Below are 52,500 nucleotides of genomic sequence, written 5' to 3'. Positions count from 1 at the left end.
TCTGTAACCTCCTCCACCCCTCCCTATATCTGTAACCTCCTCCAACCCCAGCAACCCTCCCTATCTCTGTCACCTCCTCCAACCCTCCCTATCTCTGTAACCTCCTCCAGCCCCCTACAACCCTCCCTATCTCTGTAACCTCCTCCAACCCTCCCTATCTCTGTAACCTCCTCCAACCCCAGCAACCCTCCCTATCTCTGTCACCTCCTCCAACCCTCCCTATCTCTGTAACCTCCTCCAACCACAGCAAACCTCCCTATCTCTGTCACCTCCTCCAACCCTCCCTATCTCTGTAACCTCCTCCAACCCTCCCTATCTCTAACCTCCTCCACCCCTCCCTATATCTGTAACCTCCTCCAACCCCAGCAACCCTCCCTATCTCTGTAACCTCCTCCAACCCTCCCTATCTCTGTAACCTCCTCCAGCCCCTACAACCCTCCCTATCTCTGTAACCTCCTCCAGCCCCCTCCACCCCTCCCTATCTCTGTAACCTCCTCCACCCCTCCCTATCTCTGTAACCTCCTCCAACCACAGCAAACCTCCCTATCTCTGTAACCTCCTCCAACCCTCCCTATCTCTGTAACCTCCTCCACCCCTCCCTAACTCTGTAACCTCCTCCACCCCTCCCTATCTCTGTAACCTCCTCCACCCTCCCTATCTCTGTAACCTCCTCCACCCCTCCCTATCTCTGTAATCTCCTCCAGCCCCTACACCCCTCCCTATCTCTGTAACCTCCTCCAGCCCCGACAACCCTCCCTATCTCTGTAACCTCCTCCAGCCCCTACAACCCTCCCTATCTCTGTAACCTCCTCCAGCCCCTACAACCCTCCCTATCTCTGTAACCTCCTCCAGCCCCTACACCCACTCCCTATCTCTGTAACCTCCTCCAGCCCCTAGAACCCTCCCTATCCCTGTAACCTGCTCCAGTCCCTACAACCCTCCCTCTCTCTGTAATCTCCTCCAGCCCCTACAACCCTCCCGATCTCTGTAACCTCCTCCAGCCCCTACAACCCTCCCTATCTCTGTAACCTCCTCCAGCCCCTCCACCCCTCCCTATCTCTGTAACCTCCTCCAGCCCCTACAACCCTCCCTATCCCTGTAACCTCCTCCAGCCCCTACATCCCTCCAAGATCTCTGCCCTCCTCCAATTCCGGCTTCTCGAGCAATCCCCGATTCCCATCGCTCCGCCATTAGCGGCCGGTGCTGTTGCTTTTTTTACTCACTATAAACATGGCAATCAGTAAGGGTGCCCTTCCTGTCCTAGATATTGATACTATTTTGCTTTCAGTGTCGCCAGGTATCAAATGATAGGCTCTGTGCCTGCCTTGGATCCTACATTGTCCACATTTCCCTTTAGGCTTTGCTACTGTTTCTTGTTGTCAGTGGCCACCCCAGCTAGCTACAGTGCCTCCAGCTGCCTGGGGGCGGGGAGGGGGGGGCGAACTTCCCTTCCTAAACCTTTCCTCTCCCGTTGCTTTTCCTTTGACCAAACTCCCGAAAGGTTCCTTGGAATCTCCTACTCGGCAATGGGCGCTACCTAAATCCAAGGCTTTGTTGTTGGAACCTTAACCCTGCCTGTCGGCTGCCTGTCCATCCATCCTCGCAGCTCGCTTAGCACGAGACTGAAAGAGGGAAGTGAAAGTCGCCAATTGATGGCCGGACGACTGACTAACAACGAAAAGGGAAGCTGGGGAGTGCATGCGTCGAGCGAGAGAAACTAAACTCAGCTGTTTGCAAAGATAAATTGGCGGCCAACCACTCGGGTCCGTTCCTCCCTCCCGGTGCACTCTGACCTCCATCTGGCAGGTACGGCGCCTGCTCAGGAGCAGACGTGGATACAGCAGCAAAGGCCTCCCCTTCAGCCCGCCGCTGCCCCGTCCTGGAAGGGCACCCACGTCCGCCAAGTTCCCGACGGGCTAAGGGGCGGCCAGAATGGGCGCCGCTGGGATGAACTTGTTAAATCGCAGCAGGGTAATTCTCTGCTCTTTGAGCAGTGCCATTGGGATCTTCCAACATCCATTCAAGCGAGTCGCCAGGGCCTCGCTTTAATGTCTGTCGGCACAGGCACTCTTGCCTCTGTTATGACGATGGGTTAGCACTGCTGCCTCACAGCGCCAGGGACCCGGGTTCGATTCTGGCCTCTGGGAGAGCGGAGTTTGCACCTCCTCCCCGTCTCTGCCTGCAGGCGGGCTGAGGCAGGGACAATGGAAACTATGGCGCCACCCCAGGGAGGAGGACGTAATGACAGCCGTGACACGTTTACATAGACAGACCCCATTCAAAACGCTGACACGCGAAATTTAAACATAATGTGCGCTCCCAGGCCCAATCATTTCGTGTGCTGTTCCCCTGCGTTCTGTGCCATTTCAGACTTGTGCAAGACAACAGGAAGTCAGATACATATCGAATAAAACACAAGAGGCAGCAGGTCGATAATGATTTCACAAACTTGCAGAGATGTTAATCGGTGTCATATCTTTCACTCACTCACTTCCTCGATATGGTCTCTGGGCAGATTGAACTGCATTTCAAACATTCGAAGATCAACAAAAGTTAACAGATAAACAAATTAAGATTACGTACATAGATGGGGCAATGTGTTCAATTGAGTTGGATCATTAGAGATCCTGGGAGATAACGGGGGCCACTGCAGAACCCAGTATTCTATGTTCAAGGCCGAGCACATCTCGGACATAAATATCAATCGTGTATCTGCGTGGGCGGTTATAGTTCCCACTGCTGGTCAATGTGGCTGCAACTGCCTCCTTGGATTGGGTTTGTTTATTGTCACGTGTACCCAGGTGCAGTGAAAATGAATTTTTCTGCGAGCAGCTCAACAGATCATTAAGTACATGGGAAGAAAAGGGAATAAAAGAAAATACATAATAGGGCAACACAAGATATACAATGGAACTACAGAAACACCGGCATTGGATGATTCATACAGGGTGTAGTGTTAATGAGGTCAGTCCATAAGAGGGTCATTTAGGAGTCTGGTAACAGCGGGGAAGAAGCTGTTTTTGAGTCTGTTCGTGCGTGTTCTCAGAGTTCTGTATCTCCTGCCTGATGGAAGAAGTTGGAAGAGTGAGTAAGCCGGGTGGGAGGGATCCTTGATTATGCTGCCTGCTTTCCCCCGGCAGCGGGAGGTGTAGACGGAGTCAACGGATGGGAAGCAGGTTTGTGTGATGGACTGGGCGGTGTTCACGACTCTCTGAAGTTCCTTGCGGTCCTGGGCCGAGCAGTTGCCATACCAGGCTGTGATGCAGCCCGATAGGATGCTCTCTATAGTGCATCTGTAAAAGTTGGTAAGAGTTAATGTGGACATGCCGAATTTCCTTAGTTTCCTGAGGAAGTATAGGCGCTGTTGTGCTTTCTTGGTGGTAGCATCGAAGTGGGTGGACCAGGACAGACTTTTGGAGATGTGCACCCCGAGGAATTTGAAACTGCTAACCATCTCCACCTCGGCCCCGTTGATGCTGACAGGGGTGTGTACAGTACTTTGCTTCCTGAAGTCAATGACTCTTTAGTTTTCCTGGCATTGAGGGAGAGATTGTTGTCGCTGCACCACTCCACTAGGTTCTCTATCTCCCTCCTGTATTCGGACTCGTCGTTATTCGAGATCCAGCCCACCATGGTCATAACGTCAGCAAACCTCTATACCTACGAGCACAGAAATACCTTGCAAGCCACTTCAAAGAGTCTGCAGGCCCCTCTATGTTCCTTCCTTGACATTGCCCACTAATTCTGACTTGTCCAGTCTGTCACTATCACCAAGACCCACATTCTCAGCCCTGCAAGGTTGTGCTTCACATTCTTATTGAACGGGAGCTAAAATGGGTTCTGCGAAATCAAGGAATAAGATCCCTTGCTCATGTGTATCACCGTTCAAACCTCAGCTATTCCCGAAACGCCGCACTGTCTGGGATTTCTATCCGATGGGCACTCACTGCTGGAATTTAGGAAAAGAGGCAGGAAATGAGCACCTTCAGCCCCTGAGCCAAAAAGTTGTGCGTTTGAGCCCCACTCCAGCCCATAATCCTATAATCTGATCAATTTTCCCAGTGCAGTACTGAGGGAGTGCCGCACTGTCAGAGGGTCAGTACTGAGGGAGTGCCGCACTGTCAGAGGGTCAGTACTGAGGGAGTGCCGCACTGTCAGAGGGTCAGTACTGAGGGAGTGCCGCACTGTCAGAGGGTCAGTACTGAGGGAGTGCCGCACTGTCAGAGGGTCAGTACTGAGGGAGTGCTGCACTGTCAGAGGGTCAGTACTGAGGGAGTGCTGCACTGTCAGAGGGTCAGTACTGAGGGAGTGCCGCACTGTCAGAGGGTCAGTACTGAGGGAGTGCCGCACTGTCAGAGGGTCAGTACTGAGGGAGTGCCGCACTGTCAGAGGGTCAGTACTGAGAGGGTGCCGCACTGTCAGAGGGTCAGTACTGAGGGAGTGCTGCACTGTCAGAGGGTCAGTACTGAGGGAGAGCCGCACTGTCAGAGGGTCAGTACTGAGGGAGTGACGCACTGTCAGAGGGTCAGTACTGAGGGAGTGCCGCACTGTCAGAGGGTCAGTACTGAGGGAGTGCCGCACTGTCAGAGGGTCAGTACTGAGGGAGTGCCGCACTGTCAGAGGGTCAGTACTGAGGGAGTGCTGCACTGTCAAGAGGGTCAGTACTGAGGGAGCGCCGCACTGTCAGAGGGTCAGTACTGAGGGAGTGCCGCACTGTCAGAGGGTCAGTACTGAGGGAGCGCCGCACTGTCAGAGGGTCAGTACTGAGGGAGTGCTGCACTGTCAGAGGGTCAGTACTGAGGGAGCGCCGCACTGTCAGAGGGTCAGTACTGAGGGAGTGCTGCACTGTCAGAGGGTCAGTACTGAGGGAGTGCCGCACTGTCAGAGTGTCAGTACTGAGGGAGCGCCGCACTGTCAGAGGGTCAGTACTGAGGGAGTGCTGCACTGTCAGAGGGTCAGTACTGAGGGAGTGCCGCACAGTCAGAGGGTCAGTACTGAGGGAGTGCCGCACTGTCGGAGGGTAAGTACTGAGGGAGCGCCGCACTGTCAGAGGGTCAGTACTGAGGGAGTGCCGCACTGTCAGAGGGTCAGTACTGAGGGAGTGCTGCACTGTCAGAGGGTCAGTACTGAGGGAGTGCCGCACTGTCAGAGGGTCAGTACTGAGGGAGTGCCGCACTGTCAGAGGGTCAGTACTGAGGGAGTGCCGCACTGTCAGAGGGTCAGTACTGAGGGAGTGCCGCACTGTCAGAGGGTCAGTACTGAGGGAGTGCCGCACTGTCAGAGGGTCAGTACTGAGGGAGTGCTGCACTGTCAGAGGGTCAGTACTGAGGGAATGCCGCACTGTCAGAGGGTCAATACTGAGGGAGTGCCGCACTGTCAGAGGGTCAGTACTGAGGGAGTGCCGCACTGTCAGAGGGTCAGTACTGAGGGAGTGCCGCACTGTCAGAGGGTCAGTACTGAGGGAGGCGAAATCTGCCCTCCCTCCCAGGTCGCCCAATTGCTTGGGGCGGCGGGGGGGGGGGGGGGGGGGGGGGGGGGGGGGGGGGTGTCTCGACGACTCTCTCCTCGGGTTGGGGGGTGGGGTGGGGTTGTCATCCTCCTGGTACCAGGTCCTGGGGATGAGCAGAGTCCTGAGCTGGGTGGGTGTCGCGCTTCTCCTTCCTTTTTCTGCTTCTCCCTCTCTTGGGAAGTTCGCCAGGTTAGATCGGAATCCGAATACGTTGCTGACGCTCCCCCTCTTGCCTGTAGTGTGGGACGAGGCTGGGCCCAAACGTTAGTTCACGGTGAGGCCAGATCGTGAAAGTTAAAATCAAAAGTAGTTTTGAAGCAATACCACGATTGTGGGACGGAACGGGTAGCACAGCGGTTAGCACTATTGCTTCACAGCTCCAGGGTCCCTGGTTCGATTCCCGGTTCGGGTCACTGTCTGTACGGAGTCTGCACGTTCTCCCCGTGTCTGCGTGGGTTCCCTCCGGGTGCTCCGGTTTCCTCCCACAAGTCCTGAAACACGTGCTGTTAGGTGAATTGGACATTCTGAATTCTCCCTCTGTGACCCGAACAGGCGCCGGAATGTGGCGACTAGGGGCTTTTCACAGTAACTTCATTGCAGTGTTAATGTCAGCCTACTTGTGACAATAAAGATTATGAATTAAAATTATTTTAGCTGCACGATGTACTGGAGTGATGTGACAGGCAAGGCTGGAGTTACCAGCTTTTTTTGGGGGGTGGAGTTCAACTGTAATTTTATTTTAAAATATTTTTAATTCTCCTTTTTCTGAAGTGACCAGCTTTGAGGGTGTTTAAAACGGAGTTGGGAGGGGCGGGGTGAGCTGTTAGCGAGAGCTGAAGTGAATTCGAAACATGACACAGAATTTACAGAGGAAACAAGTTTTATTTGTGAGCCATTTCCCTTTGAATAATAACGTTTACCATGAAGAAATAGCAGTCACAATATCACTGAGAGATGGTGAGGAATCAGGGGGGTTTGGGGGGGGGGTCTGTAATTCTTTTTTGTTTTGTTTTTATAAATTTAGAGTACCCAATTAATTTTTTCCAATTAAGGGGCAATTTAGCGTGGCCAATCCACCTAGCCTGCACATCTTTGGGTTGTGGGGGTGAAACCCACGCAGACACGGGGAGAATGTGCAAACTCCACACGGACAGTGACCCAGAGCCGGGATCGAACCTGGGACCTCGGTGCCGTGAGGCAGCAGTGCTAACCCACTGCACCACCGTGCTGCCCCCTGGGTCTGTAATTCTTAATCCAGCCCCATCGCATGCTCTCTGTCACTCACTCTCACACACACACACTCTCACACACACACTCTCACTCACTGACACTCACGCTCTCTCTGTCACTATCACACACAGACTCTCTCTCACACACTCTCTCTCTCTCACACACGCTCACACACACACACGCTCACACACACACTCGCTCACACACACACTCGCTCACACACACCACTCGCTCACACACACACTCGCTCACACACACACTCGCTCACACACACACTCGCTCACACACACACTCGCTCACACACACACTCGCTCACACACACACTCGCTCACACACACACTCGCTCACACACACACTCGCTCACACACACACTCGCTCACACACACACTCGCTCACACACACACTCGCTCACACACACACTCGCTCACACACACACTCGCTCACACCACACTCGCTCACACACACACTCGCTCACACACACACTCGCTCACACACACACTCGCTCACACACACACTCGCTCACACACACACTCGCTCACACACACACTCGCTCACACACACACTCGCTCACACACACACTCGCTCACACACACACTCGCTCACACACACACTCGCTCACACACACTCGCTCACACACACACTCGCTCACACACACACTCGCTCACCACACACTCGCTCACACACACACTCGCTCACACACACACTCGCTCACACACACACTCGCTCACACACACACTCGCTCACACACACACTCGCTCACACACACACTCGCTCACACACACACTCGCTCACACACACACTCGCTCACACACACACTCGCTCACACACACACTCGCTCACACACACACTCGCTCACACACACACTCGCTCACACACACACTCGCTCACACACACACTCGCTCACACACACACTCGCTCACACACACACTCGCTCACACACACACTCGCTCACACACACACTCGCTCACACACACACTCGCTCACACACACACTCGCTCACACACACACTCGCTCACACACACACTCGCTCACACACACACTCGCTCACACACACACTCGCTCACACACACACTCGCTCACACACACACTCGCTCACACACACACTCGCTCACACACACACTCGCTCACACACACACTCGCTCACACACACACTCGCTCACACACACACTCGCTCACACACACACTCGCTCACACACACACTCGCTCACACACACACTCGCTCACACACACACTCGCTCACACACACTCGCTCACACACACACTCGCTCACACACACACTCGCTCACACACACACTCGCTCACACACACACTCGCTCACACACACACTCGCTCACACACACACACACTCGCTCACACACACACTCGCTCACACACACACTCGCTCACACACACACTCGCTCACACACACACTCGCTCACACACACACTCGCTCACACACACACTCGCTCACACACACACTCGCTCACACACACACTCGCTCACACACTCACTCTCACACTGACGGAGCAGATAACATACGACATATTGAATGACATATTGAAGCGATTGGGGGGGGGGGGGGCTTTGGTTCTGCTGTGTATTCACCCCACACACTCAGTGTTCACAGAATCACACTGCACAGGAGGCGGTCATTCGAGTCAGTCTCTCTAATGGAAATATCTGGTTCGTATAGTCCTGTGACCCCCGACCCCATCGCACCCCCCTCCCCAACCCCACCCACCCCACCCTCTTCCTGCAGCCTTGCAAACCCCTTCCTTTGATCAAAGATTAGATTATGACTAAAAGGTTATAATTAATTCATTATTATATCTGGACCGAAACGCCCCACCATTTGATCCCCCGACAGTTCAGGAGGAGGCCATTTGGCCCATCGAGTCTTCACTGCAGCCCCCACCGAGAAATGTGGAATTGCAGCCCCCACCTCAAAAATCAGTAGACGCCGGGTCTCAATGAACCATTTTAATTATCCGGAGACTTGTGCGTGATGGGGGCCACTGAGGGGCTGGAGCCAGGGCAGGTGGATGGGGGTTAAGCTGTGGGCCTATCATGATCTCGTTGAACGACACAACAGGCTCTGAGGGGCCGAATGGCGCCCTCTGGTTCGGGCTGGGCGCAGTCCCGGGCACCCAGCCTGAGCTGGGTTCAGCACAGAGTTGCCAGGCCGAGGGGCCGAATGGCGTCCTCCGGTTCAGGCTGGGCGCAGTCCCGGGCACCCAGCCTGTGTTGGCAGGCCGAGGGGCCGAATGGCGTCCTCCGGTTCGGGCTGGGCGCAGTCCCGGGCACCCATGCTGAGTTGCCAGGCCCAGGGGCCAGGCTCGGGTCACACCCAGAGGAGCGTGTCTGGAGAAATGGTCTGTGGGGAGCGGGTTATGTCTGGGCCCAGTCTTTCTCCCAGGGCTGTCAGGAACTCCCCAGACACAGTGGAAGCTCCGCCACCCTGCCTGATGACCAGAACAGGGGGCAAGAATGCCCCCACAGTCCCCCCTCTCTCTCTCTCTCTCGTGGCCACCGTCTGCTACAGAGGGACATGAGAACTCGCACATTGGCTGTACCTCTTTCTGCCTCTCTATACTTAGTCTGCACCCCCCCCCCTCCCTGCAATATTAAATACATTCTTTCAGGTTTATAAAACTATGGCTTAAAGTTAACGCAGCACTTGTGAAACTAAGTTTTATAAAACATTGAGGGTGTCAGGCAGTGTCCTGCAGTGGCCGGAGGAAAGCCAGGCGAGGAACGGCTGGGGAGTATTATAAATAAAAACATTCGGCCACTTTGAGCCATTGATTCGCTGTCACGGTGGAGGTTCCCAGCACACTTGTCATTATTTTACAGCTCTCAACCTCGTAGATATTAAACATTCGTGATTCACCTGGGAAATAGCAGCAATGTTTGGGTCCTCAAAGATCTGCCCATATTCGGGAGGGCGACGGGAACGCTGTCGGGAATTTGCATTGAAATGGCATTGCCAAGTGAGGGGAATTGGCGATGGGGAAATTAATGTTGGACTGGGGCCAGAGACACACACACCCCAAGAATGAATGAATATTAAAAAAAGGTCCTGCACATTCTGTGGGTTCGACAAGCAGCAGAAATGGTAAACCCTGGACTGATTCACACTAAGAAACATCTCTGTGTCAATTCTTGCAAAGAAAATTAATTAATTTCAGGCACCACTAAACGTTCCCATCAAACACTCCCAGGACAGGTACAGCACGGGGTTAGATACAGAGTAAAGCTCCCTCTACACTGTCCCCATCAAACATTCCCAGGACAGGTACAGCACGGGGTTAGATACAGAGTAAAGCTCCCTCTATACTGTCCCCATCAAACACTCCCAGGACAGGTACAGCACGGGGTTAGATACAGAGTAAAGCTCCCTCTACACTGTCCCCATCAAACACTCCCAGGACAGGTACAGCACGGGGTTAGATACAGAGTAAAGCTTCCTCTACACTGTCCCCATCAAACACTCCCAGGGCAGGTACAGCACGGGGTTAGATACAGAGTAAAGCTCCCTCTACACTGTCCCCATCAAACACTCCCAGGACAGGTACAGCACGGGGTTAGATACAGAGTAAAGCTCCCTCTACACTGTCCCCATCAAACACTCCCAGGACAGGTACAGCACGGGGTTAGATACAGAGTAAAGCTCCCTCTACACTGTCCCCATCAAACACTCCCAGGACAGGTACAGCATGGGGTTAGATACAGAGTAAAGCTCCCTCTACACTGTCCCATCCAGCACTCCCAAGGCGATGTATCGTATCGACCAGTCCTGTACCTCAGTGTTATTCACGTTTATGAAAGTTGCGTTGATAATGCCGGAGTCCACAAGCACACAGAAAAGTACAATTCAAATCGGACAATTCAGCTTAAACGGTTGCAGGAATCGAGTCTGCAGTTGTGCCAATCAGGGCAATCCCGGTTTACAATCGGAAAGCGGGGCAGTGGGAGATCAGGCTCCCTAATTAATCCCTAATTAATCCTTCCAATGAACGGAGATGGAGGTGGTGGCTTGAGTAGATGCGGATTTGCACTGCAGCCTGGAGAGCAGACCGAGATCCGGAATTAAAATCCCAAGGGATGCGGAGTCACGGTTCCACCGTTGCTGACCACGGCGGCCGAGATGGCTCGCATGTTCTTGAAGACCTGCTTGGCGGAGCTGGAGCTGAGGGAGTCCAGACTGTCCGTAATGCGGGCGTACGCCTACAAAATAAAACAGGCGAATCCTGGTCAGCGGGGTCTGCACACAGGTCCAGTTTGTACTCACCCCGGGGCAGCTTCAGCTTCCACAACCGGAGATTGGCGAGGAAGCGGGTTCAGCGTTTCACAGCTTGGGGGGGGGGGGGGGGGGGGGGGAATACAGAGCAGCCGTTATCCAGCGGAATGGCAGAAAGCTGGCCAGTGAAGAGAAATATTCTTGTCACCCCCCCCCCCCCCCTCCCCAAAGCCGGGGTCAGGCTCCCCCCCCCCCCCCCCCCCCCCACGGTCAGTGGCTCCCCTCTCCCCCCCCGGTCAGTGCGGTGCACAGGACCCTCCCCCCCAGGGGTCAGGCCCCTCCCAGCTGGGGTCAGTACCCTCTCCCCCGGGGTCAGTGCGGGGGTCAGGCCCCTCCCAGCTGGGGTCAGGAATCTCTCCCCCCGGTCAGTGCGGTGCTCAGGCCCCTCCCCCCAGGGGTCAGGCCCCTCCCAGCTGGGGTCAGGAATCTCTCCCCCCGGGGGTCAGGCCCCTCCCAGCTGGGGTCAGGAATCTCTCCCCCCCGGTCAGTGCGGTGCTCAGGCCCCTCCCCCCAGGGTCAGTGTGGGGGTCAGGACCCACCCCCCCAGGTTCAGGCCCCTCCCCCGGGGGTCAGGTCCCTTCCAGCCGGGGTCAGTACCCTCTCCCCCGGGGTCAGGACCCTCCCAGCCGGGGTCAGTGCGTGGGTCAGGCCCCTCCCAGCTGGGGTCAGGACCCTCTCAGCCGGGGTCAGGACCCTACCAGCCGGGGTCAGTGCGTGGGTCAGGCCCCTCCCCCCTGGGGTCAGTGCGGGGGTCAGGCCCCTCCCAGCCGGGGTCTGGACCCTCCCAGCCGGGGTCAGTGCGTGGGTCCAGCTCCCTCTCCCTGTTTGTGATTTATTTAGATTTCCAGAAGGCCTTTGACAAGGTGCCGCACAGGAGACTGTTAAATAAGTTAAGAGCCCATGGTGTTCAGGGTAAGATCCTGGCATGGATAGAGGATTGGCTGACTGGCAGAAGGCAGAGAGTGGGGGGATAAAGGGGTCTTTTTCAGGATGACAGCCGGTGACTAGTGGTGTGCCTCAGGGGTCTGTACTGGGACCACAACTTTTCACAATATACATTAATGATCTGGAAGAAGGTACTGAAGGCACTGTTGCTAAGTTTGCAGATGATACAAAGATCTGTAGAGGGACAGGTAGTATTGAGGAAGCAGGGGGGCTGCAGAAGGATTTGGACAGGCTGGGAGAGTGGGCAATGAAGTGGCAGATGGAATACAATGTGGAAAAGTGTGAGGTTATGCACTTTGGAAGGAGGAATGGAGGCACAGACTATTTGCTAATTGGGCAAATGCTCAGGAAATCAGAAGCACAAAGGGACTTGGGAGTCCTTGTTGATGATTCTCTTAAGGTTAACGTGCAGGTTCAGTCGGCAGTAAGGAAGGCAAATGTTAGCATTCATGTCGAGAGGGCTAGAATACAAAACCAGGGATGTACTTCTGAGGCTGTATCAGGCTCTGGTCAGACCCCATTTGGAGTATTGTGAGCAGTTTTGGGCCCCGTATCTAAGGAAGGATGTGCTGGGCCTTGGAAAGGGTCCAGAGGAGGTTCACAAGAATGATCCCTGGAATGAAGAGCTTGTCGTATGAGGAACGGTTGAGGACTCTGGGTCTGTACTCGTTGGAGTTTAGAAGGATGAGGGGGGGATCTTATTGAAACTTACAGGAGGCTGCGAGGCCTGGATAGAGTGGACGTGGAGAGGATGTTTCCACTTGTAGGAAAAGCTAGAAGCAGAGGACACAATCTCAGACTAAAGGGACGATCCTTTAAAACAGAGATGAGGAGGAATTTCTTCAGCCAGAGGGTGGTGAATCTGTGGAACTCTTTGCCGCAGAAGGCTGTGGAGGCCAAATCACTGAGTGTCTTTAAGACAGAGATAGATAGGTTCCTGATTAATAAGTGGAGCAGGGGTTATGGGGAGAAGGCAGGAGAATGGGGATGAGAAAATATCAGCCATGATTGAATGGCGGAGCGGACTCGATGGGCCGAGTGGCCTAATTCTGCTCCTATGTCTGATGTTCCCGGTTAGTGCAGTGGTCAGGGTCTGACAGTGACAATGCTGGGGGATGAGAGGGTTTCAGCGACAGACGGGAGAAACGCTGAGAAGGTTGTGGCTGGACGGGAGGGAGAACGGGTCACCCACCTCGATACACCAGGTCTCACAGAGCAGCTTCTCGTGCTGGGCGCTGGCCTGCCTCTGGCTCAGGGAGCGGGAGGCCCTGTGGACAAACAAAACAACAGCAGTGTCAGGCAAAAGCGCTTGGGTAACCGAGCTGAACAGAAGCTGCAAAATAACGACAGGAATGTGGGACGAATAGAGAGAAGGCGGGTGAACATTTCAGGCCGAGACCCTTCTGTGCAGGAAGAGGAAACTATTCAGCCCCTCGAACCCGCCCCAACGCTTAACCAGATCTAAATCTGAACTCCATCGACTCCGCCTGGGTGCTGTCATCCTGAATTCCCTTCCCCCACAGAAATCTAATCAACACGGCTTTTGACATTTCCAATTTGAAGGTTCTGCCTCCCCCTCCTCGTTCTGGAGTCCCCGCCCCGACCAGGGGGTGGCGTTTCTCTCTCTCTCACCTCGTTCTCCCTCCCTCTCTCTCTCCCTCCTCGTTCTGGAGTCCCCACCGCGACCAGGGGGCGGTGTTTCTCTCTCTCTCACCTCGTTCTCCCTCCCTCTCTCTCTCCCTCCTCGTTCTGGAGTCCCCGCCCCGACCAGGGGGCGGCGTTTCTCTCTCACCTCGTTCTCCCTCCCTCTCTCCCTCCTCGTTCTGGAGTCCCCACCGCGACCAGGGGGCGACGTTTCTCTCTCTCTCACCTCGTTCTCCCTCCCTGTCTCTCCCCCTCCTCGTTCTGGAGTCCCCACCGCGACCAGGGGGCGACGTTTCTCTCTCCCTCCTCGTTCTGGAGTCCCCGCCCCGACCAGGGGGCGGCGTTTCTCTCTCTCTCACCTCGTTCTCCCTCCCTCTCTCCTCGTTCTGGAGTCCCCGCCCCGACCAGGGGGCGGCGTTTCTCTCTCTCTCACCTCGTTCTCCCTCTCTCTCTCCCTCCTCGTTCTGGAGTCCCCGCCCCGACTAGGGGGCGGCGTTTCTCTCTCTCTCTCGACCCTGTCGAACCCCCTCATCATCATAACCCCCTCGGTTAGATCAGCACTCGGTTGAAATGAAAAATGAAAATGAAAATGGCTTATTGTCACGAGTAGGCTTCAAATGAAGTTACAGTGAAAAGCCCCTAGTCGCCACATTCCGGCACCTGTTCGGGGAGGCTGGTACGGGAATCGAACCCGTGCTGCTGGCCTGCCTTCAAAGCCAGCGATTTAGCCCAGTGTGCTAAACCAGTCCCTTAACCTTCTACACTGAGGCCGAAGCTCCCTGCCCACCTCACCGAAACCTCGTCAGCCCCGGTGAATCTGATCCAGTGGCCGGCCCGCTCAGCCACGGGGAAACACCTCTCCCCGGATTTACTCCGTCCAGATCCCTCATCGTTCCGTACGCCTCTCATCGGTCTCCCGCTTGAACCCCTCTGCTCCGGGGAGGACAAGGCCAGCTTCCCTCTGCATGGACCTTCACCCCTGGGACAGCCCTCGTCCCCCCGCTCGCTCCCGCCACACCCTGTCGGGTTCGCGAGCTGAAGGTCGCGGCCCGAAACGCACAAGGAAAGGCCCGCCGGGCACGGAAGCTTTCGAGCGCAGCAAACAGTCCTGAGGGGGGAGGGGGCATTCTGCCAAGTCGGTCGAGGCTGCGTGGTCTTCTTGGGAAAAAATAAATTCCACTCAGCGAAGCGTCGACCACATTGTGAGCTGCGTGGGAGGGGGTGCTGGGGTCAGCAATCTGTGGTGCGGAGGTGGAGGATGGAAAGTAGGGCCCCATTCATGACCCGGGGTGCCTCCAGGCCGCAGTCAGGATTAGTCCCTGCTTCTAGGCCGGGGGGGGGGGGGGGGGGGGGGGGGGGGGGGGGGGGGGGGGGGGGAGGAGGCTTGCTTGCCTAAAGCACCTTTTCGCCACCTCAGGGACACCTCACTCCCAACCAAGGGGAGAGCCTTTGGAGTGCCGTTACCGTCGTCAGAGAGGGAAAGGGCGCAGCCGATTTGAGCATAGACGTTTCGAGTCCAGGTGACCCTTTGTCAAAGATAAAAGGCCTATAATGTGGGAGGCATTTATACTGCGGGGCGAGGGAATGAAAGGTGAATCATAGCTACAGAAACCCAGGAAAAAGCGTGGCCTCCTCTATATATCGGACAGACCAAACGCAGATGGGGTGATCGCTTTGCTGAGCATCTTCGGTCTGTGCGCATTCAGGACCCTGACCGTCCCATTTTATCACTGCTCCCACGCCGATCCTTAGCCTGCTGCAATGTTCCAGTGAAGCTCAACGCAAACTGGAGGAGCAGCACCTCATCTTCCGGTTCAGCCGTCCGGTCTCAACATCGAATTCAACAACTTCAGATGATCAGCTCTACCCCACCTCCACCCAGTTGTTTTCATCCCATTTCATTTCAACTCTCCTTTACCTTTTATTTCTTTCTTGATATATATTTCTCCCCCACTCTTTCCCCCTATGTGATCACCCCATTCCTTATCTTTTATCAAATCACTAGCTTTCGGAGCACTGCTCTTTTCTCACCAGAGGAAGCTGTGCTCCGAAAGCTCGTGTTTGAAACAAACCTGTTGGACTATAACCTGGTGTAAGACTTCTTACTGTGCCCACCCCAGCCCAACGCCGGCATCCCCACATCTTGTCTTTTATCCCCTTTGCTTCCCCCTTCCCCTCTGACCCACCGATGTCTCTCTCCCCCCCCCCATATCGGCATCTCTCAGTTTACCCTCTGATGTTGTGTTGGTTTCTCTGCTGTTCCGCCTCTCACACCTTTTCCTCTCTCTGGTGACTGCCATTAGCCCTCTTTCCCCGTGGTTTCTGTGGCTGACTCATGTTTCTTTCCCTCACCCTCACAGCATAAATACCTCCCACTTTCTACAGAATCATAGAATAAATGAAAATCGCTTATTGTCACGAGTAGGCTTCAATGAAGTTACCGTGAAAAGCCCCTAGTCGCCACATTCCGGAGCCTGTTCGGGGAGGCTGGTACGGGAATTGAACCCGCGCTGCTGGCCTGCGATTTAGCCCAGTGCGCTAAACCAGCCCCAGTGACCATTCGGCCCATTGAGTCTGCACTGGCCCTTGGAAAGAGCGCCCTACTTAAGCCCCCGCTTCCACCCTATCCCCGTAACCCAGTAACTCCACTTTATCTTTTTGGACACTGAGGGCAATTTATCCTGGCCAATCCACCCTAACCGGCACATCTTTGGACTGTGGGAGGAAACCGGAGCACCCGGAGGAAACCCACGCAGACACGGGGAGGACGTGCAGACTCCACACAGACAGTGACCCAAGCCGGGAATCGAACCCGGGACCCTGGAGCTGTGATGCCATGGCGCTAACCACTGTGTTACCGTGCCGCCCACGTATGGCAGCCTCTCCATACGGGGGATCATCCTGGTAAACCTCCTCGGTGCTGCCTCCAACGATATACCTCCTCAAATACGGGGACCGAAAGCCGACAGCCGTTTGCCTCACTCGCCGGCCTTGCCGCCTGGGAACCGGCCGAGGAAGGGTTCACCTCCACCGGGACTCGGAGACCCCGCCTGGCCGGCAGGGGAGGTTTGGGGTGGAGCTGGGAAGCAACTGTGCTAACCACTATGCTACCGTGTTATGCCTTTTAGCTTTGGCAAAGGGTCAGCTGGACTCGAAACGTTTACTCTTTTCTCTCCTTACAGATCCTGCTGGGATTTTCCAGCATTTTCTCCTCTGGTTTCTGATTCCAGCATCCGCAGTAATTTGCTTCCCTCTGTTGATAAGTGAAGAGAGGGGCTCAGCCCCCCGCGGAGTCCTTACCGTGACAGAACGACCACCATGGCGTACAGATCAATGGCACTATCAGCAACCCTCTTCAGCAGGAACTGTTCATCTGGAAAAGTATGCAAAGCACGAGAGAGTTAGCAGCTCCTCGAAAGGGGTATTGGTTCCTGCCTCTGCAGCACAACCCACAGTCATCCTCGCGGAATTACTGTCATTCTTATCGCCAGGACCGAGTCCGCAGGTCAGGGCAACGGCAGAGACTGGAGCAGATAATCCAAGCTGACAATCCCAGGGTGCCGCAATGTCAGAGGGTCAGTACTGAGGGAGTGCTGCACTGTCAGAGGGTCAGTACTGAGGGAGTGCTGCACTGTCAGAGGGTCAGTACTGAGGGAGTGCCGCACTGTCAGAGGGTCAGTACTGAGGGAGCCGCACTGTCAGAGGGTCAGTACTGAGGGAGTGCCACACTGTCAGAGGGTCAGTACTGAGGGAGTGCCGCACTGTCAGAGGGTCAGTACTGAGGGAGTGCCGCACTGTCAGAGGGTCAGTACTGAGGGAGGGCCGCACTGTCAGAGGGTCAGTACTGAGGGAGTGCCGCACTGTCAGAGGGTCAGTACTGAGGGAGCGCCGCACTGTCAGAGGGTCAGTACTGAGGGAGCGCCGCACTGTCAGAGGGTCAGTACTGAGGGAGTGCCGCACTGTCAGAGGGTCAGTACTGAGGGAGTGCCGCACTGTCAGAGGGTCAGTACTGAGGGAGTGCCGCACTGTCAGAGGGTCAGTACTGAGGGAGTGCCGCACTGTCAGAGGGTCAGTACTGAGGGAGTGCCGCGCTGTCAGAGGGTCAGCACTGAGGGAGTGCCGCACTGTCAGAGGGTCAGTACTGAGGGAGCCGCACTGTCAGAGGGTCAGTACTGAGGGAGAGCCGCACTGTCAGAGGGTCAGCACTGAGGGAGTGCCGCACTGTCAGAGGGTCAGTACTGAGGGAGTGCCGCACTGTCAGAGGGTCAATACTGAGGGAGCGCCGCACTGTCAGAGGGTCAGTACTGAGGGAGTGTGGCACTGTCAGAGGGTCAGTACTGAGGGAGTGCTGCACTGTCAGAGGGTCAGTACTGAGGGAGTGCCGCACTGTCAGAGGGTCAGTACTGAGGGAGTGCCGAACTGTCAGAGGGTCAGTACTGAGGGAGTGTCGCACTGCCAGAGGGTCAGTACTGAGGGAGTGCCGCACTGTCAGAGGGTCAGTACTGAGGGAGCCGCACTGTCAGAGGGTCAGTACTGAGGGAGTACTGCACTGTCAGAGGGTCAGTACTGAGGGAGTGCCGCACAGTCAGAGGGTCAGTACTGAGGGAGTGCGCACTGTCAGAGGGTCAGTACTGAGGGAGTGCTGCACTGTCAGAGGGTCAGTACTGAGGGAGTGCTGCACTGTCAGAGGATCAGTACTGAGGGAGTACCGCACTGTCAGAGGGTCAGTACTGAGGGAGTGCCGCACTGTCAGAGGGTCAGTACTGAGGGAGTGCCGCACTGTTAGAGGGTCAGTACTGAGGGATCCACACTGTCAGAGGGTCAGTACTGAGGGAGCCACACTGTCAGAGGGTCAGTACTGAGGGAGTGCCGCACTGTCAGAGGGTCAGTACTGAGGGAGTGCCGCACTGTCAGAGGGTCAGTACTGAGGGAGTGCCGCACTGTCAGAGGGTCAGTACTGAGGGAGTGCAGCACTGTCAGAGGGTCAGTACTGAGGGAGTGCTGCACTGTCAGAGGGTCAGTACTGAGGGAGTGCTGCACTGTCAGAGGGTCAGTACTGAGGGAGTGCCGCACTGTCAGAGGGTCAGTACTGAGGGAGTGCCGCACTGTCAGAGGGTCAGTACTGAGGGAGTGCCGCACTGTCAGAGGGTCAGTACTGAGGGAGTGCTGCACTGTCAGAGGGTCAGTACTGAGGGAGTGCTGCACTGTCAGAGGGTCAGTACTGAGGGAGCGCCGCACTGTCAGAGGGTCAGTACAGAGGGAGTGCCGCACTGACTGCACTCGGGGACAGATATGTCATCAACCTTTTTCCTGACGGGATGTCTTTTCCACATTCAGCCGTTTTGTTGCTCACCTACGATTCTCTTCCCGTACTTCAACAGCAAGACTTCTGTGCAGCCTCCAAACCTTTCAATTGCTTTGACCACCTGAAGGAGAAAGAGCCACCGTTACCCACGGCGCACACTGCGGAATGTCACGAGAATTGTGGGCGTTCGCTTCCTACCGCCTACTCCTCCCAGTAAAGAAACCAACAGTGTCGCACAAATCGCAACCATCTTCCCGATCTCCAACTCACTCAACCATCTGCCCGATCTCCAAATCCCTCAACCATCTGCCCGATCTCCAAATCCCTCAACCATCTTCCCGATCTCCAAATCCCTCAACCATCTGCCCCGTCTCCAAATCCCTCAACCATCTGCCCGATCTCCAAATCCCTCAACCATCTGCCCCGTCTCCAAATCCCTCAACCATCTGCCCCGTCTCCAAATCCCCCAACCATCTGCCCGATCTCCAAATCCCCCAACCATCTGCCCGATCTCCAAATCCCCCAACCATCTGCCCGATCTCCAAATCCCCCAACCATCTGCCCCGTCTCCAAATCCCTCAACCATCTGCCCGATCTCCAAATCCCCCAACCATCTGCCCCGTCTCCAAATCCCTCAACCATCTGCCCGATCTCCAAATCCCCCAACCATCTGCCCCGTCTCCAAATCCCTCAACCATCTGCCCGATCTCCAAATCCCTCAACCATCTGCCCCGTCTCCAAATCCCTCAACCATCTGCCCGATCTCCAAATCCCCCAACCATCTGCCCCGTCTCCAAATCCCCCAACCATCTGCCCGATCTCCAAATCCCCCAACCATCTGCCCCGTCTCCAAATCCCCCAACCATCTGCCCCGTCTCCAAATCCCCCAACCATCTGCCCGATCTCCAAATACCTCAACCATCTGCCCGATCTCCAAATCCCCCAACCATCTGCCCAGTCTCCAAATCCCTCAACCATCTGCCCGATCTCCAAATCCCCCAACCATCTGCCCGATCTCCAAATACCTCAACCATCTGCCCCGTCTCCAAATCCCACCTCCCCGATCTCCAAATCCCCCAACCATCTGCCCCGTCTCCAAATCCCACAACCATCTACCCGATCTCCAAATCCCTCAACCATCTGCCCCGTCTCCAAATCCCTCAACCATCTGCCCGATATCCAAATCCCTCAACCATCTGCCCCGTCTCCAAATCCCACAACCATCTACCCGATCTCCAAATCCCTCAACCATCTGCCCCGTCTCCAAATCCCTCAACCATCTGCCCGATCTCCAAATCCCTCAACCATCTGCCCCGTCTCCAAATCCCTCAACCATCTGCCTGATCTCCAAATCCCCCAACCATCTGCCTGATCTCCAAATCCCTCAACCATCTGCCTGATCTCCAAATCCCTCAACCATCTGCCCCGTCTCCAAATCCCTCAACCATCTGCCCGATCTCCAAATCCCTCAACCATCTGCCCAGTCTCCAAATCCCCCAACCATCTGCCCTGTCTCCAAATCCCCCAACCATCTGCCCGATCTCCAAATCCCCCAACCATCTGCCCCGTCTCCAAATCCCTCAACCATCTGCCCGATCTCCAAATCCCTCAACCATCTTCCTGATCTCCAAATCCCCCAACCATCTGCCCAATCTCCAAATCCCTCAACCATCTGCCTGATCTCCAAATCCCTCAACCATCTGCCCCGTCTCCAAATCCTCCAACCATCTGCTCTGTCTCCAAATCCTCCAACCATCTGCCCCGTCTCCAAATTGCTCAATTTCTCTGGTCGAACCACCTAGCATTTACCCAAATAGGACTAATGGAATTTTCTTTATAGAAAGGAGGTTCCCTGGGGTTCTAGTTGGTCCGCGTAGGCCAAAAGTGGTGTAGAGATTGTTGGTGTAAACTTTCTGCTTTGACATGCTGGGATATGAATTAATGCCTGTTTAGTTTCCGCTGAGACAGTGAACTTTGGCCTAACTTTGTGACTCTGACAGATGTATCCTCCAAAGACAATGCGTTAAGTGAGGACCAGTGGTCCGCGGACTGCAGGTACTGGTATTCTAAGCGGGCAGGACAGCTGCGAGGGGAAGGGTGTCCTCCAAATCCACATCTCGGACCGAATGACCTCATGTAATCACGCGTGCAACATATGGATTGGACAAACAGTAAACTACAGTGTAAAGAATTGCTAACCATATATGGTATGAACTGCGACACTAAGAGAATTGATTGGCTGTATGTAAATGAGAATGGAAACTAATTCTGCATCGAAAGGGTATATTAACATAGTTTAAAGCCACAGGGAGATAGTGTGTGGGCAGGACTAAGGATCCAGGACCTTTCTCCCAGAGCTCTGTGACCAGTAAATTGCTTCTTTTGCTCACATTAAGGTCTACCTGCGAATATTTTCACCCAACAGGGATGATGCAGTTAACAGGAGGGGCTGAAGCAGTCTGGAGTTGAGTTTCAGTTTTAGATTTAGCCATGAACAGAATGGTTTTTTTTTGCTAAAGTCTGGGAGGTTAAGCAGTAGTTTGACACAGGCAGGAATCTGCAGGCTGTTTCCTGAAGGATCTCTCCCTTTCAAAGCATTTTCTCCAGGACATCTCTTTACAGCAAGTATTCCCGGGTTTGCCAACTGTATTTAAAAGTGGATTTTGTCCTGAGATGGGTTTTGCTTGATTGGAGATAAAGATAGCCGTTAGGAGATAAAGTGTTTCATTTTATGGTTCAGCGTTGTTTAGCTGGTAATTTTAGGCGATTCCTTATATGACATTAAAGTTATTTTAATACTGTGTTTGTAATAAAGTTTGTTTTAATGTACCGTATCCCTATTTGTGCATGTGGGTCACTCCTGAAGTGAATTAGCCTTCCCTCACAGTTTCAATATTGGGGTTTCTGTCCTGTATCCTAGCAACTGTTGGGGTCTGGTTTGGGAATAGGGCCTCCCCCCTCTGCGTGACAAAAGATGGGGGGGGGGAATCCCTCCCTTGTTTTTGGTGGGCGGGGATGGTGGAGAATTGAGCGGGGGGGGTTGTCTCAAAATGGCGGGAGTTCCCCGCTCAAGTGTCCCCGCTCCGCCCGGCCAGTGACGCAACGGGCACCCCCCCCCCCCCCCCCCCCCCCCATCCCACAGTTCCCGGAAAATGTTACCCGGCCCTTTCGACATTCAGAAAGCCCGACCGATATTTCCGGGAATACAAGCCTAATTGTATCAAAGTTTCTCCTGGTTTTGGGGGGGGGGGGGGGGGGGTGTCCCGGAAGAAAGGGGCAGAAACTGAATCTGGGATCCAAGCTGGTCAGGGATGATGTCTGGGAACATGCTACACGTGTGTTTGGAGGCATTGGCATTCCACCCACCTTCCGAGGTGAGGAGATGGTTTGAGTCACATTAAAATACCCAGCTTTTATACTTCCTGAAACTCAGATTCATTATGGGCAATGAGTAGGACCCAACCCCCCCATCCCCCGCTGCCACCCCACAGCACCCTCCTCCTGTGACCACATTAAACTGGGGATGCTGAAGTTACACGAGGGTGAAATCAAAGCAAGTTAAAGTGGGCGTCGGAGGTATGAAACAACAAATAGTGCTGAAAAAACCCGGCAGAGAGAAGAGAGAGCGAGCGAGGGAGCGAGAGAGAGAGAGAGAGGGAGTGAGAGAGAGGGAGCGAGAGCGCGAGCGGGAGAGTGAGAGAGAGTGAGAGAGAGAGGGAGAGCGAGAGGGAGAACAAGTGGGAGAGCGAGAGCGTGAGTGAGAGAGAGAGAGAGAGAGAGAGCGAGAGGGAGAGCAAGTGGGAGAGCGCGAGCGTGAGTGAGAGAGAGAGGGGGTGAGCGAGAGAGAGAGAGAGAGTGAGAGAGGGAGCGACATAGAGGGAGCAAGAGAGGGAGCGAGAGAGGGAGCGAGAGAGGGAGCTAGAGAGGGAGCTAGAGAGGGAGCTAGAGAGGGAGCGAGAGAGGGAGCGAGAGAGGGAGCTAGAGAGGGAGCGAGAGAGGGAGCGAGAGAGGGAGCGAGAGAGGGAGCGAGAGAGACGGAGCGAGAGAGGGAGCGAGCGAGAGGGAGAGCGTGAGGGAACGCGAGAGGGAACGCGAGAGGGAGCGAGAGAGGGAGAGCGCAAGAGGGAGCGCGAGAGGGAGGGAGAGCGCGAGAGGGAGGGAGAGCGCGAGAGGGAGGGAGAGCGCCAGAGAGCAAGAGGGAGCGCGAGATGGTGTGAGAGAGGGAGAGCGAGAGGGAGAGGGAGAGCGAGAGAGGGAGAGCGCGAGGGAGCGTGAGAGGGAGCGTGAGAAGGAGCGCGAGAAGGAGCGCGAGAAGGAGCGCGAGAAGGAGCGCGAGAGGGAGCGCGAGGGAGGGCATGAGAGTGAGAGAGAGCGCGGGAGAGATTGAGAGTGCGCGAGCGAAGAGAGAAAGCGAGAGAGCACGAGGGTGAGAGAGCGATGAAAGAGACCGTGAGAGAGACAGCGCGCGAGAGGAGAGAGCGAGAAAGGGAGCGCGAGAAAGGGAGCAAGGAGAGAGTGAGAAAGAGCGAGAGGGAGAGCGAGAGGGCAAGTGAGCGAGAGGAAGAAAGAACGCGAGAGAGAGAGGGTGAGAGAGAGCGAGTTAAAGTTTCGAGTCCAATATCATTTTCAGAACAGATCTGAAGAAGTCACATTGGACTCGAAACAGTAACTTTTTTCTCTCTCTGTCTGTCTCTCTCTCTCTCTCGCTCTCTATCTCTCCATAGCTGTGACCAGAGCTGCTGAGCTTTACGAACTCTTCATTCTGCTTTTATTACACATAGGGCGATCCAAGAAACTGGAGTTGGGCCAAGAGAAAGTGAACAAAATGTTGGAGGGACAAACTGACAGCAATAAACTCTGCCTAAAGTTAGCATCAGTTGTGGGAGTGGGAGGCGGGGGGGGGGGGGGGAGGGGGAACTTTAACAGTTTACAAGTTTGGTTTGAGAAGAGGAAACTTTGGCGTGTTAAATTAAGATTCTGTTACTCATTTCGGAACAGAGTTCAATCACCTCACCTTGACAAAGAAAAAAAAAATCACACTTTAGGTTTCAATGAAGCATCGTTTCAGAGAGAAGATTAGTTCAGAGATTATCTCAGCCGCGTTTAGTAGCAGCAAGTTCTCGGGTTGTTAGACTGTGGGTTTGAATCCCAAAACAGGGCTAAAATCCTGAATGCAGAAATTGGGGGGGGGAGGGGGATTCTCCGTTAGCCGACGCCTGAATCGGAAAAGGCGATCGGGCGGAGAATCGGTTCCGACGCCAAAATCGCAATTTTCCATCACCTCGGCAACGGCATCAATGCGCCCCGGAACGCACGTACAGTAAACACCGTTTGCATGTCATTAGCGGGTCTGACCCGGGGCCTCCGCGATTCTCCGCCTCCGCTGGGCCCGATCTCCCGGCGGCGCGGTTCACTTGTGCTTTTAAAAATCGTGAAAACCGGCGCGGTGGCTGCTGAGGGAGAGAGACAGGGGGAATGGAAAGTGTCCAACATCGCCGTGGTTTACCGCAGGGATCTGTGCCGGGGCCCCAATTGTTCACAATATATATTCATGATTTGGACGAAGGAACGAAATGTATTATCTCCAAATTTGCAGATGATACAAAGGGAGGGTGAGCTGTGAGGAGGATGCAGAGATGCTTCAGTGGGATTTGGACAGGCTGAGTGAGTGGGCACATGCACGGCAGACACAGTATAATGTGGATAAATGGGAGGTTATCCGCTTCGGTAATAAAAATAGAGGCAGGCAGATTATTATCTGAACGGGTGTAAATTGAGAGAGGCGGATACTCAGCGAGACCTTGGTGTCCTCGTGCATCAGTTGCTGAAAGTAAGCGCGCAGGTACAGCCGGCAGTAAAGAAGGCAAATGGTATGCTGGCCTTCATAGCGAGAGTATCGGAATCGAGATGTTTTACTGCAATTGTATAGGGCATTGGTGAGGCCACACCTGGAGTATTGTGCGCAGTTTTGGTGTCCGTATCTGAGGAAGGGTGTTGTTGCTATGGAGGGGGAGCAGCAAAGGTTTACCAGACTGATTCCTGGGATGGCGGGACTGTCGCATGAGGAGAGACTGAGTCGGTTAGGATTATATTCACTGGAGTTTAAAGGAGTGAGAGGGGATCTCATAGAAACGTACAAAATTCAAACAGGATTAGACAGGGTAGATTCAGAATGTTCCCGATGGTGGGGGGGTCCAGAACTAGGGGGGTCAGTGTTTGAGGATAAGGGGTAAACCTTTTAGGACTGAGGTGAGGAGAAATTTCTTCACCCAGAGAGCGGTGAATCTGTGGAATTCACTATCACAGAAAGTAGTTGAGGCCAGAACGTTGCGTAATTTGCAGCAAGAATTGGATACAACTCTTGTTTCGATGCATGAGGTTGTCGATTGTTGTCAAAACCCATCTGATGTCCTTTAGGGAAGGGGAAATCTGCCGTCCTTACCCCGGTCTGGCCTACACGTGACTCCAGACCCACACAGCCACGTGGTTGACCCGTAAACTGCCCCTCTCTGAAATGGCCGAGCGAGACTCTCAGTTCAAGGGCAATAAGGGACGGGCTACAAATGGTGACCCAGCCAGCGATGCCCTGGATAGCTGGATCACTCGGTACCGTGGGAGCAGGTTTCGGGAATGTTGGGACAGCCGTATCACAGTGAAGGTAACGTACTCACCAGATCTCCGCTGTGGTTCAGCTCCGGGTGCACACTGTCGCTCAGGGTGACGCCTGTGCTCAGTCCAGCTTTCCTGCAACAACAACGGAGACAAAAAGATCAGGTTAGGGAGGAGAGGAAGTACTGCCTCGTGTTCACGCTTCACCCCAAGAGCACTGGACGGTTCGCTGCCCGGCGCATGTTTCTTCACTTCATTGACCTCTGCTGATGCACGAGCTCGGGTCAGACACCACTTACTCTCCAGCTACAGGCATCGGATTCTCAGCTCTTTGATGGCAAAGCCAAATCAGACCGACGGGGGCACTGACACCCATCAGGCACACCACTAGGACCAGTTAGGGCTAAGGCTGAGGTGAGAGATGCCGGGGCCTTGCAGTTCGAGAGAGGCCAGCTCGAAGGAACAGAGAGAGAGAGACGTGCGTGCCGCACTGTCAGAGGGTCAGTACTGAGGGAGCGCCGCACTGTCAGAGGGTCAGTACTGAGGGAGTGCCGCACTGTCAGAGGGTCAGTACTGAGGGAGAGCCGCACTGTCAGAGGGTCAGTACTGAGGGAGCGCCGCACTGTCAGAGGGTCAGTACTGAGGGAGTGCCGCACTGTCAGAGGGTCAGTACTGAGGGAGTGCCGCACTGTCAGAGGGTCAGTACTGAGGGAGTGCTGCACTGTCAGAGGGTCAGTACTGAGGGAGTGCCGCACTGTCAGAGGGTCAGTACCGAGGGAGTGCTGCACTGTCAGAGGGTCAGTACTGAGGGAGTGCCGCACTGTCAGAGGGTCAGTACTGAGGGAGTGCTGCACTGTCAGAGGGTCAGTACTGAGGGAGTGCCGCACTGTCAGAGGGTCAGTACCGAGGGAGTGCTGCACTGTCAGAGGGTCAGTACTGAGGGAGTGCCGCACTGTCAGAGGGTCAGTACCGAGGGAGTGCTGTACTGTCAGGGGGTCAGTACTGAGGGAGTGCCGCACTGTCAGAGGGTCAGTACTGAGGGAGTGCCGCACTGTCAGAGGGTCAGTACTGAGGGAGTGCTGCACTGTCAGAGGGTCAGTACTGAGGGAGTGCTGCACTGTCAGAGGGTCAGTACTGAGGGAGTGCTGCACTGTCAGGGGGTCAGTACTGAGGGAGTGCCGCACTGTCAGAGGGTCAGTACTGAGGGAGTGCCGCACTGTCAGAGGGTCAGTACTGAGGGACTATTGACAGAACACATCATTAATATGTGAAAGGAAAAATCAAAGAAGCACTATTGGTTGGTGATGATCCTGAACTGGCCCTTAGCACCAAGGTGGAGCCACTAACCTTTTTACCCGTTTGCTAATCTCACCGATTAGCAGGTTGGCATTTCCAACAGGGTTCTTCAACGCTCTCTGCAGCCCCTTCAGGTGATTACCAGCGGTCTGTGCAATCGGGAGCAAAGATCAGTCTCGGTGAGTCACCTCCACATGAACACCGTGGCCACAAACATTCGTCCCAAACAGGTCAAAGGGGAAAGGTCATCGGGGTTTTAATAAGCTTCTTAGGGCAGGCAGATGTGAAGAGTTGGGAGTTCAGGGAGCGTGAGCAGGGAGGGGGACTGTGGCGATGTGTGTGGACGGTCGGTTGGCAGGAGTTCATTTGACGGTAGGTGGAGAGGTGCGGGGGCGGGGGGGGGGGGGGGGGGGGGCAGGTAGAAATCTGGGAGCATTCAGACACAGGAGGATATTGCAGGTATCAGGAGCCTGGGGAGACACCTGGAACATGCCCACCTTCCGAGCCCCCCTCCCTTCCGGTCCGCAGATTTGCAATATTAGTACATTCCTACCCCCTAACCATCCATCCTCCTCCTCCACATGGTAAGGGACTCACATTACTGGGTGCACACTCTGGATGTGACTCTTCCGCAAAAGGGAGACTTGTTGTCGAAGATTTTCGTCCTGCATGGATCAGGACAAAGACAAGAATGTCAAATTTCATATCAGGATCAGGACAAACACAAGAATGCCAAATTTCATATCAGGATCAGGACAAACACAAGAATGTCAAATTTCATATCAGGATCAGGACAAATGCAAGACTGCCAAATTTCGGAAAATGACAGTGTGTGCTGTGATTGTGTAAAAGTTTTTTTTAAAATGTATTTTTATTTGGTTTTTCACATTTTAGACATAGAACAAAACAATGTAAAACACCAAAATCGACAGAAACCCCCACCCCCATTCAACCATCTAACACCCCAATGACTCAAATAGCCTCCCATCCCGACACCCCAACCCTGCCCCTCTTGATTGTGTGAAATTTGACATTCTTGTCTTTGTCCGAACATGAAATTTGACATCCTTGTGTTTGTCCTAATCGTGATGTGAAATTTGACATTCTTGTTTGTCCGAACGTGAAATTTGACATTCTTGTGTTTGTCCTAATCGTGATGTGAAATTTGACATTCTTGTTTGTCCTAATCGTGATGTGAAATTTGACATTCTTGTGTTTGTCCGAACATGAAATTTGACATTCTTGTGTTTGTCCTAATCGTGATGTGAAATTTGACATTCTTGTGTTTGTCCGAACATGAAATTTGACATTCTTGTGTTTGTCCTAATCGTGATGTGAAATTTGACATTCTTGTTTGTCCTAATCGTGATGTGAAATTTGACATTCTTGTGTTTGTCCGAACATGAAATTTGACATTCTTGTGTTTGTCCTAATCGTGATGTGAAATTTGACATTCTTGTTTGTCCTAATCGTGATGTGAAATTTGACATTCTTGTGTTTGTCCGAACATGAAATTTGACATTCTTGTAATGAAATGAAAAATGAAAACCGCTTATTGTCACGAGTAGGCTTCAAATGGAGTTACTGTGAAAAGCCCCTAGTCGCCACATTCCGGCGCCTGTTCGGGGAGGCCGGTACGGGGATTGAACCCGTGCTGCTGGCCTGCCTGGGTCTGCTTTAAAAGCCAGCGATTTAGCCCAGTGTGCTAAACCAGCTCCCTTGTGGACGTGCTGGTGAAGGCGAGGGACAGGAAACCCTGACAGTAAGGTGTCTCTTTATCGGCCATTCTAGATGATGAGATTGTGTTTTGTAGTTTGTTCATGGGAGTCCCTTTATTCACTCAGCTGCTCTGGAAAGGATCTGGACAGAAAGGTGGGAAGGAGAATTGTGGGGAACGGGGATAATAATGAGGCTAAAGTGGTCAGAATAGTTGGTGGGACTCTATTTTTGATGTTTGAAAGGTTTTCACTGACTGCCCATCACCGGTTGCCTGGCAGTATGTCAGCTCGGTTAGTAACTTCTATCTATGGATCTGTACACAGTGCAAAAGGCACCACCTTCAGGATCTCGTAGCTCACACTTGGAGGGCAAGCCTGACACGCAAACTGAACACATACCTGAATGCCATTGAGTGCAACGAAAAGTCGGAGGATATCGTTTGTTCCCTCGAAGATGCGGAAGATCCGAAGATCCCTCATTACCCGCTCAACCCCAGCGTCCTAACAGCAGATAAAGCAGGTTAGAACACATCGCGGCAGGGCCTCCATTGGAAAATCCTCACCGTTGTTCAAGCCCGTCCCTGGGGTCTCGCCGCCCCACCCCATATCTCTGACACCACCCCCGCCAAGATTAATGGGATGCCGATTGGTCAATTCGAGGGCATTGAAAAAACAACGTGAGTACATATAGAGAGAGGCTGCCGGGACACTCGGCGTTAGTCTGCAGCAGACATATGCAATGCTGTAATCTGTAAATATCAAGAAATGGCTTTGTTCCTGGTATTACGCTTCATCTGGCTTGGACTCATTTTACAAAGATCTTTAGGTTAATTGGGGATCGGCATGATGGGCCGAATGGCCTCCCTCTGAACTGTAAAAGCCTAGTTGTGATTTATGTTTTCTCAATCCCGTATTTGCGTCAGATCACGGTACAGAAGATTTGGAGCGCTGTGTATGGTTATGGCCTGATACAGATCTAAGAAGGAATCAACAAATAAGGCTAGACTCCACAAAAATACTCAAAATGACAAAACTAAATTGACGCAAATAAGATGCAAACGGGTATGATATAATCGGGATTACGGAGACATGGTTGCAAGGTAACCAGGGATGGGAACTGAACATCCAGGGGTATTCTGCAGTTAGACAAAAGGAAAAGGTGGGGACGTGGCACTGCTGGTTAGAGAGGGAATTAACACTACAGCGAGGAAGGATGTTAACTCCAACGATGTGGAATCTGTATGGGTAGAGCTGAGAAACAGCAAGGGGCAGAAAATGGGCGTGTAAAGGCCCGCAAACCACAGTGGTGATGTTGGGAATAACCTTAAACAGGAAATTAGAGACACGTCACAGAGACAGGGTATAAAGGCAGAAGACACATTGATAATCTCACACATACCTTCATGAAGCCCATTCCGCCCAGGAGCTGGATACATTCGTCTGCTACAACCCAGGCAGCCTCCTGCAGAGAGAGCGTGAGAAGCTTCAGGGGGATTGTGACAGGATCATTTCAGCCTTCAGGGGAGTGACTGTCTCCCCCACTGACCCCCCCGCCACATGACCTGACCCCCCGCCACATGACACGCCCCCACCCCCCACCTCGTAATCTCGTCACTGCCCAAGCATCGCAGGGGCTGCATTCCAAACACAAATAGAAGTGCCACCTGTAAGGAGTCCGGTCTCAGCTATCGGGCAGGTGAGGAAGCACGGACCTAGCTCGCTCGCGATTACACGATCCCCGGAAGGAGGGGGGGGGGGGGGGGGAAACCAACAGCACGAGTCCCAAGGCATTCAGGCAATGTGGCAACTTTCCCGTGGGTACCACCCACCCCTCTGAGTCAGAGCGTCTTGGGTGAGTCCAAATCTAGAGACTAAACACATAATCTAGGTTGGTAATCTCACTGCCAGTACTGAGGGAGTGCCGCACTGTCAGAGGGTCAGTACTGAGGGAGCCGCTCTGTCAGAGGGTCAGTACTGAGGGAGTGCCACACTGTCAGAGGGTCAGTACTGAGGGAGTGCCACACTGTCAGAGGGTCAGTACTGAGGGAGTGCCGCACTGTCAGAGGGTCAGTACTGAGGCAGTGCCGCACTGTCAGAGGGTCAGTACTGAGGGAGTGCCGCACTGTCAGAGGGTCAGTACTGAGGGAGTGCCGCACTGTCAGAGGGTCAGTACTGAGGGAGTGCCGCACTGTCAGAGGGTCAGTACTGAGGGAGTGCCGCACTGTCAGAGGGTCAGTACTGAGGGAGTGCCGCACTGTCAGAGGGTCAGTTCTGAGGGAGTGCCGCACTGTCAGAGGGTCAGTACTGAGGGAGTGCCGCACTGTCAGAGGGTCAGTACTGAGGGAGTGCCGCACTGTCAGAGGGTCAGTACTGAGGGAGTGCCGCACTGTCAGAGGGTCAGTACTGAGGGAGTGCCGCACTGTCAGAGGGTCAGTACTGAGGGGGTGCCGCACTGTCAGAGGGTCAGTACTGAGGGAATGCCGCACTGTCAGAGGGTCAGTACTGAGGGAGTGCCGCACTGTCAGAGGGTCAGTACTGAGGGAGTGCCGCACTGTCAGAGGGTCAGTACTGAGGGAGTGCCGCACTGTCAGAGGGTCAGTACTGAGGGAGTGCCGCACTGTCAGAGGGTCAGTACTGAGGGAGTGCCACACTGTCAGAGGGTCAGTACTGAGGGGGTGCCGCACTGTCAGAGGGTCAGTACTGAGGGAGTGCCGCACTGTCAGAGGGTCAGTACTGAGGGAGTGCCGCACTGTCAGAGGGTCAGTACTGAGGGAGTGCCGCACTGTCAGAGGGTCAGTACTGAGGGAGTGCCGCACTGTCAGAGGGTCAGTACTGAGGGAGTGCCGCACTGTCAGAGGGTCAGTACTGAGGGAGTGCTGCACTGTCAGAGAGTCAGTACTGAGGGAGTGCTGCACTGTCAGAGGGTCAGTACTGAGGGAGTGCCGCACTGTCAGAGGGTCAGTACTGAGGGAGTGCCGCACTGTCAGAGGGTCAGTACTGAGGGAGTGCCGCACTGTCAGAGGGTCAGTACTGAGGGGGTGCCGCACTGTCAGAGGGTCAGTACTGAGGGAGTGCCGCACTGTCAGAGGGTCAGTACTGAGGGAGTGCCGCACTGTCAGAGGGTCAGTACTGAGGGAGTGCTGCACTGTCAGAGGGTCAGTACTGAGGGAGTGTCGCACTGTCAGAGGGTCAGTACTGAGGGAGTGCTGCACTGTCAGAGGGTCAGTACTGAGGGAGTGTCGCACTGTCAGAGGGTCAGTACTGAGGGAGTGCTGCCCTGTCAGAGGGTCAGTACTGAGGGAGTGCTGCACTGTCAGAGGGTCAGTACTGAGGGAGTGTCGCACTGTCAGAGGGTCAGTACTGAGGGAGTGCTGCACTGTCAGAGGGTCAGTACTGAGGGAGTGCCGCACTGTCAGAGGGTCAGTACTGAGGGAGTGCCGCACTGTCAGAGGGTCAGTACTGAGGGAGTGCCGCACTGTCAGAGGGTCAGTACTGAGGGAGTGCCGCACTGTCAGAGGGTCAGTACTGAGGGAGTGCCGCACTGTCAGAGGGTCAGTACTGAGGGGGTGCTGCGCTGTAGCTAAGACTGGGTACCTTACAGGCAGCACTTCTATTACCTTGACCAAACATTAATCTCTGTATTGAACCCGAAACGTGGATTACCGAGACGTGATCATCTTAACCTGCAGTAACAAAGCAAAAGGTGGTAATGCTCACAGATGCAAAGATCTTGCTGATGGCAGCTTCAATCTGGAACTCCGTCGCACCCGAGTCCATGTTTGCACTGATCATGTACGCCATCGACTGGAGGGGGAGGAAAAGAATTGCCGTTACCCTTGAGAGAGGAGATTGCGGCTGCAGGTTGGGGCGGCTGGTGTACAGCGAGCGCTGCCCCGTCAGAGGGGCGGCTGCCCCGTCACCGCGGCTGGGGCTACGGACGACATTAAACCCAGGCTGAGTCTGCCCTCTCCGAGGCTGGAGGTGAAGGTCCCATGGCCCAGTGAGAAGGGCGACAACTATCCCTCAACCAGTACCCCTTGCCGCGGGAGTGTCCCTTTAAGAAAGGTTTTCGTCTCATCACGTGGCTTCAGTGATGTCATTGTGTGGGCGGAGCTGGGCTGTGGCTCTGTGAGTTTTTACTATCACTTTCAGAGTTGACTGCTGTGGACTCAGGCCGAGAACAGAAGTGTTTTGGCCTGTCTCTCTCCAGCTTCATTTTAAAGAGTTGTTTCCAGACGACTTGATAACTTATTTTTTTTTTTTAAATTTAGATTAGCCAATTACTTTTTCCAATTAAGGGGCAATTTAGCATGGCCAATCCACCTACTCTGCACATTTTTGGGTTGTGGGGGCGAAACCCACGCACACACGGGGAGGATGTGCAAACTCCACACGGACAGTGACCCAGAGCCGGGATCGAACCTGGGACCTCAGCGCCGTGAGGCGGTTGTGCTAACCACTAGGCCACCGTGCCTTAAGTTACCGTTGATAACTTAAAAGAGATAATTGCTTTCTGGAAGGGATTCAAAGCTGCTGTTTGAAAGAGGGAACAGAGTATCAATAAGTCTTATACCAGTAAGAGTGCCGTGTGCCACACCTTTGGAAAGGGGTTTCTGGTTTTACTTGGATTTTGTTTTTGAATTGGAACAGTTAAGGGGGAATTCACTAAGGGCTATACATACATTACTGTAGCTGTGTGGGGGTCTTTATGTTTGTAATTGATAATAAGTCTTGCTGTGTGTGTTTATACAAATGTTAACTAAATTCTTAGAATAAAGCTTGTTTTATGTTTGATTAAAAGTGCCTAAGAACTCTGTTGAATAACATCAGAAAGTCAGGCCCTTGTGCTAATCCTAACCAAAACAATAAACAGTTGTAGGTCAGGTGAACTCCATAACATACTTTGGAGTTTTGTAAAATCTGGCCCATAACATTTGGCAACTTAAAAGATAAAAGGAGGGGTTTAAACGAGCTGGTGCATCAGAACCTCAGGAAAAGCCAGTCTTATTCAAGTGAGAATATAGAGTGCTGGGTCAAGCCATTAAAAAGGAGTTTTTGGTTGATAGGATTTTGTTTTTGAATTGGAACAGTTAAGGGGGAATTCAAAAAGTGTTCTGTAACTGTGTGGGTGCCTTTATGTTTGGAACTGATTAAAATTCTTGCTGTTTGTTTACATACATATGTTAACTAAGTTCTTAGAATAAAACCTGTTTTGATTACAGCTGAAGGGAAGCTCCTTGTGCTCATCCTCGCCAAATTCAACATAAAGTTACAGGTCAGGAGAACTCCATAATACACTTGGGAGTTTCTAAACCCTGGCACATAGCACACCGAACAGAGAAATAGTTGGTCTAGTCCGTATCACTTTGCTGTTCGTGGGATCCTGCTGTGCACTCACAGGCTGCTGTGTCTCCTACTTTACAACGGTGACCGCGTTTAAAACTGGCCCAGGGGTTTGAGCCGTGCTGGGGTGACCCTTGACCCATAGCCGTGTCTGCCCTGGGATCGCAAACACTCATCTAAATCCTTCTGACATGTTGTGAGGGTCTCTGCCTCCACCCCACTTTCAGGCAGCGAGTTCCAGACTCCCACCCCCCTCTGGGGGAAAAGGTTTCTCCTCACATTCCCCTCTAAACCTCCTGCCCCTTATCGTAAATTAATGCCCCCTGGTCACTGACCCCTCCACCAAAAGGGGAGACGTTTCTTCCTGTCTACTCTATTTGTGCTCCACGCAATTTTATACGTCAATCATGCCCCCCCACCCCACTCAGTCTCCTCTGCTCCGAGGGAATCACGTTGGATACGGGAGACATCCGTCAGCCTCCTGGAGCAACGAGCACGTGCGCTGCCCCCACCTCAAGCACAGCCACGAGCAGTTCCCCTCACCTCTGTCACGTACTGGAGCATCGCCATGTGAGCAACCTTCTCCTGAATGGCGCCATAGTTGTGGATCTTGTTCCCAAATTGGGTGCGGTTCGCAGCATGGTCAACCTAATGCACAGGAAAAGAACAGGGGTGTTAGAAAAACACACACACCGATTCAGCTCAGAGTCCGCCTGTATTTAAACACACACACAGATTCAGCTCAGAGTCCACCTGTATTTAAACACAAAGATTCAGCTCGGAGTCCGTCTGTATTTAAACACACACAGATTCAGCTCAGAGTCCGCCTGTATTTAAACACACACACAGATTCAGCTCAGGGTCCGCCTGTATTTAAACACACACACAGATTCAGCTCAGAGTCCGCCTGTATTTAAACACAAAGATTCAGCTCGGAGTCCGCCTGTATTTAAACACACACAAAGATTCAGCTCAGAGTCCGCCTGTATTTAAACACACACACCGATTCAGCTCAGAGTCCGCCTGTATTTAAACACACACCGATTCAGCTCAGAGTCTGCCTGTATTTAAACACACACACCGATTCAGCTCAGAGTCCGCCTGTATTTAAACACACACAGATTCAGCTCAGAGTCCGCCTGTATTTAAACACACACACCGATTCAGCTCAGAGTCCGCCTGTATTTAAACACACAAAGATTCAGCTCAGAGTCCGCCTGTATTTAAACACACAAAGATTCAGCTCGGAGTCCGCCTGTATTTAAACACACACAAAGATTCAGCTCAGAGTCCGCCTGTATTTAAACACACACACCGATTCAGCTCAGAGTCCGCCTGTATTTAAACACACAGATTCAGTTCAGAGTCCGCCTGTATTTAAACACACACAGATTCAGCTCAGAGTCCGCCTGTATTTAAACACACACACAGATTCAGCTCAGAGTCTGCCTGTATTTAAACACACACACCGATTCAGCTCAGAGTCCGCCTGTATTTAAACACACACAAAGATTCACCTCAGTCTGCCTGCATTTAAACACACACAGATTCAGCTCAGAGTCTGCCTGTATTTAAACACACACACAGATTCAGCTCAGAGTCTGCCTGTATTTAAACACACACACCGATTCAGCTCAGAGTCCGCCTGTATTTAAACACACACACAGATTCACCTCAGTCTGCCTGCATTTAAACACACACAAAGATTCAGCTCAGAGTCCGCCTGTATTTAAACACACACAAAGATTCAGCTCAGTCTGCCTGTATTTAAACACACACACAGATTCAGCTCAGTCTGCCTGTATTTAAACACACACACAGATTCAGCTCAGTCTGCCTGTATTTAAACACACACACAGTTTTAGCTCAGTCTGCCTGTATTTAAACACACAGATTCAGCTCAGAGTCCGCCTGTATTTAAACACACACACAGATTCAGAGAGCTCACAAATCTGTGAACGCAACATTCGGTTGTTAGGGCCAGCCTGAAACTGAGGCAAAGCATTGATCTAAAACAAATCCTTCTGCCTTTCATGTGTCGGATTCAGTCCATCAACGGAATGTTAACACCCTGCCCCGACACAGCGGCTGAGGCACCGAGTTACAGCTTAATCATCACCACAAGTCAATGCAGCAACTTGCATGAGATTTCACGCCGACAACGCCCATCGGGTACAAACGCTGAAGGGGAATTTTTGTGGGTGCACACGGAGGAGGTTAAAGTTCAGGCGGCTGATATCCGAACTGTCCATGGGCAGGATTGCGTCCTCACGCAGGAGAATTGAATAAGCCCAGGCCTCCAGCTCCAGAGCACTGGTCACTCAGGACGTCCTCAAAATGCTTCCCAGGCAAAGAAGCTTTTTCGCTGAAGTGTAGCCCACGTTCTATTGTGGAAACCCAGCAGTCAATCTGGACACATGGAGTTCCTGCAACCTGCAATAGGATGGTGTCCGGCATATTTTATTTTTAGAAGTGAGGAGGGTTGATGGATGAAGTTCCTGAAAGGCATTGGGGACAACTCTACTGCATTTCCTGCTAGTGGCTACGGGATCTTTCTATCCAGTGGAGATCTGCCAAGGTCACATTCAAAAGATGGCATCTCCAGTGCGGCACTCCCTCAGTACTGACCCTCTGACAGTGCGGCACTCCCTCAGTACTGACCCTCTGACAGCGCGGCACTCCCTCAGTACTGACCCTCTGACAGTGCGGCGCTCCCTCAGTACTGACCCTCTGACAGTGCAGCACTCCCTCAGTACTGACCCTCTGACAGTGCGGCACTCCCTCAGTACTGACCCTCTGACAGTGCGGCACTCCCTCAGTACTGACCCTCTGACAGTGCGGCACTCCCTCAGTACTGACCCTCTGACAGTGCGGCACTCCCTCAGTACTGACCCTCTGACAGTGCGGCACTCCCTCAGTACTGACCCTCTGACAGTGCAGCACTCCCTCAGTACTGACCCTCTGACAGTGCGGCACTCCCTCAGTACTGACCCTCTGACAGCGCGGCACTCCCTCAGTACTGACCCTCTGACAGCGCGGCACTCCCTCAGTACTGACCCTCTGACAGTGCGGCACTCCCTCAGTACTGACCCTCTGACAGTGCGGCACTCCCTCAGTACTGACCCTCTGACAGTGCGGCACTCCCTGAATAGCGCCACTTGGAGTTTCTGCCTGGACTATCAGCTCAAGTCTCTGCGATTCCTAAATTGAACAGTGACCTCACTTCAAAGGAAGTTCTACATTGGTATTCCAATTCTTCGGGAAATCCCAAGCTTGCGAAAGGCGTTATAGAAATACAAGGGGGGGGGGGGGGGGGGGGGGGATGTGGGCGGGGAAAGGAGTTTAAAGCAAAAGAATTATGATGTCCAATCAGCCAAATTTGGTCAAATATGGGCAGATCTTTTTTAATTGTCAGGAGGAATTTCAGTAAACAAAACTAGGTCAGGTATGCTTGTTATGCAAGATGCAACGAGCACGCGGTGTGTGGAACGCAACCCAGCTCAATGTTTCGGCAGCAAAAAACACAAACAAGCATTTTCCTCAAATAACCGCAACCCCCCACCACTCCTCATCCTGTCATCTGACCCAGCTTGGTGACAAAGCTGAAACACTAGCCCCCCCCCCCACCGCCCAGCGGAGAGGCTTTGAGTAGGGAGCCAGAGCCGAGTTCTCACAGCACGACCAAACGCGGCTGGGAAACTCCCTACCCACAGGAAGGCCCATGCGAGATATTAAAAACAAACATGCACTCTGCCCACAGCCCCCACCTCACCAATGTTCCCCTTCTGAATGTGCTGAATCACTCGGACGGACAGTCCCTGAAACATTGGCTCCCCATCTTAAACATTCACTCCCTCCCCCACCGACGCACAGTGGCAGCCGTGTGTACCGTCTACAAGATGCACTGCAGCAACTCACCAAGGCTCCTTAGGCAGCACCTTCCAAACCCACGGCCTCTACCATCTAGAAGGACAAGGGCAGCAGATACCTGGGAACCCCACCACCTGGAGGTTCCCCTCCCAGTCACTCACCACCCTGACTGGGAAATATATCGGCCGCTCCTTCACTGTCACTGGGGCAAAATCCTGGAACTCCCTCCCTAACAGCACAGTGGGTGTACCTACACCTCCGGTTCCACAGCGGTTTAAGAAGGTGGCTCACCCACCCATCTTGTGAAGGGGAAATTAGGGATTGGACAATAAATGCTGGATGCTCACATCCTGAGAATCAGGAACTGATATTTTTTTTAAGTCGGTCCAGAGATCTGGAGTCACATGTAGGTCAGACCGGGTCAGGAAGGCCGATTTCCTTCCCAAACGGGGACATGGGTGAACCAGGTCGGTTCTTATGGCACCTTCCGACTTTTAGATATAGATATAGAATTTACAGTGCAGAAGGAGGCCATTCGGCCCATCGAGTCTGCACCGGCTCTTGGAAAGAGCACCCTACCCAAGGTCAACACCTCCGCCCTATCCCCATAACCTAGTAACCCCACCCAACACTAAGGGCAATTTTGGACACTAAGGGCAATTTATCACGGCCAATCCACCCTAACCTGCACATCTTTGGACTGTGGGAGGAAACCGGAGCACCCGGAGGAAACCCACGCAGACACGGGGAGGATGTGCAGACTCCGCACAGACAGCGACCCAAGCCGGGAATCGAACCTGGGACCCTGGAGCTGTGAAGCGTAAGTGCTGTCCACAATGCTACCGTGCTGCCCACGAATTCCAGATTTAGTGAATTCTCAGATTCACCATCTGCTGTGTGGTGGGATTCAAACGCAGGGTTCCCAGAGCATTACCCAGGGTCTCTGGGGTATTAGTCACACCTTCCTGATGTCAGAGGGAGTGCCACAGTGTCAGTCACGCTGCTCCGGAGGAGGAGACAGAACACTGCGGCCCCCTCACCTGCACGTTAAAGATGCCACGGCGCCGTTGTAACGACGAGGCGAGGAGTTATCCCCTGCGTTCTGGCGAATATTTACCCCTCAATCAGTATCACTAAAATCAGATCAGCCGGTCAGTGCCGTCTGTGGGCTCTTCCTGTGCGCAAACTGGCATCCGGGTTTCCTGCCTTCCAACAGTTACAGTGACAGTCAGTCTCTCGGGGGAGGAGGTCGCGTCGCGGTATCGTCACTGGACGAGTAAACCGGGGACCCAGAGTAATGCTCATACAATTTACAGTGCAGAAGGAGGCCATTCGGCCCATCGAGTCTGCACCGGCCCTTGGAAAGAGCACCCTACTCAAGTTACTTCAGCCGGTTGGAGGAGGTGCTGGCGGCAAGGGGACTGGAGAAGGGGGGTAGTGTCAGCAGTGTACGGAGCTATGCTGGAAAAGGATAAGGCTCCACTGGAGGGGATCAGAGCGAAGTGGGAGGAAGAATTGGGAGAGGCTATAGAGGGGAGGGGGTCTGGTGTGAGGTGCTCCGGAGAGTGAATGCTTCCACCTAGTGTGCGAGGTTGGGGCTGATACAGCTGAAGGTGGTGTACAGAGGAGGGGCTCTACAATGAAAATCGCTTGTTGTCACAAGTAGGCTTCAAATGAAGTTCCTGTGAAAAGTCATGGGCCCTATTTATTATGCACTTTCAAGAACTGGATAACATCGAACATTAGTTGAGGGGGGGGGAAGGTGTGTGGGGGGAGGGGGGCTGTGTATGTTGAAGATGGCGATAGGTAATCCCTGATTCTTTTTTTGTCTTTGTCATCTGTTTATGTTAACATGCGGGCTGATGTCTGGGGCAGGGGGGGGGCTGATGTCTGGGGCAGGGGGGGGGGGGCTGATGTCTGGGGAAGGGGGGGCTGATGTCTGGGGCAGGGGGGGGGGGCTGATGTCTGGGGCAGGGGGGGGGCTGATGTCTGGGGCAGGGGGGGGCTGATGTCTGGGGCAGGGGGGGCTGATGTCTGGGGCAGGGGGGGCTGATGTCTGGGGCAGGGGGGGGCTGATGTCTGGGGGCAGGGGGGCTGATGTCTGGGGCAGGGGGGGGCTGATGTCTGGGGCAGGGGGGGGCTGATGTCTGGGGCAGGGGGGGCTGATGTCTGGGGCAGGGGGGGGGCTGATGTCTGGGGCAGGGGGGGGCTGATGTCTGGGGCAGGGGGGGGCTGATGTCTGGGGCAGGGTGGGAGGATGGGATCGTTACTGTTATGGGGTTTGAGATATTTGTTGTTGGTTATTGATTGTTGGGTGTAAATTCGGGAGAAAAATTGTGAGAAAGGAGGAGAATAAAAATATATTTAAAAAAAAAGTTACTTCAGCCCACGCCTCCAGCCTATTTTGGATACTAAGGGGCAATTTAGCACGGCCCGTCCACCTAACCTGGACCCCCAAGGGGTGGGGGGGGACGGATTCAGACATACTCACGGCCCTGGCGATGACTCCTTTCATGGTCCCGGACAGTGCGGCCGCCATCCCGAAGCGTCCGTTGTTCAGGATGTTCATGGCCACCTTGAAGCCGCCGCCGATGTCGCCCAGGACGTTCTCCGCCGGCACCTTGACCTCGTCAAAGTGCACCTCTGCCGTGTTGGAGGCCTTGATCCCCATCTTCTTCTCCGGAGGGCCGCTGGAACGCAAGGAGGTAAAGACGGTGACGAAGGCACTTTACTTTCATCGCACCGCCCGCACCTTAAACCTCTCGGTCGACAATTACCGCTATCGGAATTTTCCCCAGGCTGAGCGGTTGGGTCCCCACAGCACGGAAGCCCCCTTGGAGCTGCCGGTGACTACGGGGGTCCCGGGCTGGGAGGGGAGGAGGAGGCGAGGTCAGCTGGCCACGGCACTCGCTGTTGGGAGTTTGAGTTTGGACTGCAACCTGGATCACTCTGATAGAGTCAATGTATTGTGGGAGTGGAGGGGCGAAGACTGGTTGGGGCGGGAGGGGTGTTGTCAGAGGGACTGTCTGACAGTGCGGCACTCCCTCAGTACTTACCCTCTGACAGTGCGGCACTCCCTCAGTACTGACCCTCTGACAGTGCAGCACTCCCTCAGTACTGACCCTCTGACAGTGCGGCACTCCCTCAGTACTTACCCTCTGACAGTGCGGCACTCCCTCAGTACTGACCCTCTGACAGTGCGGCTCCCTCAGTACTGACCCTCTGACAGTGCGGCACTCCCTCAGTACTGACCCTCTGACAGTGCGGCACTCCCTCAGTACTGACCCTCTGACAGTGCGGCACTCCCTCAGTACTTACCCTCTGACAGTGCGGCACTCCCTCAGTACTGACCCTCTGACAGTGCAGCACTCCCTCAGTACTGACCCTCTGACAGTGCGGCACTCCCTCAGTACTTACCCTCTGACAGTGCGGCACTCCCTCAGTACTGACCCTCTGACAGTGCGGCTCCCTCAGTACTGACCCTCTGACAGTGCGGCACTCCCTCAGTACTGACCCTCTGACAGTGCGGCACTCCCTCAGTACTGACCCTCTGACAGTGCGGCACTCCCTCAGTACTTACCCTCTGACAGTGCGGCACTCCCTCAGTACTGACCCTCTGACAGTGCGGCACTCCCTCAGTACTGACCCTCTGACAGTGCAGCACTCCCTCAGTACTGACCCTCTGACAGTGCAGCACTCCCTCAGTACTGACCCTCTGACAGTGCGGCACTCCCTCAGTACTGACCCTCTGACAGTGCGGCACTCCCTCAGTACTGACCCTCTGACAGTGCGGCACTCCCTCAGTACTGACCCTCTGACAGTGAGGCACTCACTCAGTACTGACCCCTCTGACAGTGCGGCTCTCCCTCAGTACTGACCCTCTGACAGTGCAGCACTCCCTCAGTACTGACCCTCTGACAGTGCGGCACTCCCTCAGTACTGACCCTCTGACAGTGCGGCACTCCCTCAGTACTGACCCTCTGACAGTGCGGCACTCCCTCAGTACTGACTCTCTGACAGTGCAGCGCTCCCTCAGTACTGACCCTCTGACAGTGCGGCACTCCCTCAGTACTGACCCTCTGACAGTGCGGCTCCCTCAGTACTGACCCTCTGACAGTGCGGCGCTCCCTCAGTACTGACCCTCTGACAGTGCGGCTCCCTCAGTACTGACCCTCTGACAGTGCGGCACTCCCTCAGTACTGACCCTCGGACAGTGCAGCACTCCCTCAGTACTGACCCTCTGACAGTGCGGCGCTCCCTCAGTACTGACCCTCTGACAGTGCGGCTCCCTCAGTACTGACCCTCTGACAGTGCGGCACTCCCTCAGTACTGACCCTCTGACAGTGCGGCACTCCCTCAATACTGACCCTCTGACAGTGCGGCACTCCCTCAGTACTGACCCTCTGACAGTGCAGCACTCCCTCAGTACTGACCCTCTGACAGTGCAGCACTCCCTCAGTACTGACCCTCTGACAGTGCGGCACTCCCTCAGTACTGACCCTCTGACAGTGCGGCGCTCCCTCAGTACTGACCCTCTGACAGTGCGGCACTCCCTCAGTACTGACCCTCTGACAGTGCGGCACTCCCTCAGTACTGACCCTCTGACAGTGCAGCATTCCCTCAGTACTGACCCTCTGACAGTGCGGCACTCCCTCAGTACTGACCCTCTGACAGTGCGGCACTCCCTCAGTACTGACCCTCTGACAGTGCGGTGCTCCCTCAGTACTAACCCTCTGACAGTGCGGCGCTCCCTCAGTACTGACCCTCTGACAGTGCGGCACTCCCTCAGTACTGACTCTCTGACAGTGCGGCACTCCCTCAGTACTGACCCTCTGACAGTGCGGCACTCCCTCAGTACTGACCCTCTGACAGTGCGGCACTCCCTCAGTACTGACCCTCTGACAGTGCGGCACTCCCTCAGTACTGACCCTCTGACAGTGGGGCTCCTCCCTCAGTACTGACCCTCTGACAGTGCGGCACTCCCTCAGTACTGACCCTCTGACAGTGCGGCACTCCCTCAGTACTGACCCTCTGACAGTGCGGCACTCCCTCAGTACTGACCCTCTGACAGTGCGGCACTCCCTCAGTACTGACCCTCTGACAGTGCGGCACTCCCTCAGTACTTACCCTCTGACAGTGCGGCACTCCCTCAGTACTGACCCTCTGACAGTGCGGCACTCCCTCAGTACTGACCCTCTGACAGTGCAGCACTCCCTCAGTACTGACCCTCTGACAGTGCAGCACTCCCTCAGTACTGACCCTCTGACAGTGCGGCACTCCCTCAGTACTGACCCTCTGACAGTGCGGCACTCCCTCAGTACTGACCCTCTGACAGTGCGGCACTCCCTCAGTACTGACCCTCTGACAGTGAGGCACTCACTCAGTACTGACCCTCTGACAGTGCGGCTCTCCCTCAGTACTGACCCTCTGACAGTGCAGCACTCCCTCAGTACTGACCCTCTGACAGTGCGGCACTCCCTCAGTACTGACCCTCTGACAGTGCGGCACTCCCTCAGTACTGACCCTCTGACAGTGCGGCACTCCCTCAGTACTGACCCTCTGACAGTGCGGCGCTCCCTCAGTACTGACCCTCTGACAGTGCGGCTCCCTCAGTACTGACCCTCTGACAGTGCGGCACTCCCTCAGTACTGACCCTCGGACAGTGCAGCACTCCCTCAGTACTGACCCTCTGACAGTGCGGCGCTCCCTCAGTACTGACCCTCTGACAGTGCGGCTCCCTCAGTACTGACCCTCTGACAGTGCGGCACTCCCTCAGTACTGACCCTCTGACAGTGCGGCACTCCCTCAGTACTGACCCTCTGACAGTGCGGCACTCCCTCAGTACTGACCCTCTGACAGTGCAGCACTCCCTCAGTACTGACCCTCTGACAGTGCAGCACTCCCTCAGTACTGACCCTCTGACAGTGCGGCACTCCCTCAGTACTGACCCTCTGACAGTGCGGCGCTCCCTCAGTACTGACCCTCTGACAGTGCGGCACTCCCTCAGTACTGACCCTCTGACAGTGCGGCACTCCCTCAGTACTGACCCTCTGACAGTGCAGCATTCCCTCAGTACTGACCCTCTGACAGTGCGGCACTCCCTCAGTACTGACCCTCTGACAGTGCGGCACTCCCTCAGTACTGACCCTCTGACAGTGCGGTGCTCCCTCAGTACTAACCCTCTGACAGTGTGGCACTCCCTCAGTACTGACCCTCTGACAGTGCGGCACTCCCTCAGTACTGACTCTCTGACAGTGCGGCACTCCCTCAGTACTGACCCTCTGACAGTGCGGCACTCCCTCAGTACTGACCCTCTGACAGTGCGGCACTCCCTCAGTACTGACCCTCTGACAGTGCGGCACTCCCTCAGTACTGACCCTCAGTACCTGTTGAAATAGTGCCGCTCTGGCTGATACATTCCGTGTGGTTAGGGTGTGACACGGTTACAGAGGATGGGCGGCCCGTACATACTGCCGCCGTTTGGAAAGGAAGGCAGTGGCCGGGAACGCGTGCGTTCAGTCACAACACGGCTTACCTGGTCACCCCACCGAATCCCCTCTCCACGATGAACGTGGTGATCTTGTCCTTCACTTCACCGGTGGCTCCGTCCTTCACTGGCACCTTGGCGAAGACAGTGAAGATATCTGCCAGTCCGCCATTACTGTCAAAGACCCCAATAGACAGGAACACAGAGTTACTGCCGCGCTCACTTATTAAAACCCGCAGCTTTTCGGTGAGTGCTCCGGGATGTGGCGGTCCGGGAGGGAGTCTTAATCCCCACCGGAGCGAGTTGTGAAAGCGAGACTCAACGGCCCACATTTAATTGGCGAAACCACACTGAATTTACGAACCCACGCCATCCTTGACAAGGATCGGCAGCAGGTTCAGGCGTGGGGGAGATGGCCGGTGATGCATACATCACCAGAATTTGCTGGTCCGTTCGCACTGTTGGCCCTCAACCTCCCGGCGAGCTTTGCAAAGTTACGGGATCACTGCATAACTTGGCACAGTGGTTAGCACCGTTGCTTCACAGCGCCGGGGTCCCGGGTTCGATTCCCGGTTTGGGTCACTGTGCGGAGTCTGCACGTTCTCCCCCGTGTGTGCGTGGGTTTCCTCCGGGTGCTCCGGTTTCCTCCCACAAGTCCCGAAAGACGTGCTTGTTGGGTGAATTGGACATTCTGAATTCTCCCTCTGTGTACCCGAACAGGCACCGGAATGTGGCGACTAGGGGCTTTTCACAGTAGCTTCACTGCAGTGTTAATGTAAGAGGAGGAGGCCGAGAGGGGTTTTGACAGACATGTTCAAAATCACGAGGGGTAAGAAACTTCTTCCACGGGGAAAAGGATCCAGAACGAGGGGCCCCACAGATTGAATGGTTTACAGGGCAAAAGGATTTTGGGCTCAAGGACGATGCGGTGTAACCGTGTTCAACGGGAGATGTCCCACTTTAACAAACATGTCTTGCTACTCCCCCTTCATTCCCCTTGTGTCAACCGTTAGACTATTTAACGTCTCATCGGTATCTGACCAAGCCGTTCGGCCCCTCAATCCTGCTCTGCTATTAAATGAGATGCCCCCACCCTCTCCCCTCACTAACCCGGGCCAGATAATCTCAGGGGTAAAGTGAACAGGCTCGGTCCGGGAAGAGGGCCCCACACATCTTGGGTAGAAAGTGTAACGTGGACTGCGCGCGACATCGCACCGCTCTGCCCGGTGCCCCCCCCCCCCCCCCCGGCCGTACCTGATCCAGATTTTGCCCCCGTTAAGGGTGTAATATTGTCCGCACTCGCTCTTGACGGCCGTGGCTTTGATGGACGCAGCATCGGAGCCGCTGCCGGGTTCAGTCAGGCAGAAGGCAGCGATGGCTTCACCTGGGCCGAACAAACAGGCGTTTAAACATCTTTCACATAAGCCAGCGCCCCCCCGGCACCGCAGCACTCCCTCAGTACCTGCACTAGGCCGGTCGGCCCTCAGTACCTGCACTAGGCCGGTCGGCCCTCAGTACCTGCACTAGGCCGGTCGGCCCTCAGTACCTGCACTAGGCCGGTCGGCCCTCAGTACCTGCACTAGGCCGGTCGGCCCTCAGTACCTGCACTAGGCCGGTCGGCCCTCAGTACCTGCACTAGGCCGGTCGGCCTCAGTACCTGCACTAGCCGGTCGGCCCCTCAGTACCTGCACGAGGCCGGTCGGCCCTCAGTACCTGCACTAGGCCGGTCGGCCCCTCGTACTGCACTAGGCCGGTCGGCCCTCAGTACCTGCACTAGGCCGTCGGCCCTCAGTACCTGCACGAGGCCGGTCGGCCCTCAGTACCTGCACGAGGCCGGTCGGCCCTCAGTACCTGCACTAGGCCGGTCGGCCCTCAGTACCTGCACGAGGCCGGTCGGCCCTCAGTACCTGCACTAGGCCGTTCGGCCCTCAGTACCTGCACTAGGCCGGTCGGCCCTCAGTACCTGCACTAGGCCGGTCGGCCCTCAGTACCTGCACTAGGCCGGTCGGCCCTCAGTACCTGCACTAGGCCGGTCGGCCCTCAGTACCTGCACTAGGCCGGTCGGCCCTCAGTACCTGCACTAGGCCGGTCGGCCCTCAGTACCTGCACTAGGCCGGTCGGCCCTCAGTACCTGCACTAGGCCGGTCGGCCCTCAGTACCTGCACTAGGCCGGTCGGCCCTCAGTACCTGCACGAGGCCGGTCGGCCCTCAGTACCTGCACGAGGCCGGTCGGCCCTCAGTACCTGCACTAGGCCGGTCGGCCCTCAGTACCTGCACTAGGCCGGTCGGCCCTCAGTACCTGCACTAGGCCGGTCGGCCCTCAGTACCTGCACTAGGCCGGTCGGCCCTCAGTACCTGCACTAGGCCGGTCGGCCTGGGTGACGGGCTCACATTTCTGGAGTTGCTTTTATTCTTTCACGGGATGTGGGTGCCGGTGGCCGGGCCCAGCATTTGTTGCCCATCCCTAATTGCCCCTTCAGAAGGTGGTGGGTGAGCCGCCTTCTTGAGCCGCTGCAGTCCCTGAGGTGTAGGTACACCCACTGTGCTGTTAGGGAGGGAGTTCCAGGATGTTGCCCCAGCGACAGTGAAGGAACGGCCGATATATTTCCCAGTCAGGGTGGGGAGTGACTGGGAGGGGAACCTCCAGGTGGTGGGGTTCCCAGGTATCTGCTGCCCTTGCCCTTCTAGATGGTAGAGGCCGTGGGTTTGGAAGGTGCTGCCTAAGGAGCCTTGGTGAGTTGCTGCAGTGCATCTTGTAGACGGTACACACGGCTGCCACTGTGCGTCGGTGGTGGAGGGAGCGAATGTTTGTGGAAGGGGAGCAATCAAGCGGGGCTGCTTTGTCCTGGATGGTGTTGAGCTTCTTGAGTGTTGTTGGAGCTGCGCTCATCCAGGCAAGTGGAGAGTCTCCCATCACACTCCTGACTTGGGCCTTGTAGATGGTGGACAGGCTTTGGGGGGGTCAGGAGGTGAGTTACTCTCCGCAGGATTCCCAGCCTCTGACCTGCCCCGGTAGCCACAGTATTAATGTGGCTGGGTCCAGTTCAGTTTCTGATCAATGGTAACCCCCAGGATGTTAATTATGGGGGATTCAGCGATGGTAACGCCATTGAATGTGAAGGGTCGATGGTTAGATCCTCTCTTGTAGGAGATGGCCACTGCCCATGGCGTGAATGGAGTTCAATCCCCTGACTTTCTACCTAAGTTACCCAGGAAACCATGAATAACAACAGATGGTATAGGTTTTGGGGGGAAAAGTTTGTGGTTCCCTCTACACTGTCTCCATCAAACACTCCCAGGACAGATACAGCACAGGGGTTAGATACAGAGTAAAGCTCCCTCTACACTGTCCCCATCAAACACTCCCAGGACAGATACAGCACAGGGTTAGATACAGAGTAAAGCTCCCTCTACACTGTCCCCATCAAACACTCCCAGGACAGGTACAGCACAGGGTTAGATACAGAGTAAAGCTCCCTCTACACTGTCCCCATCAAACACTCCCAGGGCAGGTACAGCACGGGGTTAGATACAGAGTAAAGCTCCCTCTACACTGTCCCCATCAAACACTCCCAGGACAGGGACAGCACGGGGTTAGATACAGAGTAAAGCTCCCTCTACACTATCCCCATCAAACACTCCCAGGGCAGTTACAGCACGGGGTTAGATACAGAGTAAAGCTCCCTCTACACTGTCCCCATCAAACACTCCCAGGGCAGTTACAGCACGGGGTTAGATACAGAGTAAAGCTCCCTCTACACTGTCCCCATCAAACACTCCCAGGACAGGTACAGCACGGGGTTAGATACAGAGTAAAGCTCCCTCTACACTGTCTCCATCAAACACTCCCAGGACAGGTACAGTACGGGGTTAGATACAGAGTAAAGCTCCCTCTACACTGTCCCCATCAAACACTCCCAGGACAGGTACAGCACGGGGTTAGATACAGAGTAAAGCTCCCTCTACACTGTCTCCATCAAACACTCCCAGGACAGGGACAGCACGGGGTTAGATACAGAGTAAAGCTCCCTCTACACTGTCTCCATCAAACCCTCCCAGGACAGGTACAGCACGGGGTTAGATACAGAGTAAAGCCCCCTCTACACTGTCCCCATCAAACACTCCCAGGACAGGTACAGCACGGGGTTAGATACAGAGTAAAGCTCCCTCTACACTGTCCCCATCAAACACTCCCAGGACAGGTACAGCACGGGGTTAGATACAGAGTAAAGCTCCCTCTACACTGTCCCCATCAAACACTCCCAGGACAGGGACAGCACGGGGTTAGATACAGAGTAAAGCTCCCTCTACACTGTCTCCATCAAACACTCCCAGGACAGGTACAGCACGGGGTTAGATACAGAGTAAAGCTCTCTCGACACTGTCCCCATCAAACACTCCCAGGACAGGTACAGCACGGGGTTAGATACAGAGTAAAGCTCCCTCTACACTGTCCCCATCAAACACTCCCAGGACAGGGACAGCACGGGGTTAGATACAGAGTAAAGCTCCCTCTACACTGTCCCCATCAAACACTCCCAGGGCAGGTACAGCACGGGGTTAGATACAGAGTAAAGCTCCCTCTACACTGTCCCCAGCAAACACTCCCAGGACAGGTACAGCACGGGGTTAGATACAGAGTAAAGCTCCCTCTACACTATCCCCATCAAACACTCCCAGGGCAGTTACAGCACGGGGTTAGATACAGAGTAAAGCTCCCTCTACACTGTCCCCATCAAACACTCCCAGGGCAGTTACAGCACGGGGTTAGATACAGAGTAAAGCTCCCTCTACACTGTCCCCATCAAACACTCCCAGGACAGGTACAGCACGGGGTTAGATACAGAGTAAAGCTCCCTCTACACTGTCCCCATCAAACACTCCCAGGACAGGTACAGTACGGGGTTAGATACAGAGTAAAGCTCCCTCTACACTGTCCCCATCAAACACTCCCAGGACAGGTACAGCACGGGGTTAGATACAGAGTAAAGCTCCCTCTACACTGTCTCCATCAAACACTCCCAGGACAGGGACAGCACGGGGTTAGATACAGAGTAAAGCTCCCTCTACACTGTCTCCATCAAACCCTCCCAGGACAGGTACAGCACGGGGTTAGATACAGAGTAAAGCCCCCTCTACACTGTCCCCATCAAACACTCCCAGGACAGGTACAGCACGGGGTTAGATACAGAGTAAAGCTCCCTCTACACTGTCCCCATCAAACACTCCCAGGACAGGTACAGCACGGGGTTAGATACAGAGTAAAGCTCCCTCTACACTGTCCCCATCAAACACTCCCAGGACAGGTACAGCACGGGGTTAGATACAGAGTAAAGCTCCCTCTACACTGTCCCCAGCAAACACTCCCAGGACAGGTACAGCACGGGGTTAGATACAGAGTAAAGCTCCCTCTACACTATCCCCATCAAACACTCCCAGGACAGGTACAGCACGGGGTTAGATACAGAGTAAAGCTCCCTCTACACTGTCCCCATCAAACACTCCCAGGACAGGTACAGCACGGGGTTGGATACAGAGTAAAGCTCTCTCAATACTGACCTGGTCCCTTTTTCAATTCATCTTGCTGCTCTGCCCAACAGCGCTGTGCCCATGCTGCCTACCTGTAGCCAGCTTCGGGAGGTACTTCTTCTTCTGGGCATCGCTTCCGAACAGGAGAATCCCTTTGAAACCGATGGACTGGTGAGCGCCCAGGGTGATGCCCACACCCAGGTCATGCATGCCAACGATCTCGACCAGCCGTGCGTACTGCCGGGCAAGAAACAGCTTTCAGTCACCGCCCCACGCTCCCGCCCCGCGCACTAACCGTCCGGTTCTCCGCCTGAGGCTCCGAGGGAAGGGCAGCGGACCGCCGCACGCAACTGGTCCCTGCCGCTACCAAAGCAGCCTCGACTCTGACCTTTCCTTGTTAAGGTCAGGATCTGACCCTGGAGCGGAGAGAGAAAGAGATGGACTCCTCGCAACCTGCAGCATCTCACTGCTGAGGAGGCCATTCGCCCCTATCGTGCTGGTACTGGCTACTTGTGTTATTCAATTAGCACCCTCTTCCATCACAGCATTGCAAATGTTTTGTTTCAAAATATTTATCCCATTCCCCCCCTTTCCTTTGAAGCGTCCTCTTGAATCTGCTTCCGTCGTTTTAACCTCACTGCGTGTAAAAACAAAACGTTCTCCTCACCTCCCCCAGGATGCCACATTCCAAAGGGGGAAACAATTCATACTCCAGGAGAAAAGGGTGGGTTTTTTATTTCAGGAAGTGTCGGGGTCAATACTTCCCGGTGCATTCTGCATGGGAAAACCTTGCCGACCAATCAGGACCCTTTTCTCGAGCAGGATAAACTGCTGCTCCCTTTGAAATGTGACGTTCTTGCGTCAGACGTGATGAGTGCAGTTCGAAAAGCTTCGACGGGATGTCTCTTCCCTCATTTCTGGTATCATTCTAGTAAATCTCCACTGCCTCCTCTCCAAGGCCTTGACAACTTTTCTGAAGCCTGATATCGGAATTCTACACAATACTCCACGGCGGCAGAGTGGTTAGCACTGCTGCCTCACAGCGGCAGGCACCTGGGTCCAATTCCGGCCTTGGGTAACTGCCCATGTGGAGTCTGCACGTCCTCCCCCGTGTGTGCGTGGGCTTCCTCCGGGCGCTCCGGTTTCCTCCCACCGTCCAAAGATGTGCGGGTTGGGTGGATTGGCCACGCTAAATTGCACCTTAACGTCCAGGGACGTGCAGGCTCGGTGGGGTTACGGGAACGGGGCAGGGGAAGTGGGCCACGGTGCTCTTTCGGAGGGTCGGTGCAGCCTCAATGGGCTGAATGGCCTCCTTCTGCACTGTGGCGATTCTATGTTTCTAAGGAAATTGCAAAGATTGAGATCGAGTCCAGTTGAAGGTAACCCAGTGTTTCATAAAGATTCCGCACACTCTCGTTCTAAAGACCATCAGACATAGGAGCAGAATTAGGCCATTCAGCCCATCGAGTCTGCTCCGCCATTCAATCAAGGCTGATATATTTCTCATCCTCATTCCTTCTCCCTATAACCCCTGATCCCCTTATTCGTCAATCCTCCTGTATTCTGCACCTCGCCTTCTGAAGTCAAAGATCCCGTATACGTTGCCGAACAAATCCGGATTCTCCGGTCCCTCCACGTGCTCGCAATCCCTCACCCCCCCCCCCCCCCCACGATGCCATTCCAGTAAATCACCCCTTCGCCCTCTCCCGCGGAGGAGGGGTGTCTGTGGGGCAGCTCCTGCCAACTACGAGATGGACCGAGCATGTTTCCCAGGACACACTGGGCCAGAGAGGCGACGAGGACATGGCCCGACCGTTTGTGCACATGCTCCTTCAGTAGGAGATCAAGGAGACGGAAAAATAAAAGGCAATAAAAAGATTCTCCACTCGGTGCAAAGCGTAGGAGGGACTTCAATCCTCTTGCGCATCGATCGGGGAAGAGGGCGCCGCTTTCGTTACTTCTGAAGACTCTCGATTGCATCTCCTGCTAGAATATTTCTCTTTGTCTGCACGGAAATGAAAGCACGTGTTCAACTGAAGTGCTGCCCTCTCATGGAGAGTCCGTCGTCCCACCAGAGATACAGCTTACTGACGAGAGGCGACACCCGCCACGCTGTGCGGAACGATGGGCGTTGCGGGTCTGTAGTCGCTGTCGGGGGTACTTGTTATCAAGCAAAGGGAGGCAGCGAGATGTCTGTACTCTCCCTCGGCCCCCCTGTACCCCACGGAAGGGTGGGGGAAAGGGAGACGAATGAAAGATCTACAGTGAACTGCGCCGAGCTCCTGTGCAGTGACCACCTCCAGCCACCCCAGGTCGGGCGTGTCGGTGTTGGATGAGGACAGAATTGACCTCGGGTGCCAGTGATTGACGACACATCCCAGCATTGGGTTAGGAAGGAGGGGGGGCCCCGTCGCTTGTTTCGATTACATTGCGTCTCTTTATACGCTATCGTCCCATCTTAGCCCGTAATCCCCTCACCCAACAATCCATCAGTCTCAGTTTGCACATTTCCAATTGATCCTCAGCCTTTAATGTAAGTAGAGAGAGAGTTCTGGATTTCCACTGCCCTGTGTGAGAAAGGCCTCTGTCCCGATTGTGGAGAGGACATTAAACTCTTCATAGAATCCCTACAGTGCAGGCAGCCATTCGGCCCATCGAGTCTGCACCGACACTTCGAAAGATGCCCTAGTCTGGGCCCAGGCCCCCCCCCCGTCCTAACCCCGTAACCCCACTTAA

General features: G+C 54.4%; 1 protein-coding gene across 1 annotated transcript; it reads right to left on the bottom strand.

The window, feature by feature from the left end:
• Positions 1–10,521: 10,521 nt before the first annotated feature.
• acadvl (acyl-CoA dehydrogenase very long chain) lies at positions 10,522–50,816 on the bottom strand. Its single transcript, XM_038786925.1, has 14 exons — positions 49,857–50,816; positions 45,490–45,619; positions 44,284–44,409; positions 40,240–40,438; positions 34,422–34,526; positions 32,253–32,339; positions 29,935–29,997; positions 28,935–29,036; positions 26,869–26,966; positions 25,584–25,656; positions 18,961–19,033; positions 16,908–16,980; positions 13,156–13,231; positions 10,522–10,945 (listed from the first exon to the last, which is right to left on the bottom strand). Exons 1-14 carry the CDS (start codon positions 49,972–49,974, stop codon positions 10,808–10,810), a joined length of 1,461 nt encoding a protein of 486 aa, XP_038642853.1. The 5' UTR covers positions 49,975–50,816; the 3' UTR covers positions 10,522–10,807.
• Between the last annotated feature and the right edge of the window lie 1,684 nt (positions 50,817–52,500).

Source organism: Scyliorhinus canicula, chromosome 29 (assembly GCF_902713615.1).
Source record: "Scyliorhinus canicula chromosome 29, sScyCan1.1, whole genome shotgun sequence".
NCBI lineage: Eukaryota > Metazoa > Chordata > Chondrichthyes > Carcharhiniformes > Scyliorhinidae > Scyliorhinus > Scyliorhinus canicula.
Note: the sequence above shows the minus strand (reverse complement) of the source record. Positions and strands in the feature narration are given on the sequence as shown.

Bases quoted from the DNA above. Each gene is read 5' to 3' on its own strand.
- acadvl (XM_038786925.1), bottom strand. From the start codon at position 49,974: ATGCATGACCTGGGTGTGGGCATCACCCTGGGCGCTCACCAGTCCATC. The intron at 29,037-29,934 runs GTATGTGTGAGA...ATCTGCTGTTAG, and splicing joins GCGGAATGGGCTTCATGAAG to GACGCTGGGGTTGAGCGGGT. The intron at 10,946-13,155 runs GTGGGTGACCCG...TTTATTTTGTAG, and splicing joins GTGAGACCTGGTGTATCGAG to GCGTACGCCCGCATTACGGA.